General features: G+C 40.9%; 1 protein-coding gene across 1 annotated transcript; it reads right to left on the bottom strand.

The window, feature by feature from the left end:
- Positions 1–46,366: 46,366 nt before the first annotated feature.
- On the bottom strand, positions 46,367–71,586 carry ECT2 (epithelial cell transforming 2). Its single transcript, XM_062498898.1, has 25 exons — positions 71,512–71,586; positions 68,962–69,119; positions 67,885–67,964; positions 67,691–67,783; positions 66,599–66,781; positions 65,971–66,060; positions 64,989–65,096; positions 63,810–63,883; positions 63,553–63,683; positions 63,301–63,416; positions 63,050–63,112; positions 62,475–62,697; positions 60,873–61,009; positions 60,211–60,330; positions 59,127–59,195; positions 58,115–58,225; positions 57,086–57,182; positions 56,299–56,380; positions 55,297–55,375; positions 54,991–55,110; positions 53,529–53,667; positions 52,437–52,591; positions 50,420–50,527; positions 49,679–49,825; positions 46,367–46,456 (listed from the first exon to the last, which is right to left on the bottom strand). The coding sequence occupies exons 2-25, from the start codon at positions 69,089–69,091 to the stop codon at positions 46,367–46,369; spliced, it is 2,745 nt and encodes a 914-aa protein (XP_062354882.1). The 5' UTR covers positions 69,092–69,119; positions 71,512–71,586.
- Between the last annotated feature and the right edge of the window lie 503 nt (positions 71,587–72,089).

The raw sequence follows: 72,089 nt of genomic DNA, 5'->3' as shown, positions 1-72,089 counted from the left end.
AGTTAAGTTTAAACTTTGTCTTGCTGCTACCACTCGGAAAATATTTACTAGAATACATTTAATTTTTCCATTATTATTTATTGCAATGAACTCTATTTAATTCATCTATTTTTAATCTAACAGCCAATACACAAATCATCCAGTGCCTATCTCTAGTGGGTTATGAAAAGAAACCCATTCATTTGATGATATGTCAACTTGGAATGTATATTTTCAGGCACTGTCAGCTCCTTTAGACTTCAGCCTCATCTCACACCTTCAGGGGTGAAAAGCCAAGGCAAGGAACTTAAGAGGGAAAAGCTCATGGTAGCCAAACCCTCCTGTGTAGTCCCAGCTGGTGCCCAGGCCTGTCAGCAGTGCTGTGTGCTCACACTTGACCCATGCTCTGCTATGGAGCATGAGGTTCCCAAGCTGGCAACAGCAGGGATGTTTTGCAAACCTCCCAATGGAATGACTGATAGGAGCTGACAGGCAGCCTCCCTGGGCAGCCTGGCCATCATATCACTGAGAAAACTAACTTCTCATTAATTCTTGAAGCTATTTTAGCAGCTCTCGTGCTGTGCCACACTTCACTGCAGGAGAGTCCTTTTTTTAAACAAATCTGGGGGGAAATCTGTGGAAGGTCAATGGTTCTTGGGTGCACTGCCAGAAGTGAGTGTCTGGTGTGCCTCAGTCTGTATTGTCCCAGAGGTCTGTGAAGCTTGTTGCTGCTTTAAGAATTCATTTTAAATTTCCTCATGCCAGAAAAGAGATAACATTTCCCTTATAGCTCTTCATAAACACCAATAGGTAATCCCCCCTCTCCTGTATCTGCGGTCATATTGAAGGCCAACTCTTGCCTTGAAGCACTGAGTTTTTAATTTCCTGGTGGAAAATTTGGACATCATTATATTCCTTATCCTGGTCATTAGAACAAATAGATTTTGTCCCATAAGTAGGAAGATCAGTTTGTTCTTAAAACATCCCCCTCGTGTCCAGATGATCTCAGTGCAACTTCTGATCAGCTTGTGGATTTTCTATACCCCATTGCATCATGACTGAAGCAACTTGTTAAAATTAAAATTAACAACATTTTGTCAGGACAGAATGGGCCCTTTCCTACGTGTGCCACTTCAGGGATTCACATCTGTCTGCCTTTGGAATACACTCTTTGTAAGACATAACTCTCAGCTGCAGAAAATTAGCATTATTCTGCTCTCAGGTACAGTAGCAAAAATATGGAGTAATCAAAAACTGGATTGAGAAGGCAAATAACATAACATAACAGAGAGTTTCTATCACGTTGATGCTGATTTGGGAGCTTTTCGCTGCTGTTGTTACTGTTGATATTTCCATTTCAGAAACAATTCTACATGTACAAAGCCAAGGAATTTAACAGTTTTCTTGCATCCTTACTTCTTTAATAATATCTACTTCCACATATTTTCTCCCTACTTCTATTTTTCTGGTACTAAATCATTTATGATAGAATAAATACTGCTTGAATCATAACGCTAAGAGAAGGTATTAGTTTAAATGTCACAACTATTAAAGCAGATGGATTAATTGTCTCTGATTTCAGGAGAGATGGATTTATTTAACACTAGCTGAATGAAATAGGCAACACATCCCTTGCTGTAGTTTCTAGCTGTTGAAATCCCAATATTAAACAAATTACCAACCCAATTAGGGTTGGAAGTGTTAACAGGGGCCCATAAATCATGTCTCAAGGATACTCAACAGGAACAACCTGGTCAGCAAACTCTAGACCATTTAAAAAACCCACAGGGCAGCTCAAAAGTAATGTACGTATTTCAAAAGCAGAATTTTCCATTAATTCTGCATTTTAGTGGTTGCAAAGCAGAGCTTTAAGATTTACAAAGGAAAACTGAAAAACCAGCACAAAACCCCACCCATTTTGTGCTGTTCTCAGGCCCTCATTGTTCCCTTGAATTGCAAAGGTCCTTAAGAATTTGCACATCCATTATCCTCTTCCCTTTCTTTGTATTTCTTTGGGGAAGTGAAGCTGCAGGCAGGAATGTGTGCTGCTCCTGGGATCATTACTGGTGATGTGGCTCTGTCTGCACACCTGCTCTTGAAGAACTGCAGAGCGCACCATGCAAAAATAGACACAGTCACTTTTCAGAAACATCTCTATATACAGTTAACTCGGCTTCTACTAAATTAACAGCCATTCAGGCACATAAAGCAGTTTGCTATTGCAATGACTCAGGCATGATTTTGCACTGACCCTCTGAGCAGTGCTGTCCATTTGACAGGCTAACCACATCAGTCACCATCTCAGGCTGTCTGATTCATCTCTTCACATTTAAGTTCCCAAAAGACATTGAGCCCCGTGCTGGGAAGGACTGACATCTCCTTCAGTTAGTTTCGCTATTCTAGTTTCCTTTTCTTCTTTTCTCTTTCTCCTCAGGCTAAAAGCCCTGAAAACCCCTTACAGCAAATATCCCATCCTTCTCCCAGGAGTATTCCCTTGCCAGGCTCGCTCCCTGTCTCTCAAGCACTTGCCTGAACCTCCTGATGGATGCTGATCCAGATGTTGGCCAGGGGATTCTGACTACATCTCCCTAAATCGCTCAGTGGTGCTCAACCTTTGGCTCTGCCTGTCTGAGTTCAGATGTCTGAGCCCAGGCTGCCAAAGCTGTTCAGCTGAGCACAGTTTGTATATTTTTTTTTCCCAAAAAACAGCATGCAGTTTAAGCTGTGACCTGTTCCTGCCCTAGCAGGAGCCCTGCAGAGCTGTCCCAACACCTGCTGAGGATTTGGGATTGCAAAAGACTTCTCCCAGTGCTGGAAGAGAGCCCAGAGCAGCCACAAGGACTGCCTCACTGGGACTGAGGTATTCCTCACTACAAAAACATCTTTTAAAAGGGGAAACTGTTAACAAAACTGGTTAAAAACTCTGGATTTGGACACCAGCTTCATGCAGAAGATAATTGGCCAGTTCACAGACACCACAGGTAAGGAGTTTCCAGAGCAGCCTCCAGCCTTTCCATACGCTGTGCATTCCAGGATTTTTCTTTAATGACTAGTGATCTCTTTGAAAAGATACAAAACATGGATTTCCTTTCTTCCCAAACATAAAGAGATACTTATTAGAGTGTCAAGCAGGCCTTGCAGCCTCAGGTAACCCATCTGCAGCACCTCTGCCTTTGGGAAGACACGGATCTGTCACCACAAATCCCCTTTCAAAACATGCTGCATCCAAACTAACTCGCAGAGACTGAAATACCTTATTAACTTAAGATCCCAAATAAGCTGATATTTGATGTGACCTACATTAATGGGGAGGTATTACATGGCAGATAAGCAGAAAGTTCTCATCTATTGTGATATGATACATGATTTATTCATATCATAAACATATTGAGAAAGAGATGTGCTCTGGCATTCTGTCTGCTTACTTTTTCCCCACAGAAAAAAAGTATAAAATAATAATTATGTAAGAGGATCATGCTGGTGAGAAGATATTCGTATCACAACAGCCACAGACTTAGTGGCAGGACTGCCAGAGACTACTTTATGGTTGGAAAGATATAGAGAAAAGCACATAGGTTGCACTGCAGTGCACCCATAATTCTAACTACCAGCCTAGGAGTGGAAGTAGTTCATAGAAGAGGCTAATGGCTTTACCCTGTCTGATACCATTGCATTAATAAAAATCATCAATAAAAGCATCAGTTCCTGCTGTACTGTAAATGAGACAGGGGCTGAGTGTGCACTGCAGCTGCAAGATAAGGCACTAGAAAGAGATCTAAATTTTTGGCTAATTCTAGATGTCAAGATAATTGGATTTTCCAAATTAAACCTTTCTGTAGTTAAAGAGGATTAAGGTTAGGGACTGTGGCAGGGAAAGTTACTGTCACTGTTATGAAGACGTTTTCACTACAGTGCCATTTTTCTTTTTCTATGTCTCCTCTAATGCAAAATGGCAAAGGCTTCATAAAAATATTGAAGCAGTAACATCATTTGCCATCGGAAGCTGGCACAGGGAAGGTTCCTTTCTTGTGCATCTACCTATTCATTTTATGAGTCTTAACAGAATTTTAGTGAGTGTTGAATCACAGAATTATAGACTGGTTCGGGTTGGAAAGGACCTTAAATCCCATCTTGTTCCACCCCCACCCCAGGGACAACTTCCACTGTCCCAGGCTGCTCCAAGCCCTGTCCAGCCTGGCCTTGGACACTTCCAGGGATCCAGGGGCAGCCACAGCTGCTCTGGGTACCCTGTGCCAGGGCCTGCCCACCCTCACAGAGGAGAAAACCTTGGATATTGCTTAGCCAAAATGCTCAGAGAAGAGTAGGAGACAGTTCTGGGTCAAATATGGGTTTAAAACCTGGATCAAGACAAAGTTTGTTGTTTAAGAATGTCTTTTGGCTTTTTCTTTTTCACGATATCTACGTACATGCCTCAAACCTGTAACTGAGGCATCCCTCAAGCTCGTGCTTCGTGAAGGAATTAATTGGTATTTTAATAGAAGTGCTGACAATATAAATACCCCTTGAGACACTTTGTCTCCATATGGTTTCTCTGCAGAATTTCCCTGATTCCCCACACTTCCAAAACAGGGATATAAACCTCCTGACACAGCAGAGGATGAGTCAGTCCCATAACTACAAAAAGAAATCTTCCCTATCACCAGGTTACTCTGCAGACTCTTTTTAAGCAAGTTTTTGCATCTTTGCTGGAGAAATAGATTCTGTCCACTGCTGAAGTAAACCACATTCAGTGGCCTCATGTCAGTCATAGCCCTTACATTCATTACTGTACCTTGCTAGAGGAGCTCTTTCTTATATTTTAAGATCACCTCAGGGACCTCACATTTTCTAACTCTTCTGGAATCAAGGGCTGGAGTGTAGCTCATGATGAGACTCGCTGCAGAGCTCAGCTGCATGATACAAAAAAAAAAATCATCTTTCTTTATCATTTTGTCAGTTTAGTATCTGCTCCCACACTCACAAGAGCCTCACGCTCCTTCCACTCAAGGCCAGAACAGCAACACCCTCCTTCTTGCACCTGACAGGACATTTTAGAAAGGTCTGTTCTGATTCAAGGACATCAAAACACAGAAAAACCAGTAGCCCAACTCTCTCTGCAAAGAATTCTTGGAAGTCCATTGAGCCCTTCCAATCCTCTCCTTGGTGTGTCTATATCTTGAGTGATGTGCACAGCACAACAAATGTTCTGGAGGCATCTCTGCTTCCTGGACGTGCTGCCAGATATTCATCCACAGTGACAGACTTCAGTACATAAAGGTGTGAGCAGAAAAGTCCTCTGGGATTTCATCATATAAAGTTTTCTCCTCCAAAGATTTTATGGGCTGAAGTTTTATATCTTTAAAGACTTTACCCCATAAAAATCCAAGAATATAATAAAACAAATAGTGTCTATGTCCAGGGTCAGTAATTTGGGGGGAAAATGCTCTTGGGTAATAATAAGAATACCTTCAGTACCAGTATTGGCGAGAAATGATTAATCTGTTCTTTTCCTCATTGGCTGACATTTCACCATTATTGCCCTCAGTGCTACTCAGTATTTGCTGTGCAGAGTAACCACAGGTACAAGGCAATGCAGAAGTCCCACAGTGTGACTTTGAAGTGTTGTTGAGGATGACAAACCCAAAAGTGAACTTTGCAGACTGCAGAGCTTGCCTGGTCCAGCCACTCACATTTTCATCTTGCTCCCTCACTCCACCTATTTTAAACCTGAAGTGTGTGGATACACCCAAACCCACACTCACATGCTTACATCAATCTGGATTAGAAAAGGGCTGACAACCTATAGAAAATAAGCAAAATACCCAACATCTCACACAAAACTAGGCTGACCTAATTCAATGCCTATATTTACACGCAAAATTCAGAAAAAACTTAGAAAAGTTGGGGGTTTTTTAAGATGGATCCTAGAAAGTTAGATTGGTGGCATTGTTTGCTACATGATCCTCTAACAGCCCTGAACAACAAGATAATTAAAGCCCACAGAAATAAGAAAAACTAAAATCACTTCCCTATAAATCAGTGCAGACTGGTAAGTTTACCATAGGAAGGAATGGGCACAGGCCACCTCATGTGTCCCCCAAGTTCTTGGTAGGAGGTCACACATTATTTTCTGGTCTGATACCTCCAGACCTGTGGCATTAACCATGGATAACATGGTTCTGCCACGGAAAGCAGGAGCTTCTCCTCACCTGGATGGAATGTTATTATTGCCCCGGGTGGCCATTATACTATTACACACATTTGAGACTTGTTCATTCTCCAGGGCTAAACTGGCCACTCCAGCCTGCTTCCATCCCAATAAATGCAGGATAATGTGCTGGCTAAATATAGAAATCTAAAATATAAACAAATCCCCAGTGATACCCTCGAGATCCAGGCAGAGTAATCAGTGTAAGAGCACTCAGGGTGCACGTGTGGCAGCCTATCCTAAAATCTACTCCAAACAACTGTAACAGTACTTCTGCATGCCCCATATCAATCAACAGGATGGAAATAAACTGGCATAAAAACCTTATCAGAAGTCCTGTTGTCTAAAGCCATTAGAGAGAAGGACGTGGATACTTAACTAATTGGCACTCTCAGCCTCCCATCCTGGGCTGGTGGGAGCAGTCATCAGCTGAAGGAATGACTCACAGAGCCACACTGCGCCCTGGATAATTTTACCCGGGTGGGGGATAGACTGGAGAACAAAAATGAGGGTTTGTCAATAGCACGCAGAGCTGGTCCCACCGTGATGACTTCTGTGAATCACCTCAGTGCACCAGGGGACCTGGGAGAGTCATCCCCCCACTGAAATGCAGATATCCATTCCTCTCCTGCATTTCTGACCATCCCTGTTAACTTTGTGTTAGCGCTGGCACAATTAACCACGTTAATTCCCCTGCCAGGATGCACTAACCAAGCCTTGCAGCTCCCCCAGCTTCCAGCAAGCAATGCCCACCTCAAGAAGACAAAGTTGTCATTGGCAGGGGCTGCAGCCAAGGCAGAGCTGAACGGGGTCTGACCCAAACCCCAGCCCAGGAGGAGCTGCAGCTCAGCCTAAATTGCTCTGGGGGATAAAAATGCCAAGCAAGGCTGGCAGCTCCTCCTGGCAGCTCCAGCACCACTGGGGTCCACCGAGTGTGAAATCCACCTCTCTGCATCAGACCAGCACAGTGCATCATTTCGGTCATTTCTAAGGCATGGAAAGGTTCGTGAGCTTAGTGTTGCCCTCTGCACAGGAGTGAATTTTACTCTTAATGCAAACGGTGCTTAAATGCAATATTTTAAGACTAATATTCCGTATAGGCACAGTGTATGATTCGTGCCAACCCAAGGGGTAATGTGAATGCTTAGTGTTTTTTAACCAGCTCCCAAGGACTGAATAAAACCCTCAGATGAAAGCTGTGACCTTCAAAGAGCATGGACTCACTCTTTCTTTTCATCTAGGAGATAATTTAGCTAATACTTTTCTCTTCATTGAAGACAGAGGCTCACTGCACTGAAAATTGTTTACAAATGTTCTTTCCCCATTAAATTCATTTTCTGAGTATAGATAGCCAGTGTTTTCTGGAACTAATTTGAATTCTTCTCTAATTAATATTCATGACCAAAATATGTTATCTTTGCATGACTGTGCAATTATTAAAGGGAAAATATCATCAGAGAAAGTCAGGGGGTTTTCTTGGTGTTTTTTTAAACTAGCCATTACCCAACAAGAAATGTATCATTTCTTTGCCTTTTTTAGCCTGTAACTCAAGAAGCCTTCAAGAGAGAAGTTTCTTTTTCTGTTATGTACACACCATTTGTGCAAGGAGACAAGGCTGACAAAATAAAGGAGGCAAATAAAAACCTTGCTAAAGAGCACCTTGATTACATGCACACATATTCACAGGTAACAGCAGATGTCTTGAGCACTGTGTACTCCTTGTGTGTGATTGTGTCTTAAAAGGAGGCTGAGAGAGTCTGAAGCTGGAGCTCCAGACATTTCTACACTTCTGGGGAAAAACTCTCATCTGAGATGCTCTGTGATTGTCCATGATTTAGGTAATCAAACAAATTCTGAGGCAAAGTACAGACTTCACACTGCAAGTCCCCACAAATACAATTTTTTACCCATGAAGTGCCATATTTGTGTTATTGAATTGCATTAATGCAAGCAATCTTTTGTTCAAAGGTAGGTTTGCAGTGTGCTGTGGTGACAGGGAGACCCAAGCTCATTCCCAGCCCGGTGGATTTCCGTGACCACTGATGGTCATCCCTGCAGCAGGGCCCTCACGTTTCCCTTCTGGGAGCACTACTGGACTGACCATCACCTTTGAGAGCACCTCAGCTGCAGGCATGGGAACAGAGAGCCAGTTTTCCTTTAGCCTGTTGAAGACAAGCAGGATCCAGAGCGAGCAAGGGCTTTATCAGAACCTGTTGTCACCTCCTGGCACAGTGAATTCCAATAGCCTCTCCTAGGATAAAGAGATGCTCAGATTCTGGTGACTGTGGCCTTGTTTCAAGAGGAATGGGCATGACATTTTGGCAGGGGGGTAAAAGACACTTCTTCCTGTCATTAACCTGCTGACCTGGAACATAGATGTCCCTGATAACACTTGGCTCTGGGTTGGTGACTGGGAAATGTGAAGGGAAACGTCCTCGTGTTTCTCACGTCAGATTGTGGAAAGCCTCTACCTTTGCCAGTCAAACTGGGTATAGCTGACCACTCATTGCCACCTCCAACACAATCATGCAAAAGGCTGAGGGGCTGCCCACTTCCTGCAAAGCCCAGGTCAGATGGCCCTAACCCTGATGAGCTTCCAAAAGGAGACAGGCTGCATCTTTGGAGAAAAGAAGAAAATAAAATATCCTTCTAAAACACCAATAGGAATTAGGAAACCTAGTGTTCACCATAAAACCATGCAAATAGCATAAAAACTATGCAAGCAAACTTGTTTTGTTCATTCTTGTTTTGCTTTAGAAAACCAATACAAAACTAGATCATGTTTTGAAAGTTGCAGACCACCCATGTATTGGATTTCTGGCAGGAACTTTGGGCTTGTTCAAAGACAGAAAATGAGGACTCATCTATCATGAAAGTTGTAAAATCCCTGTCTTCCATTTACTTGCTGATGGGACTGTGGAGAATTTCCTGGGACAAAAGTACTGGCATTAAAAGGAGCATAAAATAAAACTCCCTCAATTTACAGGAAGGGTGAGACTTTCAGGAGCACATAAGGAGCAAAAGTGTGCAAGTCTTGCACTGAAACTCAGTTTGTGTTCATAAATAACTGAATGATTCTGGAAGTGTCACCAGTCACTTTCTCACTCTTCCTTTTCCAATAAAGAAGAGGAAGAAGGCAAAAAAGAAGAGGGGGGGAAAGGGGTAAAGAATCCCAGTCCTATAGAGCTTTAGTCAATTCTAAAACAGACTGAGTAGAGACAATTCTGCTTTCACATGTTTCTTTACAAAAATCCATCAGTTAAAATAAAATTGTTTCCGTTGTTTTGGTTTTTTTTTCTTCTGAGTATAGGTTCTGGGATCACTGAAATTTCTGGGACTTAAATGGTGCCAAAGGCAAAGAAAAAAATCGTACATATATCAGGGCTGTCCTGAGAACCCTCTCAGGCAGAGCAGATATGGCTCCTTTTCCTTCATTTGATGCTGAGATAACTCAAAACAGTATTAGGTAAAGTCAGCCAAGTCTGTAGTGTTTACTCCACTTATCTATTCAGATCTGACCTAAAATCATAGTGCCCACCAGAAAAAAAAAGATACCACAAGCCACAAGTTTAGCTCATTACCAGTGTGGTACCACTGAGCATTCAAACTGCAGGTCTCAATCTCTCACAGGTGAAATTAAAAATAGGAGTTAAATCCTATTTTATCAGTGGGTGTAAATACCAGGCATCTCACGAACATGTTATTTTAAATACCCTTTCTATTCTGCAACAAATATCTGTCCAATTTTAGTCCAAGTTCTGCTGGAGTGTAAGGTCTGAAATGGTTTCAAAGTTTTCCTATTGCCAAGGAAAAGGAGCAGATACACATCGAAAGCCAAGTGTACAATGCAGTTTGTCACTAAATTGGGAATCCATCAGCAGTAGAATATGCTGCAAGGGAAATATCAGGTCCACTTGCTTTGATTTATGTCAGGGTAAGTCTGGAGAGCGCTGAGTGGGGTTCTCCATTTGTCACTGTGACCACACAGCCTGACATCTTAAAAGCAGAGCTCCCTGCAAACAGAGCACTCCTTTGTGAGAAGTGACACTGACATTCAATCTAGGTTTATTTTCTGCAGGGGAAGGGAAGGGAGGATAGAGCTGGTCCAGCTCCCTACACAAAGGTGGTTTGTACAAGTGCTCAGAGCATCTGTCCTTGCCGAGGTCAGGCAGAGCCACCCAGTCACGCACGGGGGTTTGTCACACTGCTCTGGACACGCCACAGCACAGCTGTGCCAGCTGGGGACATCACACAGGACATGCAGGAAAACTGGGACTGTGGTGGTGGTGGTTATGGCAAAAGCACAAATCTGTAGGAAATCAAACCTCACAAATTCAGGGAGCAACAAAACAGCTCCTTTTGCAGTTAAGAGATTGGATGATGTGTTCTGGAGGGTTGAGTTCCTAATGCTTTGGATGATCAGCATTGAAAAGTGCATAGACGGGAAGAACACATTTTATCTTACACATCAGCAAAAACTTAAGCTGCTGATGAAAAAGGTTGCAAAGTCTGAATTTTCAAGTGTTAGAGCTGGGTGGATTGGTTTGGTCTCTTTTGTTCTGGCAAGATTTCTGGAATCCATTTCAGTCCCTTTTAGACTTCCTTTTCTTTTTTTTTTTTTTCCCTCCAAAATCAAGAACTAGCTTCTCTTGCAACTGAAATGACACAGTGGAAATTATCTTCCTTTTGCTATTCCAGATCATCATGGAATTTACACCTGGCCAGACATGGTTGAGTTTCTGCCTGCCCAGCAGTGCTTACTGACTGTGGGTTTCAGAAACAACAACACTGGTAAAAAACTTGGAAAGGTCTGTAACTAGAAAACTGCCAATTTTTTGAGGTCCACCCACTTGCTTAAAGGCTGGGATAGCTCAAGGATGATCTCCACAATCCTTGCTGGATGAGAAGGGTTGGGGAGTTTCTCAAGGCCCTTTTCTCTTTGGCCAGAGAAGTCTCCCCATCCTCCTCACTCCTCCAGTTTATCCTCAGCCTGACAGATCCTCTACAGAAAATTAATATGAAAAAAACACAGTCTATGGTATTTTTATTTCATTTCCTAGACCAGAAGGCACCTTTCAGTCCTAACACGGAAGAAGAAACAAAACAATTTGGGGAAAGAACTGGCTGAAAATATTGTCATGGATTTTTCAAGAAGCACCAGAATAAATGTGAGTAGAAAAACCTCTTTTTGGCATGTGAGGTGTGGTGGCAGAATCTTCTGTATGGGAATGATGTTGTGCTCTTTGGTAGGTACTTCATGCTGCACTTGCTCCTCCCACGTCCAGAAACACCCTGTGAGCTGCACCAGGAGCTGAGATCAAATGGGGTTTAGATACTTTTTAAAAGTAGTCCTAATTATTTAACAGTACCCTGTTTATTTTACGTCATTTAACACGCAAGTTTCTCAAATCTTTATGGCCTAATGTTTGTCCACATAACCACCAAAACCACCCACTATAATACCCACAGTATACTACACATTCCACCAGGATCTCCACCAAGAGTTAATAATTGCTCCTAGAAGCATTTCTGATGATTCAGATCCTGATCCCTATGTAGGGAAGTATGTGAAATAACCTTCAAATCTGCTACAACCAAATTAAAGGTATATTAGTTAATTCTACTCCATACTTTCTGCAATAACGTACACAGCTTTTTAGCAGCATGGCTGTTGATTAGCACAAAAGGTCAAAAATCAAATTTGCATGTAGACTAGACTGTTTTAATGCAATTCTTAAATTATTCTCCTGAAAATATGAGGAAGAAGCCTCTCCTCCTCCCCAGATTGTGAATGCTAATGTTAATGCTTTTTCCCTAGCAATAACCGGGTTGGAGTTTTCTGTGCACTCAGGGAATCAGAGCCATTTTCTCGTCAGGAGTGTCTTAGCAAATCACAGGATTTATATTCTTAGATAGGAGGTTGACAAAAACTGCTACTTAGCAACCCCTAGCAAGGAAGAAACATTAGCTGGATATTTGAGGAAGCTCTATCTCCTTTAGTTCCAGAGAACAGCTGCTGAAACCACGCTAAGTGCCTGAACTCACAGGGCTGGTGGGAGGTAAAGGTGCTCAGTGCTTTTCCAAAATGGGAGCACAAAAAGTGTCTGCATGGCTGGGAGGCAGGAGAAAGGTCAGACATCCCCAAGGAAACACAGCTGCTTCTCTCCAGTTCTCTCCTGAAGCCTTGTGCTGCTGGCTTTGGATGACCAAAAGCCTGGGTTATTGATGTGTGGGCTGATAGAAGTGGCATCTTTGGGAAAGTGAAATATCTGTTACTGCTGTGGGCACTGCACTTAGTGCACATCAGGAAGCTACAAGTGCAAACAGGCAGCGGGTTGGGTACTGGATACAGAATAAACCCCTGGCCTTTCTAAAAGTCCCAGTAAAACTGCAGTTTCTAAAGATTAATTGAGTCTACAATTCTCTCTTTGGGTGTGGCACAGAGCTTTTAGAGGTAAGATTCCTCTGTCACAGCTGTACAGTCTCTAAAGAGTATCAGGAAGAGAGGAAACTTTGAAATAAGGTATCTTTTGTATTTTCCAAAATGATCCTATTCTGTAAATGAATTTGGAGGAACAGAACCACATAGTTCAAGCAGAGCCAAAGAGCAAAAGATAATGGCAATTACACAGACACAGAGCCAGAGCTGCTCTGCTGCTGAGGATAGCATCTCTTCATGGTGCTGACAGGCTTGGCCAATTTGGCTTCTTTAAAAGTATTCCAAATTTTCTTTAAGCTAGAAATACAGTACCATCTTGCTTCTGTCACACACCAACTAAATTAAAAACTTCTGCAAGACAAACTTCAGCTACAGACTTGAGCTTTACAACCTACTTTAAGAAGATAAAAGAATATCTTTGGGTTTTTTTAATAGAACCAACATTCCTTTCTGTCTTTCTTTTCATTTGAAGATGCAAATGTGCAATCCAAATACGTGTCCTGATTTTTTTTTATATTTTTTTTTACAAAAACACCTCAGGGTTAAAGTAGACCTTACTAAGCCATGGCAGCACTTAATATTCAAGGCAATTCTTGCAGTTGTGCAACCACACAACCTACAGTTACTTATGTGCTTTATACACACACACACACACCAGTGTTAGTATGATGTGAAGTTAGAAGTTTTAAAAAGCAGAGAATTTTTTTCCTGTGCCCCCCCCCCCGCCCCCATTCCTCATAAAGAACAGCCAGTCCCGTTTAAATCAAGGGGACATTTGGGTATTGTAAAGCAATTTGAGAAAGAATGTCACAGTCTGCCCCTCATCCGCACTGCTGGGGAAATGCCATAAAGCTCATCTACCCAGAAATACCCTGGCACAAGGGTTATTTCATTTGCCTTAGAAGATGTCTGCTGGTCAGACCTGCAGCTACTCATACCCCAGCCAAGACAAGCAGCTATTCTGTTAAGTGATTTCTCTGGGATAATTTCTGCTGCTTTGTACACACCAAGTTTGCCTTTCTCTTGCTGCAGTCCCATGCTGATGGCACATGATGCTACTTAAGAGGAGAAAGAGTGGCCAGAGGGGTTTATTAGACTGCTCACGCTATAAAGGTGAGCAAAACCTACCACATGATTCACAGTATGATGCTTACATTTACAGATCTCACTCTTTTGTGGTCTATTTTTTAAGTGGAGGGCAAGTATTTACTACAGACGGATTCCAGCACACACACTTTCTGAAGGATATCAGGGGCATTAAAGAAATATTATGATGGATTTTTTTCCCTGCTTGTTATTGCAATGGGCTACAGAGCTGCTTGGAAGGCATAACTTCATTTAGATTTTTGAGCTGACAAACAGTGAAAGGGACTTCACAATAGACAAGAACTACTGGGGGGAATTCCAGACTTTTGCAAAGTGGTGCTCTTCAAGCTGATATTTAAACATGCCCTGAGTGTTGGATATGACACATCCCGCTTAAAATCCAGGCTGACCAAACACTTTTCTTTTCTTTTTTTTTTTTTTTTTAGCACTCAGCAATTTAACTTTACTTATAAATAGAAGTGGAAGAAGGGATGAGTCCTTTCTTGCATACAGAGAAAAGGAAAAGGTGGGGGTATCACGCCAAACTTCTCAATACATGAAAGGAGACGTGATTCACTCCTCTCACATGCTCTGCAGCTCCTTTTTGCAATGAAAGCTTTGTTCTGGATGTTAGTGCTGGGTGTTTAGCAAGAGCTAAGGTAAGCTCCATCCAGCAGAGGCTGATCTGCTCTGTGTGGGTGCTTTTTCATCCCAAGGTCACAGGAAGGAGGATGTCACAGGGCTGATCCTCAGGCAGCAGGACCTTACTTCTCTCCCAGCAGGAAGGTCTTCAAAGATGCCTCCAGGAATAAACACCCTTTTTGGTTTTAGTTTAAAGGGAATTTGTGCAGCAAATGTTTCTAGGGAATGGTCCCTCTTGCAAGACTGCCCATTATGAATTAAGTCCTTAAATCCATCAATTGCTTATTTTTACTTTCTCTTTTAAATTCTTCTTGAAATACCAGTTGATAGGGGTGAGATACATCCAGAAATTAACAGCAGCATCATTCACCTGTTTCTTATCTGAGTATGTTACTGAATTTCTAGCCAGAATTCAACTCCTACTCCATATACTGCATTTTTGGTTCCTTTGCTACCTGATTCCTCTTTTCCACTGAGTCTCCATTTAAGTTTGCTGCTTGCTTGACCTTCATTGTGGCTACCCGGGCTGGTTTCACTTTCATCTGATTGCCAGGTCACTTTATTATGTTTTTTTTACTGCAGCTTAGTAGCCCCTTGAATTCTGCTACAGTTCATGTAATTCTCATCATGCGGATCAGCTCCCAGTGGAAATTTTCTTCCTGCCAGCAGCAGTTATTTACTTTCTCCTTCTGCATTTCTCATTGTCACTGAAACACCACCACTGACAATGTTCAACCTCCTCTAATCCCTTAAAAAAAAAAATTTGTAAAAAAACCTTGTCAGTTATTTATTTATTTATTTCCAACCTACTCTATATTTAAATAGCATTGCTGTGTCCACAGAGTGAGTGCTGGCTCAGATGCCAAATTTGTTTCATGGAGCTACGTGGCCTGCCTTTATATTTTTCTGAAGAGTCAAGCAGAGAAAAAATTGTTTTCTTTTAGCCCTTACTTTCTTAATCGCTGGAGAAGCCCCCACCAGACACAGCATGAGGAGAGAGGATTGTTACCTGCTCTCTGAGCTGATGACTCAACATGCTCATTTCTTATTGCTTGCACAAAAAGGGTTTGGGCAGATTTCAAGAATAGCAGAGAAAACCCATTTGCTGCATCTCAAATGTAAGACTATTTGGTGTTGATAAGGGCTCTCTTTCTTTCTCATTAACTGATTGCTTCTTTTAATGCACACAGCTCTTCCTGGGGCTTTCAGAGACCAACGGTTGGGTGGTATCTGAGCTCCATTTCCTTCCTTGCTTCAGCACCATGTTAACTAGATAGGGTCAGACTTATAATTTCACACATCAGAGAGCACAGAAAACTTTTCCCTTGTTGGTATCTCCTAGTAATACTAGGTCAGGTCCTCAGAAAAATGATTCTTCAAGTGATAAATGTGCTTTTTAAGGATGTTGTCCCAGTCTCCCCTCTTAGAAATGGGTTAACAGCTAATGAACAGATGGGTTGGAAGGACTCTCCTGGATCCTCAAGTCAGCTCGTGTGCTGTTATAAACCTTTGCTTCACCAAATACCTCACCCATACATTCAGTAAAATCCCTCTTAGAACTAGTCAGGCTTTCTGTCTTTTCTGCTCTGAGTGAAGCACACTGCAGACCTTCCACCTGAATTATCAGAAGCTTAGCTCTCTTGTTTGTACCTATTTTTACACAATGGTCCTTCTGCTATCATTGTCTTTTATCTCTCCTTTGCTTTTCAGTTGTTTGCTCTCTCTGGAATTCTGCCCTGCATTATGTTTATTGAGAAGAATAATAAGCTCTTGGCATTTTCATTAATAGACTAATCAAAGCACACTTCTCTCAAAAGAGGTATCTCCTACCGTGCTGGCTTCTCTGCTCTCTGGTGCTTGGGTTTCAATTAACCTCTCCAAACACAGCTGATGGGAGCTAGCTGCAATCCTCCAGAGAACTGCTGACCAGAGCTCCTTTTCCCTGTGCACTGCCTGATTCTCTCCTTCAGCTAATGGAAATACCAATCCACTGCCTCAGCTCCTTCTTTCCCAGTTGCTCTCATATCTGGAGCTCCCAGATTACAGCTCCATTACTGTGCAGGTCTCCAGCACACAGTCTTTTATTTCATACTGTTTCACAATTATCTTAAGTATGAGATTAAAAGGAGTAATATTAACTATACCAGGATTATTTGTTGTTTCTTAAAGAAAACTGAGGGGTTTTTTTGCCATTACTGTTCCTGTAAGAGGTATAGAAAGCAAGATCAGAGTTGTTATTAAATTCTTAGCCTTGATAAAAGAACCACGTTCACACTTGATGGCAACACTTGATGGTTGCCCAGTGAAAATTTCTGCAAAAACAAGATCAAGACCAAACCAAATGATGAAGATTCTTTGTGAAGAGAGGTTCAATTTAAAAAGAGGACAGAGATTATTGAAAAAAATAAATGTCATTCCAAACTTTCCTTTCACTGTGTTCAATTCATGATTGTACCTAGAATCACCTACCTGAAGAGCATGGAAATGGCAGCATCAGGGTGCCACCATATGGAGCTGCCAGAACAAAGGTCTGCTAAAAATACTGGAAGTGGTTTTGAAAATTGATGCCAGTTCTTGGAATTTCAGGCACTTAAGTGCATTCAAAACCCTGATTAGATGAATGGAAATTTCACTCTGAAGGGCTGAGCATTCAGATATGCAATGGCTCCATCTCGTAGGGAATCTAGGCCAAATTGCTTTTGAAAATCTCAGTGGGGTGCTTATTTGCATTTTTGGCATCAGAATACTTCTGAAAATATGGTGGCAAGGCTGCCATCCATCAAACACTTCAGCAGGTGCTGAGATTTTATGCAAGCACTTGGCTGAGTTTCTGTATTCACACACTTAAAATTTACCATGTGCCTGGCTGCCTGGAGGATCAGAGACCACCTCTGCAGGTTTTAGGCCCTCAAGGTTATATATTTGAAAACTCTGGATTTGCCTAGTCTGCAAACAAACCATAAGCTGACACACTGCATGCTTTCCTCAACCTCTTCCCTGAAACTTTAAAAGCAATCCATATAAGTTGGGTAATATTTAATAGAGGGGATTATAGAAAAGCCATTTTCAAATGAGAAAATTGCATTCAAGTTTGTTATCTGCTGTCCTCCCTTCACATATGTTATGACTGCATATTTATTTTTCTAGTACTACTACTAGAGAGTGTGGCAGGAATTTTTTTTTCCCTCTTCAGAGATTGTCAGCAGCATTATCTTTAAGGTGCTGGATATCATATTGCTTATAGCATTACCAGCACAAATATAGGGGTTGATAAGCCTCCAGGTGCAGAACTTAAAGGACAAGGTTGTTTGTTTGTTTGTTTTTTTCCTGTGACTCTCCTCCAGCCTCCCTGCTTTTGCTGGGAAAACAGGGCAAGCACAGCTCGTGTCCAGTGTGATGGAGAGGTTCCATTACACCAACCTCCTTGGCCGCTGGCAGAGGGAGGAGGAACAGTCCCAAGTGATGAATCAAGTGATGGCTGAGCTGGGGACCATCTCCTGCCTGCAGAAAGTCACTTGGGAGGGTGCAGAACTGGTCAGGTTTTATTTCTGACTCCTATTTTGGCCTTTAGAAGAAGGAAAGGAAGGGCTGGGCCAGAGCTCTGCACTGCAATTTGCTCCATAACTCATTTTTCCAATGTGCAGCCCTGAAGTAGTTTTTAAATCGTCCTTCAGTGCTTTGTCAGAGGAGGTGCTGATCACCTGCAAGGATGACTTTTATAGAACCAGCATGACTCATCTGTGGGCATATTTTTAAAACCTCTTCTTTTCCCCCAAACCTCCCCAAATCAGTCTGGGAAAATGATTGCAATTATTCAGATTGTGCTACTTTAAGTTATCTAACCTCAGAAGCCACCTGCTGCAAAACAGGCCCAATCCAGCTACAGCTGAGCAGAGGAGGAAAGGAAAGGTTTCCTTTCCTGCTTCCATCCGTGACTTGCTCCCTGCCTCTGAATAATCCTGTGTGCCATGCCTTGTTTTCCCTCTGTGAGAGGAGGGCGGTGATGCCAGCAGGGCTGGGACTGGAGTCATTAAAGGTCTGATAGCACATCAATAAGCTGCAATCAGAAAGTACCATGTGATTATTCTTCCTCGAGGCTGTCAGGTTTTACAGAGGGGGCAGGAAGAGCTCGGGTACATGTAAATTTTAAGCATTTCATTCTAGGGTAAAAATAAAAAAATAAAAATAAAAAAAAAATCCGTCCACAGCCCTTGCATTTAAATGCAGTCCAATTTTGATGATCCAACTAAAAACTCTTGGTTTTCCCAAAGCCGGTCCCTTGCCATTTGTTTGCAGTCCTGCAAAGCTCCTAAGCTCTGCACAATTAAAGCTTCACAGCAGCTTGCTTTAGGGAAGAGAAGCAGCAGCCTGCAACTGCAGGAGGTGGTTGCCAGACTTTGAAGTCTGGGCTGGAGATAAGGGGAAACGACATTGCAAAGAAACTGTGTTATTAAAAGACATTCTCCTTTTGATTCAAGTTCTCTGGTATTAAACTTCAGCAGGCCCACATTTCAAGGCTGACTAAAGGCTCTTGAGTTATTGGTACATATTTCAGTGATAGGTTTTTCTCCAGGGCACAATATTTTCAGTACACTGCACGTTCGGCACAGGCTCTCACTCTCTTGTCTGTATCTTGTCATGTAGTAATCATAAACCTGACCTCCCTGGAAAGCTTTTGGAGAGGCTTTAGGCCACCCAAGACAGGTCTTCAGTCTCTTAAGGGTAGGAATGGGCAGAACAAAGGTCCATGCTGGGACATTTAAGTGACAGGTTTTAAATCTTTCAATGAAACACGTATTTTTTGTTTACTGAGCGCAAGGTAAAAATGCTTTTTTAAAAGAATAAAGACAGAAAATCTCTACCAGCTACACTGCATTAATTCAGAATTAAATTATTTTTCTTTGTTCTGCCACCCAGCTGTAAAATACATCTTTATTCTCTGTGTGCAAATGGAGGCTCGGTTGCTTTGTAACTGGAATATTTTAGTAAAGTTAGGGCACCACAGTGCGAAGGCACAAGTCTGCAGGGCAAGAACTTGCAGACTAACTTCACCAGTGAGTGATTAATAGGCTTTATCTTCCCTGGTGACACCAGCCCACATGGCACAGGCTTCTCCTATGCCAGTAGGGACCGGCTCCCCAGCACATCCCAGCTGCACAGAGCATCGCTGCCCATGGCTGGCTCTGCACTGCCCAGTCAGCCAGGGAAAGGGGCAGAGAGATCCTTGTTCCTCCTCCTGCCACCCTCCTCATCCCACTGGGGTCCACACAGGATGACCCACCTGCAGGACTGGGCTGTCCTGCTGTCATTCAGCATCTCTCAGTGACAGCTCCAGAGGCAGCCCCGTGTCCCTGGGGTCAGAGCCACAGCACCCACATTGACCCCATGTGATTCCCGACACTTCTAAGAGACATCTAATTTCTTTTCCTTGAAGAAAACTGAGCCGGCCAAGTTCTAATCGTGCTTGGACTAATAAAAATTTAAAATAATTCCTCTGAGGTCATTCTGACTTTGCACTGGTAAAACTGAGATAAGCCTTTATGACCAAGGAAGGCAGTTAAATTGTGTGAGTTAGAAAGGGCTAAAGATGCCAAATGTTTATTATCACATACTGAATAAGTTGTATAAAGTTTAAAAGGCACTGAATTTATAAAAGTACAAGTCACAAGGATCCCAAAGGCATTTCAGTTATAAACTCTTCTGTGTAAATGTCTTCCTGTAACTAAACAAATAAAGTCTTAAGATATGGCACAGGGAACCTCAACTGAGGCCTTTTTAAGTCAGTATTTTTTCACAGACCCTGGGAAAACAAAGATGCTGTGATTTCAGTTAGCCTGAACAGTCAAATGTGAGTGGAGAAAAAACCCTGAAGAAAATCTTTCCAAGGTTTGATTTCAATGTCACCATATTTGTACATCATAAATCGAGATGAAAGGCTGTTAAAAACAAAAAAAAAATATTTTAATTTAAAATCAAATTAGGACTTTTTTTTTTTTTTAAGCCACATTTCTCTTTGGGGGGGATTTTCCAAAAAATAACAGCTTTGGGAGAATTCTTAAAGTTTGCCAACTGCCCGCTTTTGTAGCTGCACATTTTATCTCTGGGTGATAAAAATTAAAACCACAGCACACACTGGGCACTTTTCACTGGCATGTACCAATATCAGAAACTAATTGGAAAGACTCCTTGTTTTAATTTGTTGCCCAAAGCAGTGAAACTTGCAGCCTGGTTGGGCTGTCAGAGCAGCCCCTTAGGGGTGACAGACTGATGTCCTGGTCCCTGTCCCAGTGGGTCCTGCCCAGCCAGATCTTCAGGAGAATTACTCCAAGGAAAGCACTGGAAACATCCTCCCCTTCCCCGAGCAGCTCCTCTGCTGCCTCATCCTGCCTGGTGCAGGATCTGAGCTTTGCCCATTCTGCCCTTAATACCCTTAATCTCTGGGCTGTGTCTGTTCTGGATTCATAGAAGGAGATTATATGTCATAAAAGTATGGGGATAGAAAACTTCTGACAGGTTAACTCTTGAAGTCAGAGGCAGAAAATTATAGGGTTGTTTTTTGTTTTTTTTCATCCATGCTGATGCACAAGTTAAAAAAAAAATCCAAAAGATTTCATAAAATGTTTGGACCAGCAATATTCAACTTAATGGCTGCACAAGCACCGAGACAACAGGCTGGGATTGAGCATTACAAATTTCTTTAGAGATTCAAAAGACAATTCCTGTATCCTTTATCTACTGCTGGGACACAGATAAATAATTTTAACTTCAAATACTTGAATGTGTAGGGTAACTTGGAGAAATGCAAATCTGCTTCTTGCATCTGTGGGCAGCATTTTTTTAATCTTGCACAGATGAGCCTAAATGCTGATGTTTTAAGTTTTACTACCCATGTTCTCATACTAGACTGCTGCCTGTCTAGGTACAGATGGAAGAGACAATTTCTTGAAGGAAAAGACAACTTCTCCATAAATTCTAATGCTTATATTGTCCAATTCCTTGTAATGAGTAATGGATTTGGGAAGATATGCCAAAACCTATTGTTTGCATTCTCTTTAAGCAAGTAAACATTTTGGAACAAATCTACTAGAGCACAGCAATGTGACAGGTATTAAATACCAGTTTCTCCCAAAATACTGATGCTGATGGCTGCTCACAGGAGTCTGCTCAAGGATCTGAGCCTTGTGTCTCCCTTACTGAGCTAAGAGCAGCTGAAACATTTCCAGGTGTTTGGGAAAGGTGCAGGGTGAGGCAATGCTGGGACTAACCTGGGAGGGTACTGGAGGAAGGCAGTGCTGAAGCTAACTGCAATTTCAGCCTAACTTCTAACACTAAAGACTGATTACCAAGTATTTTCCCTCAGCTTCTTTTTATAGTTTACACTAGAAATTGTCAGCCTTGGTTTTATGCTCTGTTATGCTGAATGATGGGGAGAAGGAAGGGTTTGCCAAAGGAAAAGGATAGTAAAAGCAGGGAAAATGAGCTAGATACTTCCAGCTACAGTAAAAGCATCTCAGCTTTATTGTTGTCCTCTTGTAAGGTTTTACATGCTGCTTTAAAGGATGATACATTAGCCTTGGGAGAAAATACTAAAAAGCATTCATGTATGACACAGAATATCTCAGACAGCTAAAGAATAAAATATGGAGCCTTTATTCCTTACAACCCGAGCCTTCCTTTACTAAATATAAACATTTACTGCATTAAAATGTATAGGCTTAAGTACAAATTTTCCAGAGGATTTTTTCCCATTGTGAAGTATTTTATATCACAATAATACAGTGTAATGGCTGAAGCAAAGATGAGGTGGCAGTGCTCATTGTGTGAAAGATGAGTAATAAAATCATCAGCGTACAAATGATTTTTTAATTAGGTTTTAATCTGTGTATTTAGAGAAGTTATTTCTGTGTGAATTCCACGCCGATAATTTTTATCTCGGTACCACAGCTGCAGTCACTAATGGCTGATGCCATGGACATCCTTGAAGGAAGAAGTGAAGAAGATCATGTGTGGGCTAAAATTGAGAAGGTAAGAAGCAACAGCAAAGGGCAGGAGAATGTATTGCTCCTTGGGGAGTAAAATTCCACCTGAGTCATATCTATTTGAAAGGTAAAAAAAGTTGTAAGTGCTATTTCAAACCTGACTGCACCCCTTGAACTCTGTTAGTGCTCAGGCACTGACCACAAATACATGTTTATTATTTGATTTAGCCCCTATGGTTGAACTTTGTCCATGCTAAGAGTCTCATGGGGTTGTCTAACACAGGAAAAAAAAAAACAAAACAAAAAAAAAAGACAAAAAAACCCAGCCTGAATAGCTTCTTTTTGGCTGATAATTAGAATTATCTTCTATCTTTGTCATGTGTGGTACAGTGCTAATTGGTTTTGGGGGAAGTTGTTAGGGAATGAAATTCAGCCCAACAAATTAGGTCTGTTAGTTGAGCTCAAATGAGGCTTTGGTGATGTGAGAGGTAAAAGACATGTAAATGCCTTTCTGGAGTCTCTGCACAGCAACTGGTCAATTTAATTCTGAAAGGATTTGTGAAACTGCAGGGAGCCTTGTGTTGGTTCTCAGTACAGATGAGTCTGACCTGGCAGAATGAATAATGGGTCAGGCTGGGGTGTAAGAGGAGTATCTTACATTTTTACAAAGTCTCTCAAACCAGAGCAAATCACAGCTCTGGGCATTCACCACGACAGACATTCAGCTCCTTGTGAGGAAAAGGACAGCTACACATCACCGGGGAGGGAAAAGGTTATTGATGGTTCTTGCAGCTCCCTCAGATCCCAAAGGGATGCACTCTCACTCTGGATTGTGGATGCAATGACAAGCTGGTGAATAGAAGATTTGGATTTCTGCACTGGCAGGACTTGAAATTGCCCTTCTTTGGGGTTTGGGGTTTGCAGACAGATCTCAGATAAGACACTGGAAACCCCAAACCCTGCCTGCACAGAGTCAGGGTACCCAGGACAAGCAAATGAGACAGAGATGCCTCATTTCAGATATTTCAGACATTTGAAAGACAACACAGGGGTGGAGGGTCAAGATGTTTCCAAAGTGATTATACTCATTACGTTCTTAAGTTATTTGAATTACAATTTCAAATCCACCTCTCCCTAGAGAAAGCCTGAGTAGGTGTGTATTGCCTCAGTTAGCTGTCAGATCAGTGGCTTTTAATAAAGTTTCCCAAGAACAGAATGTTTTCCGAAACTAATCAAACCTTAAATGCCCCAAATTATAGACAGACTGGGTTTCATCTTTCAAAAGCTTGTGAGGCAAAACAAAGGACAAATATTCCTACTTTTTTGACATTGCACCAGGATAGTCTCTAAATTTCTCACACCTGCCTACAGATCATGAGAAACTTTTGCAACAAGAATGCTGCACGACATAAATTATACATCTATTTTCACATTTATACATAAATTATTTATACATAAATTATTACATCTGTTTTCCCTGCCTTATATAATAAACATTGTTAGCTAGATGAGTGTAAATGACATAGCTACACATAACCTATTCCCTGTACTTCTCTAATACTTAACCCTCCCATATAAGACTTAAATATGAAAGACAGATTTCCAAAGTTTTTCCAAAAGTCAGCATTTTAACCCACTGTCATGTATTTGAATAATCAGCCTGATTTTCACAACTCTGAATGACCACAGGTCAGAGGCTGTCGAGAATGGATTGAACAGAGATAGATAAATATTTATTAAAGGTTCCTTAAAATTTTGCTTATTTCCACATTTTTTAACACAAAGTGACTAGTATGTCATTGCAAATTCATTAAAATGAATTTGGTTTTTGGTGTGTTTGTCTGTATGTATGTACATTCTTTATATTTCTCTGGATACTTTTGCTTACAGTATAATTTTAACAAAAATCAAGCCAACATCCAAAAATGGACTGGTAGCCCATATTATGCCACATGAATCTCTGTGTAACTCAATATTTGGGATTGAAATTTACTGAATGCGTTAAAACCTGCTCCCTGCCATTACAAAATTTGGTGCTTCAAAATTCGTTTGCATTCTGAGCATATGTTTGCATTTAATTTCTGACAACTCACATAACTATTTGATTTGAAGCATCTTGTTCCAGGCAGAACTCACTGTTTGTTTCATAATACTAAAATATTTTTCTGTATTATGTCAGAACAAAGAAACGAAAAGCATCATCAACTTTACTTTTTTTTCAAAAAACAAAATGCATTTCAGCATATTCAGCATGTTCTTAGGAAAAAATTCTGTTTAAGTAGAAGAGACAGGAGAACACTCAGGGAGCTTGGGGTAGAGGGGTTTGTTGGATTTTTTGGTGGTTTGTGGTGGTTGTTTTTTAAATCAGCTCTAATTAAGAATGTTACATTAGGTTAAATATCTCTAACACATTACCAAGGAGGAGGATTAAATCTGGTGATTAAAAACTGATGTGGTGTGGATTATCACATCACTTGAGCTAGAACCATTTCCAAAAATTCAGGATTTCTCAGCTCACTGGTCACACGACACTGACTGTAGGAGCCTACAAAGAACCTTCACACATATCTAATTTCAAGGTAGTTATTTGTATTTTTTTTTTTTTGCTATTGAATTAATTTACATACTTTGGAAAGCAAAAAAAACAGAACATAAAGGAGTTTATACAATCAGCTATAAATGCAAAGCTCTGGAAAGCTGACAGCTATGCTCCCACCAGTGAGGTTTGGCTTTTGCAACAGAAACAGCTGTTGCACCTAATGAAAGCACTCTGCAGTTTTCTCTAATGCAGCAGGGTTATAGCACTGCCTGTTTTCCAAATGGTTAAAGGGTCTGTCAGAATTGCCATTACAAACCACTGTTTTCAGGGGTTTATATTCTAGAGTCAGCTATAAAAAAAAAAAAATATTCAGGCTGAAATCTGACATGAAAGGGCACAAAGCCTGACACCCAAACATTTTTCCTCTTGTCAGAGTGGAGGGTTTATGAAATTAGTTTGGAATTAATCTGAACAATTTGGAATTTACAGGGTTGACAAAGTACTAATAGATATGTAGCTTCAAGTGTTTTGGGTGCTGCACTGCTCATCCAATTCACTGACAGATTTACATGTTTAAGCCAACTAATTTATCAAACGGGCTAATTATTTTGAGTTTAAACACAAAGAAATGACAAATTACTTCATCATTAGCTGGGAAAAAAAGAGAACATCAGTGCATGGAAGATGCTTCTCTCAGCATTACCAGGTTGTGACTGCAGCCACAAGGAGAGCTGACCCAAGAAAGTCCAGATTACCCTGGAAAATTAAGAAACTCCCACAGAGCCTTTACCCAAGTACTGGGTATCCCTGAGGAATGCCTCGAGGCAGGGAAAACGGGTCTGGTCAGCCTCCCAACATTCCTACTATTCAGAACTTTGCTGACACTTTTGTTCACAGTCCCCTGGATAAAATTTAACCAGCCACTGGGAGAAACACCCTCAAACCTTTCGAGCAATTAATGGGGGACTGAGTCACAATCTGTCTCAGGAATATGGACATTCTTAAGAAAAATTTACCAACTTCATTCTTTTTATAGTTGTCAGAAATTCCCAAACTCAACTTGCTTGTGGTCAGAGCACTGGGCTTACAGAGGATTTCAGGCAACATACTAAGGTTCTGCCCAAAACCTCCTATAAACTGAGCCTTGAAGGTATTTAAATATCACAACTTCAGCACTGCATGAGAATGAACCTCTCTGAAGCCCTCCCTATGCATGGGAATCCCACCTAAAGTTGTCAATAGGAAACATTAAGGAAAAGAGAATCAAACCCTCTTTCTAAAAGGGACTTAAGTCCTCACCAGTCAAGGTAAGTAGAAACGTATTTTTGCTTACTGGATTTTAAAGTGTAAATTTTCTTCTTAAGGCAGATGATATTTGAATTTATTATTTTAGCCAGACTTATTTAGCCCAGTAGTTTAAGCAATGATCTCTGATGCACAAGGCTCAGCAGCAATGAACAGGAAACTCCAAGAGATATTGAGGGAAATTAGGATGATAACTCAGCTCTGTCCCACAAAATTCAGTCCAGGCACTGAGAATTAATCAGAGGGAGACACTCCCAAAGTAGCCAGGTCTGGCTGTTATAGATGAGATTCTTTGGTGACAGATTTACACAAAATGGGACATCTGATGTGTACATCAGTGCTGGGACTGGCAGTAATGCTTGGCCCTGAAAAACTCAAGGAATCAGGACTCTGCATGGTCAGTGAAGGACTTTAGAGCAGCCACAGGCAGAGGGGGTTAGAGTACCTGAGATACATAAAACAGCCCCCCTTTTGTCTACAGAGCCTTTGCCCCTCTGCAGTATTGCAAGAGGAAAAAAAAAAAAGAAAAAATCACAAAGAGATATTACTTTCCTATCTCATAACCATAAATTCATTAATAAAGCCTCACAATATTGTTACAGTGAGAGGCATTTCATTAAACAAATAGATACTTTAGAGCCTGTCAACCAGAAACTTTTGACATCCAAAGAGAGAAGAGCTGTGTAAGTGCAAGTGCCAGGATGGCTCTGCTTTCTCCACCAAGATAATAATGCAGCTTTACTTCTCTCCTCCATTTAGCCCCTAGGCTTTTGTAGCAGTTTCACAGGATCCTCTTAACATCATTTGAACAGCCAAAGGAGAGACAGGAGTTGGCAAATAAACACTTTCCTCCACTTCCACATGTGAGACACTTCATAAAACCTTCACAACTGAGTCTACCTCAAGGGCATCACATACTTTGCAATTTAGATAAGTTATTATGCCCATCATTTGCTGAGCTCAGTGGAATGCCTGTTTCATAAATCTGAAAGCAGAGCAAACATGGATGAGTGAATAAAAGAACAGATGTAACTTACATAAGGATAAGAATATAACAAAAGCTGCACTAATATATGTGAATAAGAAATGAAGTAAAATTAGCCTAACATATTATATAATATTTTAGCCAGGCATGTAGATTTTCAGCAGTTGACCTCTGCTCACCACATTTCTGCCTTCTGCAACAGCAGGGGGACACTGTCTGATGAACTGTGCTCTTCCACTGACATTATCTCTTAATTGAAAATCAAGCCATGGAAAAGGGCCACAGACTCTGGCTCTCAGTCAGCCAAAGGAGCAAGGAGGGAGATTCATGGGATATTGATGGGAAGTGGACATGCTGCTGAATAGGATTTGCTGGCTACTCCAGCAGCTTTTGATGGCTATAACACCTGATAAAGTCATCCAAGCCCACACTGCAGCCACTGGGAGCTGCACACAGGCTTCAAAAGTCCCTGAGTTCTGGTGCATTTTCTTGGCTCAAACTTGGCGATTCTTTAATTAGTAGTAGGAAACCAGTTCCTGGTTTATTCCCTTCTTGGGCCTGTGCAGCTGAGTGTTTCATGAATGTGTGGACCCACTGTGAAAAGGGAAGGCAAAGGATGGGAAAGGATAGGAAAAGGACACTTTCTGAAACAGAAGTCTAATCTGCAATGAAGTCAGAAAAGTGCAAATGCAAAAGAAAAACAGTGACACCAAGTCAGGTACACTGAGAGTGAACGAAGAGCAGAGCAACCAGGTAAAAATGCAAGAATTTTCCTTGGAGTTGACTGAAGAGTGGCTTCATATCAACATTACAGAAAACATTGAGGCATTCTGGAAAGGATTAACTCTGAATCAGCAACAGCCTCAATAGAGACAACAAGTGATTGTAGCGAAGGTTCTAACCTCATGCTGAGTGAAGTTTTTAGATCAAGCAGGGAGTAGGGAGAGTACATGAGCAGAAAATGAGATTTGCCCCACAGAACCTCAGGTGATGTAAAAGAATTGTAGGCAACCAAAGAGTCCCATTAATAAATTCATTCCCTGCACAGGGACAATTAAACTACAACAGCATTCACAGAACTCTTGAGTAAGAGAGAGGAGACAGTGGGAGTTCAGCTATTATCAATACTTCTGTTCCCCAAAATCAATTTCTGCCCCAGTGAGTCTCTGGTTCTTTATGCCTTGCATACAACAGAAGAAAAGAGGCCCCAGCAAGATGTCTACATGTCCCTTGGCTGCTCTGGAAGAAGCAATTGCATCCTGCCCATTTCCCACCCTGCAGACACCAGTGTCCCACGTGAAGCTGAGCTCTGTAGTGGTCATACCAAACAGCTCTGCCTCGTGATAGACCAGCACTGCAATGTAAAAACAGAGCTGTGGCTACTAACAGGGAGCTTAGGAGCACACAAGGTTTTATCAGATCTGAAGGAGACATGGGAAGTTTAAAGTTTTCTGCTCCACACCAAAATGAAATGAAATTTCTATACCTAAAAGCATAGGTTTTTTCCAGCTAAATCAATCACTCTAATAACATATAATCTATATCCAAAATTCTCAGGCCATGACTGCTCCAAAACCCACTGCTAATGCTATCAGGAAGGAGTTTTGTGTTGGGAAGGCCTTTGGTCCATTCCACCAAGCTATAAGGTGTGAAAAAGTCACAGGAATAATTTTAAATAGCAGCAAATCTGGCAACTAAGCAGTAAGTGTCCTAAAACTGGAATAATGTAGGTGCTTGTAGCTGCCTGGCAGTTAAATCACAGGTGATTCTAGGCATTGCTAGTGCCCACATAAGGATTTAGGCAAACATTTCCCCAGCCCTTGCTAATGGTGCTGTCAGTTATAAGCAGGCAGTGTGTTCACCTGCTGCCCTCCACCACAGAAGGTCTCCAGCCCTATAAACACTGGTTACCAGGAGCTGCTGCTGCTGTGAAAAACAGTGTGAGTCAACCAGGCTGCTGATAGCAAACACTGTGTTGGACAGGGGTTTCAGAAAAGCTTGTGAAGTGCAAAGGATTATCTGAGTTCTAAGGTAGTTATTGAGTGTAATTCATTAGCAGCATCAATGTTATTTTTTTCCCCTTTCCTCATCAACAAAGACTCTTCCCACCATCTGCTTTTAGCACTGGGGCTTTGCTGCTGTGCTAAGGACCTGCAGGCAAACACTGCTTTTCCATGTTTCACTGAGCTCATCCCTGCACGGTGGGAAGGCAGAGCTGTCTGTCAGAATTCCCTCTTCAGAGAAAGGCTGTGCATGCAAACGAGGCATGGGGAGCTACAGGCATGGAGCACAAGGGACAGCAGATTTATCTTTGCTATCTGCCTCTGAGCTATGAACACTTCCAGCAGCAGGTCCAAGGTGAGAGTTGGGTGCCCAAGCAAATGCAGGGAAGAGGCTTTACCCTGCCCAGGGCAGCTCAGATGCTGGGCAAACCTCCTCCCTTGCAAAAGCAACCATAACAGAACAAATGTGCTTCATTTAACACACAAACAGGAAAGTCAGGAGTTCATTTGCCCCTCCCCCCCAGCCACATTTAGCAACCTCTGTTCTAATTAACTTTCATTGAAGGTATAGATCGGGATTTAATCTTTATTAAAATATCAGTAGCTTTTCTCAATCTGTTCCTCCACACCCTGTATAGCCATCCCTACTTACTCATAGACCCTCTAAGTACTGCTCCTTTGGTTAGAGTCACTCCACCGAGTGCTTTAGCAAGCACCTATGAGAGACAAAGGAAAACATTGAGGGGTGTTTCGTGCTTGAAGGCAGCTCATTTGCCTTCTATTACTTAGAGCTCCCAAGTAATAAAAATAGTCTGTATGCCAGAAGATCCTTTTTGCCATTACCTGTTATTTACAGCTCCTACAGACATCTTCAAAAACACCTGTCTCTTCCTTCAGCATGACTCCCCAGAATTGTATTGGGATTTGGGAAGTTTGGATGTTTGGGCACCACACTATGCATGCACCCATGCGAGACATACTTTAATGATACAACAATTTTACAGAGTCTGCTTGCTGCTTATCCAACTAAATTTTTCTCTAAACAAAGTTATTTCCCCAGAGGAGTTTTTCCTTGTTGGATTCTGCCTCTTTCTCATTTTATTGTAAACTCTTTAGCAGACTCTATAAGTGATATTTTGCATTTGCACTCAAATAAATTCACATTGGTCTGTTAAAAGTTGTATGTGCTTGCAAGTCAGCTTGTGACGAGAACAGCTCCCCCCATTTTTTGGATGAAAGCTTCCTTTGGGCAGTCAGTAAGTCACTGAACACAGACATCTGTTCCTTGGAACGGCCCCTCACAGCAAAGGTTGACAAGTTCTGTGACATCTGCGGCCCATCAGGACTTGGACAAAAGCAGTGGAATGATGGATGGTCTCACACAGTTCCCCTGTCTCTGGGTTAGGAACCATCTGTGGGATGTCTCATCCCGAGTAGTGCCCAGGAAGAGTGAAGGATTTGCTGGCATTGGGGTGTTTCAGGGCACAACCATGTGCACCCTGGAAATTTCAGAAGGGACTGATAGGGCCTTCACCAGAAATGCACTAATGTTTCCAGAAGTGGAGAATAAAGTCCCCACAAAGCCCTGCTTTGAAGAGGAGGCTGGTCCAGGTGACCTCCAGAGTCCCTTACAGTGAAATCTTGCCATGATTGTAATTCAGCTGCAGCCAGCAAGTGCTGCTTCCACCTCCCTGCATGGCACAAGCAAATCAATCAGGATGGCATCCAGAGAGCAGGGCTCAGCACTCACAGCAGCCAGGCACTCCCCTTTATCCATCACTGGCCAGCAGGTACAAAAGGGCAGGATCAGAAATATTTTTGTATGCTCCAAACAAGGTCTGTGTGATCCTTATCTGTGTGTGGATCTATAGGATGTCATTTTCAAGAACTCCTGTAGGTTCGAATCAAACCCTAAGCCAAAGGAACACCACATTTTGTCTCACCTGATAAGACCCTCTGCAGTTCATCCCTCCAGCTAATCTTGTTGCAGTGCCCGTTACCCAAAGAGCCCCATGTTTTCATTGCAGACAGAAACTGCATTAGACGTCTTCCAAAAGCAGAAACATTTGCAGAAACACTTACAGATTCTGCCCGGCCTGAGAGACCAATGTAAAACCATTTCAGTCAAGAAAGAGCTGACCAGCTCGATATTCACACAGATCATTTTCTTCTCCCAGCAAACTCAGAACTGAGATTCAGAGCAGGCTAATTGACCTACAGTCCATCCAGCTACTTCTGGTGCACTAATTATGCTTTTCACCTTCTCACTCCACGTCGGAATAGAAACGCCTTGATGTGTGGCACTGAGGAAAGGCAGACACAACCTTGCTCACTGGGCTGATTTTCCCCAAGAATAAAGGAGCAGAAACCTTTGAGACATGACTTGTCAGTGCTGCAGGTCTGTGCTGATGCCTCAGCAGCGTGGCAAAGGCTGTGCCATCGCCGCAGCAGCTTCTGGGTCCAAGGGCACACACACAGCCCTTGTCCTTCCCATGCTTTCCTCCAGCATAAATAGTGTCATTTCCTTCAGGTGGGCCAGACAAGTTTGCTTTTCTTGTCGTGTTTCACATTTTCATTCAGCCACCAGCCTGGAGATCTGTCTCTCTCCTAACTTCCCTAAGCCTTTGGCCCCCAGATAATGCATGGGTATAAACTGAAGGCAGAGAGTTAAAACACCTGCACCTCTGCAAGAGCACAGATATTCAGTGTTGGTGTTTCTAATTCCCCTGCTTGTTGTTCTGCCTCTTCCCAAATCAAGCTATTTCCGACGTTGATACCTTCCATGACATATGATTGGTACAAGAATTTGAAACACAAATAATTTGGGGGCAGTGTAAAATAAATACGACATTAACATAACAAGCACCAAATAAACCCTGAGGACCTAGTTAATTTTCAGATTTCTGTCCCCAAAACCCTACGTTTCTCTACTTGGCTTGATCCCAAAGCACCTACAGGCACCGCAAGGATGTGCTGTGGACCAAGCATGTAGTTAGCTTAAAAGGCATCTTTCATTTTTATTTCTTCCCTCTTTATATTTGCTCTTCATTCTGTAAATTTCCTTTTCCTGCTCCCTCCTTCTGATCACAGAGGCCAGACAAAAAAAAAAAAAAAACAGAAAAAAATCCAGTGAGAGAAAGAGGGTGAGGAGCAGCCTGAAATCAGGAGCTAATGAGGAAGAAATGTGAGGAACTTGAGTAGATGGAGCAGCTGTGCATTGAGGAGCCTCCAGCTGGACCAAAGCTGCAGACATTGATCCAGAGTGGGAATGGTGTGAGTAACTGGGGTGGAGGGAATACTCAGAATATCTTGGAAGAAAGATGTAATAGCAGCAGATTACAAATGGGTGAAGCCCAGTTTGTTTTCATAAGTTCTCAGGTCACTAGGCACCTGTGGAAAAGACCATAAAGCCACAGGATAGCAGATGGGAAAAGTCAGGTTTTGTACATTCAGGATTGAAGGGACTTCACTCTAAGGGTGTCAGGCAGCAATTCAGCTGTGGGGCCTCTGCCCACCTGCCAAGCACTGAGGGTGGCACACGTGGGTACTCAGTGGGGATCAAGTCCCCACAGGTGAGGACCATAATCCAAACGCAAATCGTGCAAAGTACTGAGCTGGTGTTATTGATCTCTGCGTGGGCTGAAATCATGCCCCAAACGAGCCTCATGTGAATCACTGATGACACCAGCAGTGAATGTTCTGCTGTGAGCCAAGCCCAGCACAGCTCTTCACCTGGGGTTCAGTGCTGCTTTGGCCCACGAGCAGCTGCAGGACTCAGCCACACATCCCTGGGATTCTGTCTCAGCATCAGTCTGTAGCCAGTTATTGTTCTGCTTGGGAATAAATGTTTTCCAAAATCCATTTTCCTTCAGCTGTTGTTCTAACACTCATTATGTTTGGGCTGGCTACAAACAGTGTCCTACCTACTCCCACCCACATGCATTCTTATTTAAACTTCTACCGGGAGGGGGGACGGGGAAAAAAAAAAAGAAAGAAAAGAAAATAATAAAGTGAACCTATTGATTCAAAAAATTTGCATTTCCCAGGGAGAGTTGCAAAGGTGCCTCACCACAGCCAGGCAGCAGAGGAGCAGGCACAGGCAGGTTTTAAATCAAGGCAAAAAGGCAGAAAATAATGCTTCCAATTTACTTTCTTAAAAGGAAATGTGCACGGTAAAAAGCCATGAATTAGCACTAATGAACGCTGCAGCCACCAAAAAGAGATTTTTAAGACATTCTCCACTGCTTCCCCCCCCTCCTCCTTTATCTTGTCAAGAGACTGTATTTTCATTGTGTTCTCCTGGTAATTTAAATCCTGCTCGGGCTCAGTGCGCACCATGTAATTGTGAGTCGGCAAGGGTTTGAATGTCATCACTGCTGTGCAAATAACATCATCAGCTCATCAGCTGTGTCAGTAACATTGCAATTATGTAAGCCACTATTATTTCCACCCCTGATATGCCATATTAGAACTTATTTGGGGGGCTGGAGCTGACAGGTATTCTATCAGTATGAAAAGCACACAACAGCAGCCGAGCTATGGCTCCAGGTAAGAACAACATTCCCCTGGGACTTCCTGGTGACATCACCAGCAGTGCCAGAGCTCATGGATGGTCCTGAAGGAGCTGCTGTAAAGCCTGTTGCTATTCTGGTGTCACCATTGCCCTCACCCCACACTCTACCCATCACTAAGGACCTGTTTTATTTCCTCTCACTCTCTGTGCTCACCCAAACACAGACACTACCCCCAAAATAGAAACAGTGAGTTTTAACTGCCAAAGAAAGCTAGGTAGATATTTTCATCTGGTCTGTTGGAGAAGTCTTGGGGGCTTAGTGGTTGTTTATATGGCTAAGCCCCTGGAGTGCAGCTCAGCACTAAGTGATTAGTATTTCTGAGGCTTCCCGTGTGCTTTTGGCCAGATCAATGATTTCCTAAGCTTTTATTTTCACCTTCTTAAAAATGAGGCTGGCATAATGATTCCTGCCTCTAATCCCCCACACGATTATATGGTGAGCACATCCCAGCAGAGGCAGCCCTTGAGGCTCCTCAGAGAGCCCCAACCTCTCTGTGCTCCTGTTCCAATGGGTCTGTTGGCAACAAGGGAGCAGAAGCCCAGGCACAAGTGCCCAGCAAGGTTCACCAGCACAACAGAAGCACTTTTCCTGTTCTTTTCCTCTGTTCTAAGCACAGCTGGTCCCCTGGAAATACTCCATGGAGCAGACAGAGCTCCTCTCAGGTAGCTCCTCTCCCAGAGCCATCCCCTGTGTCCCCAGCAGCCCAGGGGGGCAGGTGGAATAGTCCATAAACATTCCTGCTTGCCTTGACTTCTCTCACACACTCACAGCACAAACCACAGCCAGAGCACCAGCACAGCTCCAAGCTCAGGCTGAGGAGCACTTGGGTAACAGCTCAACACAAGAACTACAATGGGAAGCCACACTCACATTAATTCCCAGTCAGCTGCTCTGTGTTGTGCCTAAAGAAACAATGCTCCACTGAACATGTGTCAGGATGACAGATTTGGACTTTTTTTTTTTTTTCCAAGATTATTCCAGCTTAAAATGCAATTGGAAGATTGATTCTTTATATCCTCACATTATATAGGGTCTGGGTCTAGAGCATAACTCAGAGTGAAAGGAGATGATTCTCATCTTCACCTTCCAGAGATGCTGCGTATCGCCAAAGCTGACAAAGGGAATGAATAAAGGCAAGGGATGGGGAGAGAGAGACAGAAAATTATGAATGCCTGGTATTTACAGAATACCTGTACACAGTACTATCATTCCATCTTTTTTTTTTTAATCACCCCTGCAAGGAAGATGAATACCGAAATATTCTCTTTATTAGGTTAATTACTGTTTTATTGGGGGGGGGTTAGGAGGAGGGCTACTGAGGTCATTATTCTTTTACTGTGTTCTCTAGTGTACTATATTCACAGGAAAACATATTTATTCAGAACTTCATTTTGATTTAATAGAAAAATGGTTCTTGCCACAGCAGTGTGGAATACTCATTTTTCTCCATGTGTTGATTTCTGGCATATAAATGCCAGAAGCCTCTGTTCTCTTTCCTTATCAAGAAAAACTTGCTTGAGATTAATTTCCTCATCATCCTTTCCTTTTAAAGTGGCTGTTTTTCAATGCCATTTAAAGGCAGAGTTGTGATAAATTCCTGGTTTCAATGAACGGATTTCAATGAAAGAGTCTATTCCACAGCAGTAAAGTCATTGAATCCAAATAGGAATCAAAAAAAAAATTATGAAGTTGGGTACTGCTACTGCAGCCAATTCTATGAGAGGTGCCCTCGTGTGTTTTGTTTTCTAATGACAATTAGTTTTGAAATAAACTAATTGCAAAAGTTTTTAAGATTTTTCTTGAGGGAAAGGGACATTCTTCTGACACAACTTCTTTATAATTGCATTTGGACTTATTGAAAACTACTTAAACACAGCATAAAATAATTTCTTAAGGAACAAAAGGATGAGAACAGCTTAGATGGAAAACATGAATTTGACTCTAAACCTGTACATTTCTGACCCTAACATTTAGCTATAGAGCCAAAGAGAAGATTCATAGAATTTATAGCTATTGGGTAGATGGGCCAACAAGAGTAATCTTTCTACTTAATGATACTTCCCCCTTCTATAGATTATCTTTAGCAAGAGTTTATCCTGTACTTCATTAGTCTGACATGTCTGTGAAAGGCTTCTTTAAAATTAAGTTGTACTAATTAAAATTTAAATTGCATTAATTTTTATTAAATTTTAATTGAATTCAATTGTATTGCATTTTAAACTGTAAGTAACACCCAGCCAAAAATTTCCTGCTGTCAGAATATTCTGCATCCAAACTATAAACCCCTGCTGGCTTCTCACCCAAGCAGCATGTAAAAGAGGGATCCTCAGCCAGCAGCACACCAGAGGTCTCCTGAGCAGGTGATGCTTGCCCAGCTGAAGTTCACAGGCTCTGCTAAGGCTGGCAGTGCCTTTTGGTGCACTGTGTTTACTTTGTAAGAAAATAACCTCACCCTTATAAAACCAGCATTCAGTTCACAGCTTTTTCTTACTCAAGGGTGATTTTAAAAGAAAAGGATAGAAAGAAAGGAAAAATCCAGCCCCTAGCCCTAAGATTTAATTAAAAATCCAGGTCCTCAAAAGGTATTTAGTCACTTAATTCCCATTATCTGTCCATCACAGACAACAGTCTAAGGTCTACAGGTTTTTAGCTGCTAGAAACTGCCTTCCTAGGCTCTCAAAAAAGATTTCCAAAAAATAAGAAAAACTGGCAAGAGTTTTGATGGTCCTTTGTTCATTGTTAACAGAATAAAGAAATCTTTTTGAGAAAAATCGGAGCTCCTTAAATATGTAGGACAGAGAAACGAAGAGTTATTGCCCTTTGGAGACAGCATCATTTTGCCATGGAGTTGGTTTTGTCAGATGAAATTTTATGACACATAGTGGCAATCATCCATCTTTGATGAGCAGACACACACTAAATCAGAGAGACTGCTCTCTACGGATCACCAAGCCACAGCAGGCACTTTGGTAAATCATGAGGCTCTTAAATAAATACTCTTAATGGGTTTCAAGCTGGCTTTGAATTCTGCAATATTTAATGAAAATCAGGTATTTTTACCTGGAATGTTGAAAAACAAAGTGCACTGAAAGGAGGTGATCCTTGGGAACAAAAAAAAGCAGCATTGCCAAGAAAAAAAACCAGCTGTGTGTGCAACATGAGCAAGTGGAGACCCAAGCACAGTGAGAGAAGTGTTCCAGTCTCCTCGCAGAGCTTTGCAAGAGACCCAGATCCGAGGCGAGATGTGACATTTCACTTTTCAGATATCAAGTAGGGCGGAAAACCTGTCTTACACTGGAGATCAATACATCACTTAGAGAGGGAGAGAGAGGCCATAGCCCAAATCAATCTGCAAGGTGTCAGAAACATTGAGGCCGACACCTGGTTACTGTGCCCTTTAGCCCCCAGAGAGCCTCAGACGAAAGCAGTTGTCAGGAGATGAAGTCAGCCAGGAAACAACACAAAGAAAACATGAAAGAAGCCTCTTGTCATGGAGAAGGGCATTGCTGCTTTCCAAAAATACCCATCTGTAATGCACAGATCCCCAGGCCCCAGTGTGCATTGGATTTTACTCAGGACTATTTAAGTTGTGAAAAAAAGGCAATTACTTACTCCATGGATATACTACATTTTGGCTGGACAATGTGGAAATTGAAGGCTGGGGAAGTAAATAAACTTGCTTTTTAAATAAACTGCAGGCTGGATTACAACAATCTTCTGGCCACTTAGGTGGCAATTTCTACAGGGTGAAGATATAAACCACCGTTTCTCTCATTCAGGAATTATTATTACAAGCTGGACTTCATTCCTCATCCTCATTTTTTGGCTAAGGGCACATTAAGAAGCCTGGCCCATGGTTTCTGTGACTATTTTAGTCCCATGCACAAGGACACATCTGAGACCATTCCCATAAGTTCCACTTTCAGGTCACTTCTCTTTCAAAGACCTGTTCCCAAATGAATGATGGGGGCTTGTTTCCCTCCATCACAGTATTTTTTTTGTCACAGGAATGATTTATCTGTTGACAGCCAGGTTCACTGCCCACAGGCAACTGATGACAGTTGAAACCACTCAATGAAAAGCAAAGAACACTATTACCAGTTTTAAGAAAGGGAAGGAAAAGAAAAGGTATAAGTAGTCCTTTCCTCTAAGACTGCCTTGTAACTCTTCCCTTCCAAGCCAAGTCAACTCCTCCAGGTGCTAGGTGTGGTATACTCTTGGGTTACAACATTAATTACAGCTTGGAGAAGGTAGACCAGGCAGTGGTTGTTCATGAAAAAAAGATATTCCACTATTTGGAAAGTCTCTCCTGTCAAAGAGTTATGGTAAACACATTTGAAAAATACAAGGTTACAGTTCAAAGTGGGTCTACACCTAAAATATTCCATGAAACACATCACCAGAGGAGCAAGATGAGGTGAGCTCATAACATCCATGTGTAGGGACTAAACAAGGACATGCACTAATGAGATCCACTGGCAGTGTTCTGCTTGTGGCTGAGCTCTGTGGGGTCAGCGAGAGGGACTGCACTCAAAATAATTTGAAGCATCTCAGGCATAGTGCAAGTATCTCCTGTTTCACATCCAAGATGAAGGAAAATATAATGGTTATACCAGATTTTCCTTCAAATTTGACTCTACAGATTGCAAATTCTTGAGAATAAGGACTGTTTTATAGTCCACACCTGAGGGCCCCTTGGGAGTTAGCATGTTAATACTTCAAAACAATATACCGTGTAACAGAAAAAGTGTCTGTTATTAAGATACCTATAAGATAGTTGTGAGATTATAGATATAGGAGGGATATTAGGCACCACACAGTACTTCTAAAATAAAGTCCATGACTGAAATGAGAAGAACCAGGTATTCAATTTAAAACCCAGGTGAGAGGCCATACAAATGTAACCTGCAGATCACTCAGTGGCTAGATGTGATCACACCCCCTCAATCTCAAAAACCAGAATAGCAGCAGGCCACAGTTTTACATTTCTCAATTCAAACTACAATTATTGTCACTAGAGCAAATTTCACATTGGGCCATTTCTTGTTCTTGTTGTAATTCATCATGAGGAGACGTGAGATCAGAGATACCTAGGCAATGCACAGTCCATGAATAATACAGCACATTGCTTTGACCTTTTCAGTTTGCTTTGTGGTGTGATTGGCCAACTGTTCCTGTCCTCCCCTGTTAACCACCCCATTAACCTGGGACGAGAAGGTGGAACGGACAGACAATTAGCCAGCAGAATGCTAAAAAGGTTAATGCAGGAGCTCACAGCCTTGGCTTTCCTGAGCTTCCATGGGTATTAAGATTCTGCAATCACTATCCTCTTTCAAAGCCTGCAAGGAAAAAACAAGAACTCGCACAGGATGAACTTTGTTCTCATTTCAGATCATACTCATGTAGCTCCTCTCAGATGTCACACTTGGATGATTCCAGAGTATGCGTGAATAAACTGAGAAGAATGTTTATTTTTACTCCCCTCAGTATGGAGAATATTCAATTAAAGTGGTGAACTTTTCTCTGAAGCTGGCCAGTCTTGAGTAACAGAAAATTGGAGAGAGTAGTGGCAGAGCAGCTCCATACGACAGCCTTCTTCCAAAGGTCACTCCTGCTACGCTAACTACTCAAGCTGAGTCATCCCAGTGATGTCCTACTCAAAGAGAGCAAATGCTGAGATTTTCACATCCCGTGGGCTGTCAGCTTCAGAAAACTTCATCTCAGTACTCACCAAGACTGTGAGGACAGGCAGAGCTCACATGTTCAGGCACATGGAGAACGTGAGGCACAGCAGGTCTCAGTCACTAAGTGCCTGTTGAAAGCTACTATCCCATTTCTCTGGATGTCTACACATTTTTTAAAATCTCCCAATATAATTTTTTTTTGAAAGATAAAACCATTATGAATAATACAAAGTTACAGGTATGCATCAGATACTGTTTCCTGAAGCCTTGTAGTCAAAAGTCCTAATTTCACATGGTAAAGATTATCTAACCAACACTCCCGTATTTCGTTTATGACGACCTGGGACAGTTTGTTTTTCAGACACTGCCACATTCTTGTCTTTGTAGAAATGTGTTGCTCTGAGCTACTATTACTAGCAATGCTACAAAATACTTTAGATGGAAGCAAAGAGAAAAGGACCTTTTTGACACCCTTTGGAACACCAAATTTTACATTTATTATGGGTATTGACCGCAATAACACAGAGTCCTTTTTATTACCTTCAACTAATAATATATTCTCTATTTTGCTTAAGGTGAACAATGATATTTAGGCAGGAAGAATTACTAACAAGGAAAAGATAAAGCTTTAAATTATAAAAATGACTTGATAGTTTCTCTCTGTAATACATTTTAAGTCCAGAAGGGACCATTAAGATCACCTATATGCCAAGGATTTTTACACTGTGCTTTTTTGATATATGGGATCTCAAGTATCATACCATTTCTTTTGACCCTTGCTTTTGAGCACTATCTCTGATGGATTTTTACAAACTGCATATTGAAATATTCACATGCTTAGGGGCCTGCTCACAAACTGAGATTAGAGAAGCATAATTTCTTTTCAGAAGAGCAGTCTTTTTTATTATTATTTTTAGGATAAAAGTTTTGCTCTGTTTCTGTAACAGGTGAAACCAACATAAAGAAAAATTTATCAGGCTGCCATGTCTTTGATTTGAACAGATTGGTGGCAATTTTATGAGTTCAAATTCTGTATCTGGGATAAAACTGAATATTTCTGGGTATTCAGCAAGAGTTACAGGAGTTATGCCATTTACAGGTTCTCCATTACTCTACCCAGTGCCATTCAGCAGCAGACAGACACCATCATGAGAACTGCCAACCTCAACAGCTGATCTCTACAGATCACTATCACAAATTAAGACATACGGCAAATTAGGAGAGTACTGATCTTGTCAAGAATCAGATTAAATTCTGGGTATGTTGAACAGGAAAGACAAATAAAGAGAAAGAAAATCAGTCTATTCCTGGATTTGTTGAATGGTCTGGGGAGTCCCTGTGGCAGTGAATGAATTGTCTGTCCCCTCCTGCAGAAAAAGCATTAAAAGTCTCTTGGTTCTGTGTGCTCATTTAAGGAGGGCTGAGGTGATCCATAGGAATGAGAGTGGCAGGAACCAAGGAGTCCTTGTGCTGCTGTCATGGTTTAACTCAGCCCCACACAGCCGCTCGCTCGCTCTCTTGGGTGGGAGGGAGAGAGAATCAGAAGAGCAAAAGTGAGAAAACTTGTGGGCTGAGATGAAGACAGTTTAATAAGGAAGGAAAAGCCATGCACACAAGCAAAGCCAAACAAGGAATTCATTCCCCACTTCCCATGGGCGGGCAGGTGTTCAGCCATCCCCGGGAAAGCTGAAACAGTGACTCTCTATCACATGCAACAGTGACTTGGGAAGACAAAAGCCATCGCTCTGAACATTCCCACTTCCTTCTTCTTCTTCCTCAGCTTTAAGGTGAGCACATCATAGAATCTGGAATATTCCTTGGGTCATTAGTGTCAGCTGTCCTGGCTCTGTCCCCTCCCAAATCCTTGTGCATTTCCTGCCCCTTTGCTGAGGCTGAGGTGAGGAGCAGAAGAGGTCTCGGCTCTGTGTAAGCCCTGCTCAGCCATAACTAAAACATCCCCGAGTTATCCACACTGCTCCCAGCACAAATCCAAAGTACAGCCACACATCAGCTACTGTGAAAAGAATTAACCCTACTCCAACCAAAACCAGCACAGCTGCCTTGAAAAGCTTTCCCCTCAAAGCCTCATTTATAGCAGCGTAGCAGTAACTTTACTTTTGAAATATATTTATCAACTGCTATTGTTAAATGTGCCCAAAGAGCTTTTCTTTTCCAAAGGGATGATAACATCAGCTTTTACACATCAACAAACAAGCAGAGAAAAAGCTTTTTTTGTTAAGATGTGGAATGCCACTTTTTGTGGGGGCGATAGCTGGAGGTGCATAAAACCAAATTCTGCCATTTAATTAGTAATCAGCAGTGATCTGTTAGTTACTGTAATTCATGAACTGTTAAGTCAAAGCAAAAATGGCAAGTAATTAGACTGTATCCATTAGACCTTCCCTAGCACACACTCAAACAGCCAGGGTTTCAATTGGAGGCAGAAGTGGAAGTGTGAAACTCCTTAATATAATCCACTTTTTAATTAGCAATCAGCGCTGATTTGTCAGCCATACCAACTCTAATGCATGAGCCACTGAAACACAGAAAAAAGGCACACTTTCAAAACCATTTATGCTCATATTCACATTCCCCCCAGGTTGAAACATTGGAGAAAGCACTGAAATGCCACCAGAGAGCAGCAGAAAGTGTGTAGGAGCTCACAGTCCAACACAACCACTGCATCACTGATCGTTTGGGTGAAGACACAAGTATTTACAAGAGGCAGTTGGCATGTCCAGACACTGACAAATCAACATTAATAAGCACTACCTTTGTTAACTGTACACAACTCAAAATCTCCAAGAGCTCAGGCAGTACTCTTTATATTCCACTCAACTCCATTTAAAAGAATATATTAATAAACCAATGGTGCACTTACCAGGTTGTTGCATTTTGGATTGAGAAGGAAGTCAGAGAAGAGCAAAAGTCCTCCTTTGCCTGATTTTCAGAGTTGCCAGAGTAACCTGACAGGAGCAGCACAACACAACCTGCTTCTAGACTTTGGTAGGTGCAAGATTTTACTTCCTCCAAGCCAGAATGGTCTCTACAGCTCTCCTGAAGCTAAGCAGCAAAACTGGGCTCTCCAGCATTGGGCCAAGAGCCCCCTCCTTCTTCTTCTGCCCTTAAAGGAATTGAGGAGCTGGAGGAAGAGGGGGAATAAGGTGTGAAAGTTCTCTTCTTTTTAGCCATGTCAGTATAAATACCAGAACTTTAATTCTTTAATTTCACTCATATAATTAATGTTAATATTAATAATTAATATAATTAATTTCACTCACGCAGTAGGCCTCCCTACAGGGCATAAAAATAAAAGGCTGCTTCATGCATCTTTGCAAGAATCTTTTGTTTATCAAAATACACAAACACATATATTTTAATATATAATGACTTACTTCAAAAACAGAGGGTAGCTCCTACAATAGTCAGGCTCTGTACTTGAAGTCAGTGTCAGTGCATGGATCAGCTGATAAAGGCACCAACACAGCTTAAACTAATTACAGTTTGCAGGTAGGGTGGTAATTGCACTTCTAACTGCCTAAATTAAGTATACAAAGGCCTGGTTGCATTTGCATAGAGGCTGACAGGATACTCTGTGCCAGCTGAAAATTCTGCCCTCAGTAGTGGTAATGTTCTTTACAAAAAATTGCTGTTGTTTGCCTAACATCTGACAGAGTGACATCTATTTCACCACATGTTTAATTAGTTTGTTTTCATGGTGTTCCCGTTTCCATTGCAGCTTTCCTTAGTGGTGGGAGCGTGCTGGTTTCTGGCTCTGTGCTTGAAACCGGTCCCAAGGCAAAGAACGTGGCACTAGTTTCCCTTCCTCCTTCCAATGTCAGCTGCGAGGAGCACTCAGCCAGCATTTCCAGCTTTCAACAGCTTTTGTGTTTTTAAAGTACAGCCTAGCTGCCCCTCTTTGTCTCTGATGGCTGGCTTTCAGGGGCTGTAAACATCCATCTCGCAGAGGAGTTTGCAGCTCCTGCGTTTGAAACAGCAACTATTTCTCTGCAAAGCACAGGTCAAGCTGTCCTGTTGAATCTACCACAAATTTGCAAACAGGTGCTCGCCAGCAGCTGTGAGATCTCCACTTTTTCCCTTTGAACAAGAACCTATAAAAGATTAATCATGTTAGGCCATTAATGCTTTAATAGTTTGTGAGTGTACATTTATGAGTTCTAGGCATGTGAATGGCTCCAACCTCTATTCCAGACTTCCTTCAGTCTCTTCTCGAATCTCAGTGGGGCTCTTCCAATTTCTTTCAGCAAGCAAACAAGCTTTTGCTTCTTTGAACATCACCCCACCAAACACTCACCCAAAAAGAAGACATTTTCCTTTGACAGCTGTCCTTCAACTACCAATTTAGAGCAATGGTTAAGAGGATTCTTGTAGCATTGCAAACAGCTCATTGAACTTTTTGTACAGCCCATAGGAAAAGGTTGTGTTTTAAATAAAGACCATCTTTCGACCTCCTCTTCAGAATTCGTTTTTCTGAATGAAAAAAATTCTGTATGCTGAACGTGTGTTGCCTGACTCTGAAGCACAGAGATGTTAGAATGTCCTTGTAAGCCAGTTTTTTTCCTTAAAAGAGCTGCAGAACAGATCTTACAGTTTTATAATTCAGGAATCTCAATGTAAAGATTTAGGAAATTATACTGAATTCTACAAAACTGTACAAATTGAAGTTTAAAAATATATTCAGGTGTGAATTGTCTGTACCATGACTGAAGCTAGGTATTTTACAAAACCAGATGCTTACTGGTACTCAGTAAGTCACATCCCATGAGGTGAGGTGGTAAAAGTAATAAAGTAGTATTGTTTAAAATTCAGGTTTGGGGAAGCAGTCTCACCTCAGATTTCAAAGAACACCAGCCAAAATACCCTCCAAAATTTTGTACTTATTCCAATGCTACAAGTACATGGAATGCTGGAAATGGAAAAGGTGGGGCAAACTTCTCATTTGTAAAAATTCCTTATCTTGGCTCGTTTCTGTTACTCCGGATCACCTTTTTAACTCAGAAAGCTCATTTCCACCTCCCAGCCTTTTCTGTCATCTTACTCCAGCTTTTGCTGCTGTGTGACAGCTGTAAAACACTCTCCCATTCCCTTCCCACTCTGTCAAGAGAAATACTGAGCAGACCCTTTTAAATCCTAATATTTGCTAACACTACACCTATGTTTTTCCATGAAAGTAGAAGCTGCTCTTGCTGAAATTTGACATAACAGGTTAAGACAATGCATCTACAATGCAGGAGTGGCTAAAATAACACCAGAAGCTGGCATATCCTTCCCTCCTCCTCCAAGAGTTAGCAAGACCGGGCAGAACTGGTTCCTCCATTACAATGTGCAACAACTTAAGAGCAGGACTCAGCACTGTAACTGAGGCTGATAATGCTGTAAGTTGGCACAGAAGTTATCAGGTTGAAGCTATCCATCCAATAATAACAAAAAAAAAACCACAAAACCAATTGTTGGATTTTTAGCATAGGATTTATTGAACAGTTTATATTCTAGAGCCACTTCATGATAGAAGTGTCAGTGCATATTCAGCTCAAATGCTTATTCTGAATGGACAAGAACAAAAAAATGGACTAGACATGTAGATCCAGGGGAGATTCATGAATATATTAAGAAAAAACAAAAAAAATTCAGGCCTATCAAATGGTATATTTTTATTAGAAATAACTACATATAGTCAAAGTACATTTGTAGGCTGGAGGTCAACAATGCTATTCCCCCCCCCCCACATAAAAAAGTAAACTTTCATAAAAGCTTGTTTAGCAAAGGCAGAAGCAGTGTTATTTTAAACAGTTTATTTACATTGCTCAGATTGGCAAAAGAGATATTAAAAACAGTGCAGTCTGACACATTCAAAAGCATCACTAGTTATGTATAGATACAAGACAAAACACAGGTGGCTAAAAAGAAACCAGAAGTTGTGAACTCCTGCTAATACCAACAGTTGAACTGCTAATGAAATGCAGAAATTCACATATTTAGATAGTTTGGATAGTTTGTGAGAGTATATTGTAGGGTACAAACTGTTCAGAGATGACAGAAGTGAACACGGAATTTCAGAGGAAGACATAAATACACAAGAAAGCCTAAAAGCCTTAGGAGTAGTACACTGAAATTTTACATGCCACAGTTGGACCCTGAAGTTACAGTGCCCTGTATATGTTGGTGTATTATCACACCAATAATCTCATGCTTTAAATAATGATTTGTTAACCAAGTATGGGGAATGTATGGAGGTTTGGTTTTTTTAACAACCCTGCTAAACAGGAGTGTAATTCTTTTCCTCAGACTTCCACAAAGCAAGACAAAGAATTCAATTCATCATTTTTGGTGATCAAAGCTCCTCATACCATTGTGTTACAGTGAGGCTGCAGCTCATAATCACAAAACTCAATTCTATATAATTATAAACAACTACATTTATGAAATATCTGGAATAAGCAGCTGTACAACAGGTTGACTGTCATACTTGAAAGGTCAGGTACTTCATAATATATGTCCATTTAAGAAATGCACAATTCAAACATCAGAGTGCTCTGTCAGTAGATGAAGTTAGGCAAGCATAAGAGTCATCCAAACTAGCAGTAAATTATGTGATCATCATCTTCATTTCAAGATCTGACAAACCAATTTAGTGCCTGGAGGGGACAATTTCCATAGAAGAAAATGTTTCAGTTATGCTGGTAAGGAAATAAATCTGTGCAGGGGAACACTTGTTTCAATGAAGGCCAAGTTACTTATTCCACTGATTGGCTGGTGTGCTTCAACACAACGAAAACCCCCTTGTGATTAACTAGTGTTATCTAGCATTTTGCTAATCATTGCTAAGTGCTAATGACTAAGGTACCATTAATGTCACTAACGGGTCCCTGCCCAGCCACCGGCTTTGTCAGTCACTCCCACAGAGCAGTCTTTCCCACCTGCCTCATATCAAGTGGGTTGTTGATCGGCTCAATGTGTGACTCCTCCTTTCAAAGATCGAGGGAAGGCTGACCAAGGAAGGAGAAGGAACACCCTGGTAGAAAAAAAAAGAAAAAGTTACTGATCATTTATGAGCCAATCTTGATAGTGCAGCAGTCATTTCCTCAACCTTGACATATCCTACAAGGAATGTGTGAGCATGGAAGATCGGCAGCTTTTGAAATTAATGATTCAGTATTTCTAGAGTTTGAACAGGAACAACACTTTTAAAATGGCAGAAGATTTTTTTTTTCCCCTTGTTACCAGCCTTCAGAGATTTGGAATGCAAGAACATATCTTTGAAGAGTAGCTTTTAGCAAGTATTAGTATACATCTTGCATCACTTTTTTTGCAGTAATAATCTCCCTTCAAAATGAAGGCAAGATCCACTGTGATAATCTCTTAGAGAAACACAGCTCCCCCTCCAATCCTACAACTTTCTGTATTATCATCAGCTCTGAGCCCCAAATGAGATGCTGAACACATGTCTCCTTGGCTGCAGGAGGCAACAGACATCCCAGTGATTTGTCAGAGCTTGCTTTAGCTGTGCCTGGATGGGCACACACTAGGCAAGAAGCTGACTTTTCTGATATTTGGAGAATAAGCTGCTTCTGAGACTTAATTACAGTGAAACCAACACATCAATATGTAGCACTAAAAGTAAACCTCTTTGGATTAGCTGAGATTTTATATTCTTTTCACATTAGACCTCAAGATACTTTCACAAGTAATCCTCTGTTGCTCTTAACAGCCAGCCAAGCTTCTCAGCACATCAACAGGTCACGGTGGTTAGGCAGCTTGTACACCTGCATACTTCAAGAATCTCTTAAATAGGGATATTTTGGGCAGGTAAGGATGTAGACTCTTCACTATGAACAAGCCCTATCTACGCCTGTTCATGGCATGTCCTCCATTTGCAGTCATTGGCAATATCTGAAAATGTAACCCAAAATTCCTCTTTATAGAGCAGCTCTTAGACTCAAGTGTTTTATACCAGATAGAGAACAAAAAACTAAAACCACAGGTAAAATGAGCTGCTCAAGACTTCCTTCTTCCTTGCAACCAAGTTATTAAAGTACTCAGAACTCAGGCCAGTGAGCTACATGGCCATTTGGACAATTGAACTGAAAACAGTAAGGACTTTAACTGTGTATCAATTAAGAAAAAACCTCCCAGAAAATTACACTTAAAAGTTTGTGAAAAAAAATCAGTTTGCACCCAGAAGTAGAACCACATGTGAGTGCTGACTCCAACCCGTGCATCAGAGGATGTTAAAGAAGAACCCAACACCATTTGAAGCCCTTTGTACATTAGAGCTGTACCATGCTCTCTTAGCCTAGAGAACTCAGGATTTCTTGCTCACTTCAGTCAGGATCTGATGCACAGAATTTCCCAGCACCACATTGGTTATCGCCAGCATCAGCACAAGTGGCAGCAATAACAGGGAAAGCACATGGTCTGTCCAAGGCATGGCCATTTAAGCTTTCCAAGCTGGAAGAGGCTTTTGCTTCTACAGCATTTGAAAGATGAGTACTTGGAGAGCCAGGACACTGCACAGGTCCAGGCTTGGAATTCTGAGAGCTCCAATCAACAGAACTGGAGTGATGGACATTAACAGCACATTTGGCAGATCCACTTAGGCTGCACACGGAAGAGGAACGAGTAATCTACAATTAGGAAGGATTTAAGAGTTAGCTCAAACAAGAAAAAATCCCCAAGCATCCAAGCTTTATTGTTATTTTTACTCTGTTTTTTTTCTGCACCAAAAATTCCTACATAAGCACAGGCCAGGATTTAATTTAAATAAAACAATATGTCTGAATAACAGCTTTGAATCTTAATGGACTCAGACAGGTTCCCTGCAGTTTTAGTTTCCTATCAACAACTGCACTAACATTCCAACTTGAGGGGCTGGAATCCAAACCTCTTTTCCCCTCAATGTTATCATTGAGCCAAAAGGCTTTATGCAAGTTTAGTGGTGTGTGGCATTGGTTTAAAAAAAAACACAACACATGATCTGCTGCCAAGCTGCAGCTTATTACCACAGAGGTGTAAGAGCTCCGGGAGGAATCTGAAACAGGAACCTGGTTTTGCAAGTTTCTAAGACTTTGTAGAAAACAAGTATTTTTGTCTGGAGTAGATATGCACAAAAAGAAGCGTACATGACTTGCAAATTCCTGTGAAATGAGATGCAGTGCTGCATGAAAACAAAGACAATTAGAATGCAAAAACGGTTGTTGCCATAATAATAAGAGAAGGAAGAAAATCCCTACAGAAAACTAGGCTATAGCCCCATTGGCAGATGATTTTTTTTTTTTTATTTCCTCTAAAACAAGGGAGTTTGCTGTGATAGTTCCTCCCTCACCGTTTCATATTTTCTCATGTGGGAGAGCAGGGCTATACCTTTGAAGAAAGTATAGGTATATGTACAACCTTCGTGTTGTACAATTTAATGGCCACTCAAACATACTGAATCACCTCAATATTAAAGTATTGACACATCAGTCAGTAATAGAAAGATGAACAGGATTCCCTTTTCTTGGCCTTCTAGTCCCACATACTACAGACTAGAAAGCAGGTATTTACTCAAATGCTATAATAAAAAGCAAAGATGATGGAAAGATTACTCCAAACCTAGTCTGCTTTACTAGACTGTATTATGAAATTGAGTTTGGCCTAATGTAGCAGAAGAAAGATGCAACAGGCAGCCAGGCATAGCAGAAGAGTTGCAATATGTAGAACAATATTTTATCAAGTTTTCTTAAGCATTTATGAGGAGATAATTCCCTTGTTGTTTTAAAAACTTGCAGGCTGCAGCATCTATATTTTCTACCCTTCTTTGCCAGTTTGTTTCACAGGATGTCTGCAATCTCTCTATTTTGAAACACTCATCATACTATTTGTGGTTGTACACCACATTTCCATTTAGTGTTCAAAAAAAATCAAAAGCATGAACCAATACAAGGCTTCTGTTGAAACTTCCTCACTCTCTCAAAAGAGGAAACATATTCCATCCCAAGCAAGAGACTGTTGGGGTTTTTCAACTTAAATGTATAAGGCAACTCCCAGTTTCTAGTGCATCAAGTTTTTTCTGCATTTCCAGCAAGAAAGGCTTCTCATCAAACAGCTCTTGAAAACAATATCCCTATGAATGCAGTTAAAAATATTTTTTCCCCACTGTGGATGCTGGAATTGTTGAAATGAGAGCAGCAGCAGACACAAAAGGAGTGTGGTGGGGAGAAGGTGCCTTCCCTGGCCCGCGCTGTAGATCACTCACCGCTAGGGACGAGGTGCTGGTCAGGCGGCTGCCGATGTAACTCTCGTTAGCAGAGCTGGGACTCCGCCCTTCTGTGGCACTGTGAGACATCAGAGCCCTGCGGAGAGCTCGCTTAGGTGTTTTGGAGAAAGAAAAGGCTCTTGTGACCTGAGGAGTTTGACAAGTGGTTAAACACCGACAAAAGCCAGGCTGTAACAGCTACTATTTTTCATCTGAACATCTCTAGGATGTGTATCAAGTGTTGGTGGTTGGATCACATACACCCACACCTAAAGTGATCTGACTTTTAAAGGCTCCCCATCATCCTTGCTCTTATAATTCTGCCCAAACAAGAGGACAACACAACCCGGGAGGGAGAGAGGAGGACAGCGATTCAGGCAGAAGTCAAAGCAGTCTGGTCACCAAGGCCTTCTCACATCCCTCAGTCCTGCACAGTCAGGCCCTGCTTCTTTAAGTTGCTCTCAATCTTGCATTATATTTAAAAAGACTCAAAGTATTAAACAGCATAAAATCCATAACAGACTCAGAAATGACTACATAATAGTTATGGCTGTAATACTTAAGACTATATCTACAGATATTCCAAAATCCTAAACATCCCTCACCTTCTTTCTTTAAGGAGATTACATTTAAGAGTTTTAGTTCAGATTAAATTTCTCCTGTCACTACTGTAAATACTGCAAACCACCTGAAAGAGGAATCCCAGCACAATGCTCTGAATAAAAAAAAGGACTATCTTACCTTTTTTGATGTTTTCTTTATTGCCCTGGATGCTCTGCTTAAAGTGCTGTCCATATCTTTAGTATTTACTTCAACTGAATCAGGATCAGCAACATAAATGAGATTTTCCTGTAACAAAAATAGTCTTAATAACAGTCAAATATCAGCACTTGCCAAAATACAGTTTTCTAGTCCATTAGATCAGATTTAGAGGGTTTAGTTATATTCTTCCATATTTAACTCTTTATACAGTCCAGCAGCTATTTGTTTTCAAACCATTTAATTAGATCTACAGCTGGCGCAGTCAGTTTGTGAAACCATTTCATCAGTTATTTGACATTCAGTTTGTCTGATTCAGTTTCAAGTCCAGGGGTGACCAAAGTAAAGGCAGTTGTTCTGAGGCATCCCTAGGGAGTTTCCAAGATAAACATTGCTTTACCCCACTGACATATCTAGCACATTCCTGAAGTGAAATCTTGAGAGCTCCAGCTGTCAAACATTAAGACTAAAGACTTTCAGCATAAGTGCAATACATGTTGCAGAATAGCCACGAGTTCTGGGGTCTTTTCATGCCTCATTCTTGAACTCCAGCATGTGCAAAGGGTCTTTGACTACCTACTTACAAAACCTGTGAGGCAGAGGGAGCACACGTGGGAGCTGGATTTATTTTTGTTGTTTGTTGTCTGCATTTTTGAGACAAAGACATTTTACACTAAAAAAAAAAAAAAAAAAAAAAAAAAAAAAAAGACTCTGAAGGACCCGAGTCAGGATCTTTATGGCCATTCCCAGGGCCTAAGGAAGAGTAGCCAAAGCCTTTGCTGCCACCAGGTGGCAAAGTCAATGTTACCTCATTTACATGGATGCTCTAGAAGTCTAAAACCAGGCAAGTGCTTAAACTGAAGCTCAATTTGACATTTAAATCAGCAAGAAAGAAAGTATTATGTAGTCGGTACAAACAACAGGTACAGAAATTACAACTAATGGGATTCAGCAAAGAAGGTTACAGTTTGTCAGAGTATGATTCTGAATGTCTTGGGGCAAGAGGGAATGATACATTTATTACACAAAGGCTTAAAGTTGTATGTGACACAAAATACTAAAGATAGGAAACACACAGACTACAGTAAATTAACCTTTCCACATCAGCACTTTTCCTACTCAGTACCCCAAAGGGAAACCACAAAGCCCAAGTCTCTTATTCCTAAGTCCTTAGATCACAAGATACACAAAATAAAACTAAGATGCTGTTTTCATTAATCACTTCTGTAATAAGCATGCCTTTAAAAAATCACAACCAATTATTGTACTGTAAGAATATACTGCAGAACATAAAGCATTTCTAGTTTACACCAAGTAGCTTCAGCTATCTATACTGCATGTATTTTCAGCAAATTGAGATGACTGATATGCAGTCTTTTACATAATTAAACCATTAGCTGAAAGCCTCTTGCCATAACTGGGGAGGATCTACTCCTCAAATTAGTGGTTTTCTGACTGTGGAAAGCCCACATGCTGAATTTCTAGAAATGTGACAAGGCCAGTGCCTCCTTTATTTCACTGTTTTTCTTATTTCCTTGTTTTAAGGCTGTAGATTTCTGCCTGTGGGAAGAAGATGCTTCATATCTCTTGAATTATGGTGCAGATAAGGTGTAGACCAAAGAACTCAACCTAACAGAGTTAATCCAACACAAATGATCAACAACACTGGGATTGTAAATTCAAAGATAGCTGTGAAAGAAGCAAGCTGAAAACAATTCTTGTTAGAACTACAGTGCAGAGTTGAAACATACCCTTTCATCATCACAAATTAATTACAAATAACTTTTGATTTTTAAGCACTACTTAGCTTCTGCACAAACTAACTTCCAGCCTGTTTCCTTTTCTACCTTTTAACCACTCACTTGCAAACATGTTAGCACAAATGTTTTCTGCTCTACTTTACCTAAGGAACGTCCACTATTAACTTCTTTAGTTTCAGGTGCTTAAAGCCAAAAAGAGGGAAATGTTTCAATCAGCAGCATGGTTCCAGAGTACTTACTGCATCTGCTTTACAAATAGTGTTGGCCACGTGCCGACACAACATCTTCAGCCAGTCCTCCTTGCGAGGGTCTTCAGTTGTCATCTGGAAACTGAGCAGCTTGTTGTTGAGTTCTGTAGGTGGCCTCACAACTAAGGCAAAAGCTTTCTGGCAATCTACAGTTTATTTAAAAAAAAAAAAAAAAAAAAAAAAAGGAATTAATAAAAAGAATAATGATTTTTTCATATAATTCAGGGGGAAAACTTCAGAAGGGTTTGACAGACAGAGCTACAGCACCAAACATGATTTGGGGCAATGATTTTGTCTTTATTGACACAATAGCTGTTGTATCACTTGCAAGAGTAGAGTTCTGTACGCAGCCATCACCAAGAGGCTGCAATCAGATGTTCAGGCAATAGCTGATTATTCACCAAATAATCTGCAGAGCAGTCAGCCTCACCTACCCTCTTTGCCATTTCTCTTCTTAACTGGGCTTCTATGTTCAGATGCTTCAGAGAAGATAAAGCAAAACGCATGATGTGCATATCATCACTTAGAGTGAAACACCACATCTTGCCAGGATAAAAATCTAGAAACTGGTGTGACTAGATTCTTTATAAGTCACTATCAAGGCTGGAGCAGTATGGCAAAGCAGACAGAGAAATTAAGTCATCTTTTAAGATGCCAAGCACAGCTCCTCCCTGAGCATTATCATCACCAGCTAGAAGAAAACTTGTTTCACACCAACAGCACTTCCCTGGCCAGTCTAATGCTCCGGACTGAAGTCTGAGGTTTGTTTTTTATTTAGTACATCCAGAGCTGTCAAGTGTTTAACTCTGTTTATTTCACATTGCCAATCGGTTGTCTTATGCTAATGCCATCTAGTAGTTCTGCCAAATTCAGCATCCTGCAGCATTCTTGAAAAGCCAAAAGGCATCAGTACAAGGAATTTTCAAGATCATACTGAGATTCAAACAGAAGCTTTTACTAAGATCACATACCTAATATACCATACAATAAATACACCTTAGCATTTCAACCCACAACAGCAGAGCCCTTCACACTCTGAAACACAGTTTAATTATCTACCACAGCACTTTGAAACACACAGACCTTCTGTCTCCCTGATGTCCAAGACTTTCTTGATCTGGGAGAGAGGCATGAGAACAACATGCTTGAGAGATGCAGGAGGCCTTGTGTGGCCATGGGGACTCTTGAAAGCTCCAATAACTTTATGCCGTTTCCTTGCAATCTGCAGTTAAATAGAACAGAAAGGGTCAGCCAGAAGATTTCTTGCCTTTGTTTCCTTTCCTTTCTCAACTTTTTACTATCTACTATCCAGGAAGGCACACAAAATCTTGCCACTCTACCACATAAATCTTCAAGGAGTTCACTTCTCACTATTCACTGCCTACAGCCCAAGTGGCCCAGCAATATTTGTTACTTGGCATCAAAACACTCAGCTGAAAAATACAATAAATTTTTTAAAAATACCTAGAGAGGAAGTAATTTTGCATTACAGACCTCAATTCTACCCTGCACAACAAACAAGGGTCCTTTGAAATCTACCACAAAGTAGTCTAGATTTAAACAGAAAAGACAACATCTATATGCTTGTACCAACTTAGGGTGTGGCGTGTTATGTCCTAGAAATATCACTTGCTGTTCATTATGCATGCAGCCATGGAGCAGGCTTTGCATAAAAACATGTAAGGTACTTGTGTGCTAAAGTAATGGATCTTGTTGTTTGTCTCTTGTCCAAGAGACAAGTCAAGAAGCTTTATTAAAAGTGGTTTTTATCTTCCTTTCCTTCCTTTACAAGGAGCGATGAAACTGAGTCCACTCCTGGGGAGAAGTTCATAACTAGTCACAGGAACACACTTTTGTCTCGTAAGTGCTGCTTAGGACAGCACTAGTTTTGAATTATTCTAGAGCTGGTCTCCTCTGAAGACAAATGTTCTTCACTGCTGCAGACAGCAACAAGTACTTTTTATCAAAGTGTCCTTTATAAATTCAGTTTTTCACCAAAAAAACCATTTTTGGTCACCAAAATGCAGTTAGATTATTCTTCCCTCTAGTTCTTCCTAACATATTTTTAGTTTAAGGCATTTATTATGCTTTTGGTTTTTTGGTAGCCAAAGAACAGACAGATCTACCAAGGCCCACTGTTGACTCCCATTATATACAACTAAACTTAAAAGGACAAACAACCTGATGAGCCAAGGACTCCAGCACTTTTTCATCCATTCATGCTACTCTAAGTGCTATTCAGATAAACATTTTTTAATATATTAAGCTGCTTTTATGTTTTTACTCAGGCTGCAAGACATTAGAGGCCACATTAACACCTCCCACCTATGCAGACATGACTTACTAATAACTACATTGGCTTGTACAGCAGTTAATGGAAAGGAAACATCAGCATGTGTTGACCTATCACATCACATCACATCACAGCAATCTGTGACTTAGAATGCTGCCTCAAAAGTTCTCAAATGTTGCTTATTTATATTCATGTGTAGTATCAAGTCTCTTACAATTCAGTTCATGAGATGTACTGGTGTAGTCATCTTACCTCTAGGCAATCATTGAACAGAAAGAGTGTGACCTGCTCTCCCCTGTCACAGAGGTCATCCCCAAGTGCTACAGTTTCCAGACGCTGAACCAAGCTGCGGTGGGAGGACAGGAGATTGGCCTAAATGACACAAGCAGAAAGCTCATTAAGCATTTAGTTCAAGGGCTGGATTACTGCTCACTTACAGCTTAACACTGGCAATCTCTTTAAACCAGCACCATTGCATTGTAGCCTCACACACTTTTGCACAGGGAACAAAGTACTACAGTCATTCAACAGATCTGCAGCTTTGGAGGAATTACTTACTGGACATCCATCCACTTCATAGACGACATCAAAGAACTGCCTTTGGGCCTCTGTTTTTCTTTTGTCTTCATTAATGTGTCTAAGGAAAGCATATTATATTCATCTTCAATACCAAGCAACTGTAAATGGATGCACTGCATTTAAGACATACAGAAATAATAAAGCTAAACATTCAGGGACAGAATTTATACAGCAGCACCTGCCACATTTGCCTGAAAAAACAGCCAACCACATGAAATCACATAGGAAACTTCAGCTCCAGAACACTATTTTTGTCATGTTACCAGCACTTGACACACCAGTCAGTTAAAACAGAATTCCCCTCCCCTGCCTGGCAAGATTTCGAACCAGAGACTGACACAACTCAGTTCTTTACAGCCTGCATTTAGTCTTCCCCAAATCAAGACTGCAGCTCACTAAGCAGCAGATGCAAGAATAATTACAATTTAAAAGTTGTTGTTAAAACTGGACAAACATTTATCCAATTAATGCAGGAGTTCTTGTTACTGGAGACATACGCTACACTTCAAAAGAGGTGAGACTTAACAGTCTAAACAACTTCAGCTTTCAGCTAATTAACTCATGGAACAGTGCCAAGAGCAGCTAATACCGGACCAGAAGAAAAACCAATCTCCCACCAAAAGTCTGTCCTTTCAGCAGATATATGCATAGAAGTAAGATTTAAAGACAAAACCCGTCTCTTCCATTCCAGAGAGAAGAGACAGAAATAAGAGGTGGAACAGAGGACTGGGGACAGTCCCTGCTGAGGCAGGGAGGCTGCAGAGGTTCAGGTACAAGTACTGGGGAACTTCACAGACTCCTTCAGAGCTCTGGCTCAGAACACCAAAGTGACAACAGCAGCCAAAAGGAGGCTGAAGAACACCTACAGTTATGTTTACTTACTGTTCCTTGTGGCAACATAACACTGACAATTTAGGAGGAACAGAGGGATCTAAATGCAGTATGTTTAACAGTATGTTCCATAGAATCAACATGACTTACGTCATCACCTCCTTTAATGACTCAATAGCTCTCTCTAGAGTTATTTTGTCTGGGTTCTCTTCTGCTGTATGTTTCTTAATATCTACAATTTAAAAAAATTAAAGAAATAAAAAATCCACACATATTACAAGGGACTGAAAATAAATATGAAAAAGTCAAATTTAAACTGAGTTAAGCTAAGCTGACTGAAGAAATCAGATCTACCCTGGAGTCCAAGTAGCATTGATTAAGTGGGGAACTAGGTTGAACAGAAGCTGTCCAGACATCTAATTAAGATAAAAAATACCCACATGCAATACAGAAACCAAACCCTTACTATTAAAAAATTAAACTGAAGTGCAGAGGACAAGCACAGAAGTCTTTTCATATCTGAAACAAAGGGTAATGCAGATTATTTTTTTTTTAACAAAATCATTATTACAGCAAGTGATTGATACCAGGTGGAACATGTGAAACTGTGAGCCTTGTCAATATGAATTGCTCTCTAGTTTATGTTAGTTTCATTTGAATCTCAATTATATTCTTGTTTGAAGAGCCAGAATTGTCAGTGCAAACTGTTCCTCTATCTGTATCCTGCATACAAATGTATGAACAAGTGGAATTTAGTCAGAATCCATGCTTTCTTCAGTAGTGGGTCTCACTGACTGCCAGCAATTAAGGTTAACTCACATAATCAGGCTTGTTTTAGATGAGAAAAGCTGTTGCTAATGATGACAAAAAGTAGACATCATCTTGTGGTTTTAACACCTTCACAGAAAAACTAGTAAGAGGGACATCACTGGGTTACCATTTAGTAGTAGGGCAACACTGGGCAGCCTTTGAACAGGACGGATAAGGAGCTCAGCAAGGCTTTGGCGACCACATTCAGGTTTAGCTTGATTTATCTGGGGAAAAGGAAATAATGTTTACTTGCTTTTTTTTTGCACACATACACAAGAAAAGCACAAGATCAGAGAAAGACTGCCCTCCTTGAAATTAGCATTGCTATACAAGTGTGAGAATTGTTTACCACAGTCATTAACAGAGCATGTTAAAAACTGCATTATATTCAAAACTATAATGATTTATTTTCTCAGAATGTCAAGTTTTAAAGGGTCCATATCAACCCTTGAGCTCCTGTTCCAGCTGCTAATGTGGAATGGGACTGGAGATGGCCTGTTCTCTTGTTTGTTCCCCATCTTTTAGATGTCAATAGTTGGATGCAACTCCCCATCCCTCAGAAAACACAAGCTGAAACTGTCAGTGTGATAATTTGACTATTTAGATACAGGAGTTAAAGCTACACTGCACTATTAACAGTACACACATCTGAAGAGAGTCTTAAGCCTCATCTTCAGATAACTTTCTTTGAAGATCATCTTCCTGTTAGATCTCCACTGTTAGGCTCCTATTCATTAGTCACAAGAAGGCTCAGAAATTCTGCCTCCCTGGAGCTTCACAGCTGCCCAAGGAAAGTCAAAAGCTGTTTCAGAAATACAAGTCTCAAAAACACAGGGAGGGGACCAGACAAAGCAGCAGCTCCAGTTATCTCTACAGAAAGGAGAAGACATGCATTTGGGAGGAACTTTTGCCAGCAACAAATGCATATAATCAAACCACCTTGAAAGCTGTTTAACAGAGGAGGAACTCAGACTTTTCCTAAAAGTCTTATGAGGAGCTTGAAGGATTGAAGTTCAAATCCTTCAAATTTCTGTCTCACCAAGACATGTTCACATTCCTTCAAACTTTCAAAATTTCAGTCTTCCATGTACTGCATTCAGTAGAACATGGTAACAGTCCCCATATTCTACTGAGACTTACTGCTGCAGACACTTACCTTTAGGAAGGCATGAAACCTTGGTTTCTGCTTTTCACATCTTGTAATCGTCTCCTTGCTCATTTCAAAGAAATTCACAAACGGAGGGTATGTTTTCAACAAGTCTTTTGACTGAAAAAAACAACTGTTAGGGCTCTGCTTTACATATTATGTATCACTCTACATATGTTCATATGCCCTGAGCATACAAAGCTGCTCAAAGGCACATTGCAATAAAGAACAATAAAAAAAAAAAAAAAGTGTTGTAAACCCATACGTGTTCTCAGAACAAGTTAAAACATTTTTGCATGCCAGATGCCCCAGATTGATGCTGCTGATTAAACGCAGGCTGCTCTCACCAGCATCAAGCAAATATGTGACAATCTTAGGAGCTGCTGAGCAACTCAATTGGGAGGCAGGGTCTCACCTAGCAAGAGGCTTTTGACAAGAATTTTGGAAATTTCAGACAGGTATTTTTACTAGTTACTGCAATCACCTTTTAAACCACCAGAAGCAATACCTTAGACTGGAAACTTTTGAATGACAAGCACTATTTGTCTCAAAATCATTAGACCAGCAAAAATCACAAGATACCTAGCAGCCTACTTATGTTAAAATACTGTCCCAGACTTTGCTTTCCTGTTCTACACATTTCAGGTCTTGAAACATAAGTTGTCGTGAAAAGTTCTTTTCCTAGTTCTTTACTATTGACCAGAGGCAGCAGATGGCAAAGAGCCCAGGAAATGGCTTTTAATGTCTGAGTAAAAAGCATGTCTGTAGTGTTGCAAATGACAGTTCTCAAACTGTAGCTATTTGTAATTTTAATCCTTCATACCTGTGAACGGACATATACACTAAAACTTGACATGGATTGTATCATCTAACTCAACTGAAAATTCTAAATAAAAAGACTGTGATACAAGTTGGAGCTCTTTCTCAGCAGTGCTTTGCTTGTGTTTGCTAGCTCCTAGAAGTGGATTGCTTGTAAGGCAAGATAATAGTTGTAAGCATAAAGAAAGAAACAGGAACTTACATATTTGAGAATGATATCACCAATACTTTTGCTTTCAGTCCAGTTTATCATAAGATCTTCCAGGTCTTCCTAGAATACATGCAGGGATGGGAGGAGAAAACAAGCTGAGCATAACGTGCATAAGGCCATTAAATGGGATCAGTATTTTGCCAAACACACATCATTAGGTGAATTTTCATGCTGACAAAACAGGCAATCCTAAAAGCTGTACCTTTTCACATTCAGCCCCTCCAGTCCACTGAGGGCTGAAAATAAGAGCTCTCTGGTTCACTGAATATGTAGATATAGCTGTAAATCAATGCAAGTAGAGCCTGGCAGCATGTCAGGACTAGCCAACTCTGCACTAAGATGACACTGCTGCATCCAACACAATACACAACACATCTCAAAGGAATACTGAAAAAGGATGCACAGAACAGTTGAACCAATTGTAATTGGAACTGCACAACTTATCTAGGACTTAAGTCTATAAGATAGGATTGAAATAGAGCTAGGATAGAGTCCACTTACTTGCTACACCAGGCTGTCAAGGAAAGTGAGACCAAGCCCTTTAAGCCTATATGAGCTTGATAAGGATCAAGCTCAAGCACCATCAGATAATAAGAGACAGGAGGGCACAGCTGAAGGTTCAGGATTCACCTTAGGTGAAAAGGATTTATCACTAATATTGGTTTGTTGCTGCCACAGCTCATATCTTTACAACACCAAAGATGAAAGAAAACACAACAACTACATCAAAGCAACTCTGACTGCACTGAGTGCTGCAGGTGACTCCAATTTGACACACAGCTCTACTTTCATCTCTGTCTCAGTGGGCACACCACACCTCATGTGATTAACCAGACCAGATCACACTGGCTGGAAAACAACGAACTGTACAAACAAATCACCAAGTTGCAGGTAGTCTGCAAGCCTCTCTATTTTAAAAGCCTACAAGTGAAATGCTGCCTGGAATAGGCAGATGCCACAATTTGGAGTATGTATCAGCACCAGGAAGAGTGTAGACTTATCCAGCCCAGCAGATGCAGAAAAGATTCAAAGTGTCTGTGAAAGCTTCCCCTGAAGGGGAGAAGGTGCAGCTTGCCTTGATTTTAGTGTGCACGTCAAGAATATCTGGAATGCTGCCAAATATGGTCTTGATCTCTTCCTGTGCAAGGATTGGTCCCCCAAGTTGTCCTTCCTTCTCCAATGGAACTTGAAATAACTGATGAATTAAGAGGAAAAAATGTTAATGCCCTCCCAACTGCCAACATTGTGTTAGAAATGGTTACGAAAGCAACAGTGTTTTCCTCCTAGATCATAATTTCCTGCAGCCACAATCTTGAGATATCTCCATTCAGCAAGAGTGGGTTTTGGAGAGTGGTTTGAAGACACAAATACTTAGTTTGATACATCTCTACAGCATAATCCCCTCTAATCTCTTTCTACTCACACACATCTTGGCTCATTCTTTAAGTAGATAATCAGCTGCACTAGAAATAAACTTACAAGAAATTAAGCTCTTCCTGTAAATTGTTTGCTACTCTACTCTTCTTGGAATAATTTCAAAAGAAATCCTTCTGCCATCCCTCTCTATTCACTAATATCTAAAATATTAGTGATGGAGATCCTGTTTCCCTGACACTTCCAATTTAATTCCCATGCATATTGCAATACTATTGCAGATCCCAGACTGAAAATACTAATTGATGGAAACATCAGATATCTTATTACAATTGACCTGGACTGGCTCTAAAACCATCTTACCTGAATAATTGTTGTGAGAATATCAACATAGTTACTTTCTGTCTGATACAATTCCTTTGCAACCTGCCATCTTGCAGACTGCTTGAGAGGAAGAGGAGTTGAGTTTTTGGAGGGCCTTGCACAGGATTTTGGTGTTTCTGATAAAAAGATATTCCCAAAAGAAAACAGAGCTTTATTACAATAGAGTCCCTAAAAAAATCTCACCCTCAAAACACACACACAAAAACAAAACAAAACAAAAAAAAAAAAAAAAAAAAGCTTCAGAATTTTTAAGTGAAGTTTGGGTTGTTTTTTTTTTTAAAGCCTGTATTATAGTTAGTTACAGGGCTCTTTCAAGGAAATAGCTCTTTATTACAGCCTACTTACAGAACAACAGTATATTATAGTAGTAGTAGTATAGTATACTAAGTAGTATATTATTCCTCAAAATTAGACTGCAACTAATAAGCCATTTATGGGCAGGTCAATGACTTGACCTTATTATTAGCACCTTACATAGCAGAAAACAAGGAATAGGTGCTGAACATTATTTATTTATACACTTGTACAGAAGTACTTTTCTACTTTCACTTTGCCATGTAAACAATTATCTCTCAGCTGCCTACCATCCTTGCAGTAAGTGTGCAGTTCAAAACCAATGACTAAAATCAACCCTCGCACACAACATTTACATATCATCCTATATAGGAAGAGGAAAGGCTCAAGAAAGCAATTTCTCTTAAAGCTAAAGTCAAGGTCGTCCTGGAACAGTTTATGAGTTTTAAATACTTGCTCATGTATTGGATCTCAGACCTATACTGACTTTTTTGGTATCAAAACTCACTAATGCCATAGTTCACAATTAAGTACCTTCTCTGTTGTTTCCAAAATAGCACATTCTGAGACTGACTGCTGCTGTTGGATTAGAAGAAAATTCCTTACCAGAGACAGCAACAACCTCATTGGGAGCTCTTATGTGATTTGAGTTTGCCTTTTTAGAGCAGTAGCAGCTCCAGATACCTCCTCTATATGATTGAAACAGACCTTTTAAAAACCCTTGCGGTATCAGCTTTTGACCAACCCAAAATTTTGCAGTTCCTCACTCAAAACCAACTGATGATTTATGCTCTTGGGAAGTTTTAGACATGACAGTCTGCTGGCACAAACTGTGTTGCCTCAACAGAACATTTCACAGACCTAGGAGTGGGCCCTGCAGGAATTTTCCCTTTACCGCCTCTAGAAAAGAATCTTTGTCCTCTTTCCTCCAAGTCTCCCATGGGGAGTATTTTAGACGATTTACTGTTGACTACGCTGCTAATTTGCTACAGACTTCCAACACAGTATTTGAAGCACTTTGGAGTAACATTCAACTGTACTTCCTATTTATCACCTCTGTATCTATTCCTTCAGACATGAAAACGCTTACTGTGACGACAAGAGGTAGCTTGGCCTGTGTCTGAACACTTCACTCCATTTTCCTCCACAATTTAAAAAGTCAAAAGCCCGGAAATACTTTGGCAATCTGTAGCAGAACCGGTAACATTTCCCTACCACCACGGTGTCCACTTGCATGCGAGAGCTGTTAGACAGTAAGTGTGGCTGAATGGAAGGCTTTAGCTCTACCTCCATTGGCAGTGCCTGACTCTGGAGTGTTGGAAATATCCAGCAAGGAGCCAATGGAGAGGGAATGCTCAGCTGAGGGGCGTTTCCGAGGAGGGAACGGGGACATGTCTGTCTCCCTGGTCAGCTGGGCCAGAGTCTCTTTCAAGCGGCGCCGTTTGCGGTTGCTGTTGGGAGTGCTCAGGGAAAGCAGTGACACCGACTTCTTGAAGTCAGGACTCTCTGACTGCAGGGAAAGAAAACTTCATTCAGTGGGTTTGTCCTCTGTTCAACTCAGTGCAGAGATCAACACATAACATGGAAGGAAACTTCTTAGGGAAGCCAAGGCAAAATGGAAGCATTTTTTCCCCCTTTTTTAAATAAAAACCACAGTAGCATTTTGTTTGACTAAAAGTAAAACCTTTGAGAAACAGAAAAAATTTCTATTCCAAATGAGTATTCTATGTATAACATTTATAATGGATTATCTGGACCTTAAATGCTGCTTTAAACTAGCTGATCTCTGACCCCCACACTCTATATTGCATGCTAATTTTACCACCGAAGTATGCTGTGCATTGTATGAATGTTCAACATACCTTCTCAAATAAATACATAGACTCTCCAGCTCTGGCATCCATTTGAATACTTCCCCAAAACCACTAAAGGAAAAAAGAAAACACACATTACAAACATTACAGAGCTTCACCCAAAGTTAAAAACATCCAAAATAATCTATAATTGTAACACAGGTGGGATGGAAGATATTTTTTCAGAATAAGCCACATGCTTGCATGTGGCACACACAGTTCTACATAGCAGCATTCTCTAAAGAATTTTCAGCACTAACCTCTTGTTTTACAACATAAAGTTTTTTTAAAGGTTCAAATGGAAGATCTTTTACTGTACTTTCTTCAACCACCAAGTGCGTACACCTTTCATCACCGACTGGTAAATAATGTCCTCCTAGATAAAAAAAAAGGCAAATTAGCAAGAGGAAAGAATATTCTTGTTAGAAATAAGTATCTCACTTAGCAGTTCTGTGGCATCTATCATTATAAACTCCAACCCATTCTTCCCACAGGTTTTCATAAACAACCACCTTGCATTTCTGTCATTTCTTCCATGTTAGCTTTCTCATCATCAGAGAATCCCAGGAAACTTAACAGGCAATCCTGAAAGGGAGGAACCTTGAACTGGTTTCTGAAGTCATCATCAGCTGCACAGAAATCACTGAAAGAAAGAAGATGCACAAGAAGGTCACTTACTAGGTGACTTATGTCAGTATTTAAGCAAAAGCTCACAACATTTCAGGTGAACAGGATGCAAGGTAAAGGCTGAAGGAAAATAAAAACTTACATTTCATTCCTTTTCTCCCATGCCTTATAAATCCACTCAGCTTTCACGATAGGAATACCAAGACTTACAGCAATCTACAAAACAGGAAAACCATAACTTGTACCAAATATTTCCATTTAAATATTTCCCACATCCAGAAAAATTTGTAACCTTCCTTTTACTTTTCAAGACAGATACTGCAAAAAAGGAATATATTCTTTCAAGAGCCATATCCAACTGCAGCTCCCCAGAGTTAGAATGTATAAGTTCAGTGACTAGGAGATCAGATCAATAGTTATTTTGACATTTCCTCAAAGGTGCACCATTTTGTTAGTCTGATATCCTTCATCACTCACAAAAACACAAGATCAAATCTTTGTTCCAGTAAAATATGGGATCTTTCCTGCTTTTGATACTTTATATGAAGAAAAACACCCCATCCTATTTTTATCAAAGAGAAAGTGAATATTTGAAAGGTAACTGCCATGGCAGCTTGAGAGATTGTACAGTTTTCCTACATTTTCTCCTCTGAGTTGGCACAAAGGAGTGTTTTAACAGAAAGTAGGACTTTTCTTCCAACTGCAAGATTATAAAGACAAACATGGGAGAAAAAAGAGCAACATCCTACCAATAATTCAAACAAGGGAGAGTCAAAAGGCACAGACATCGCTACGTCATATTAAATAGTACAAAGACCTATAATCTGTTATTTACTTCTAAACTAAACATAAATGTCCCAAATTATTCCCTTTTAGAATCAGAAAAGAAAAAGCACATTCATGTCTATTTATGCATAAAGGAATATTTGAATCCTCACCCATAACAAGTTCAAAATAATTTCTAAAATATATGCACCAAATAAGGACTAAAGTTTTTTACAAGTTACCTCAAAGTTTATTGTTTGGACAGACAAAAGCAGGCATTTGTTCATCACTTTCTTAACTACTGGTAGAATCAATATTTAACCATTTTGAATCTTGTTATTTACTATACATGTCTATTTCAAATTTATGTTATTTAGATTTCTTACAGAGACCAAAACATGCCAAAGCTGAACCAGACAAATGAATTCACCATCACTAGTTATTGCTGTTAGTACAGGAAAAATCAACAGCATCTTAGCTGAAGTATAACGAACAAACAATCTACAAGAGCCAAATTCCAAAGGTTTCTATGAAACACCAACTCAAGCCGACATACTCTGAATTTGTCTCCATGAGTTGAGTTTGCCACCAGATGAGTAACTTTTGAGCTGAAGTCCCTTCGAGTAATTCCACCCATATGATGAACCAAGGTCACGAGCTTAACCTGAAAAAGGAAAAGTTTTCATTATCTTTTGAAGAGCGAGTTCAGTAAAAAAGTGATTTACAAAGCAAATTACAGAAGATTACTTTAAATGTCTAGAAATAGAAATGCTCTGATCTGTTCTTAAAACAATTTGTTCACATTGACAGAAGACATAACTTATACGTCAAAAGAACTATTAAGATTTATTTTTATTTCAATGTTTAATACAGCCTTGTTGTGTAGCCTGAAGACTATCCAAGCCACCAGTACTCTCACGATCATTGTACATAATGCCTTCACCTTTTCATACATGTTAGATGTCATGTTCTCCTTGCTGATTTAATCAATTCAAGATCAAACCCAACTAACCCCAACACGAGGCAAAGGCTTTTGGTTTGGTTTCTTTCAGATGAAAGTGTGGAGCCATATTGTTTATTTCCAGATGTCCAATAGGGAAATTGGATGGCAACTGCGTATTGAAATGGAAAAGCAAAGTGCCTGATAGCACAGTATCATGACAAGATAACATGCCTGCAAATGCTCTAGACAGAGCTACAAAGATTTACTTGGCCATTCTATCACCTGTACAAAAAGAGGACACTACTTGGTAAACATCTTATTTGAAGTCTTAACTCACAAATCTTTAAGCCCTATTGTATTAGAGGGGCTTAATGTCACTCAACAAAAAACAAGTGACCAAAAATGACACAGATAAAATGACTTGAACAAAGTTCTGTTCCCATCCTCAAATATCACTGCCTATACAAAAGAACAAACAATTCATTCTGTGCATGCAAGCTTGAGCCGTGGTTAAACCCTATGGGTGATGGAGTAGATGAGTACCTTGAAAATATACTTAACATGGTTTTACCAACCCAAAGAATAAATCACTTACTAATTCATCTTTCTTTCTGAATCCTGTAAAGCACAGTACCATGTTCAACATACTTGCAGAGTACAAAGGACGGCAGGAGAAAGGTAAAGGCTGAAAATAAGAAAGCTCATGAGTCAACAGCACACTGCTCCCACGAAAGTTTTCACATTACCTTTAATACATTACTGTTAGTTCTAGTATTAAAAATGCAACAGACACTAGTCCAGGTCTGTGTATTCAGTTATACTTTATCAGCAGGTCTGGAGCTAAGGTAACAAGAGCTTTTTCACATTCTACAGGTAGCACTCCATCCTTTTATTTCCTCCCCCGTCCACCTGCTCTACATTACAATTTTGGAAATATAAAATGATTACTGGAGAATCATTTGTATGCTGCCTTTCCTAATGGCACAGTCCCAACTGGTGATCAACAATTCCCACAACTACAGCAGCACCTGTAGCCTTATCACTGTCACCCTGTGTTCTCTCCCTATGTGCAATATGCTAGCACAGCATTAAAAACTTGCTTTTCTTAAAATTGTCTTGGTAGGAATGTTTTTAACTGGAAGAGCAAGAGATATTTTACTGTGAACTCGTAGAACTCACTGCAGCAGGGAACTATTCATCTGATTTCAGCAGGAAGTACACACCTCTCCTTTCTGTGCACAGTGCAGCACGACCGGAGGCCCGATGATTCGGCAATCTGCCTTGCAGAGGTTGCTAAAGATGGGAGCTTGGAAATCTGACACAACGAAGATAGTCTCAAATTCTGGGGAATCAGAATCTCCAAGCTCTTCTATCGTGTCTGTCTTTATGTAGGGCATTTTAATTTCCTTGATGCACAGGGGTGAAAGGGAAGGCATTACTCAGGCAACATACTTGCACAAGTGTAAAATTCAACTGATGTTTATTTTGGACCATTAGAAAAACACGTGATTTGTATTTCAGAGACAGAGTTAGGATTTGTGAAAGCTGAATTCAACATGCTGTTCCCTAGCATAAGAAGAGCTATGAACTGCTGCATGCTTTAAGACTGAATGTTAAAGTAATTCCTACATTTGAAGAATCAGAATTCTGGTTGCTTTAGCAGTTTTTGTATCAGTTCACACTGATAATGCAGCACTGGAAGTAGCTCAATAGAAAAAACACCCTAAGCTCAAAGGATAAATGAAATCTCAGACTGTCAGCTTTGGGTACTTTGGCATGCTGCTGAAAAGTAGCATCCAGTTTGCAACAACAGCTCCATACTGCAGCACATCTACAAAATGAAAATAGATTTTATTCACTGCTTGATATTTTTAAGGGGTTAAAAAAATTTGGTCGATTCCAATTTCAAACATATAATTCCAAACTTTATCTCTTATGTCTTTCACATCAGTTAGTGGAAAAGCATTTCTTGCACTTCAATTTCAATGCAGCTTTCAATTTAAAGAGAAGCCCATTGACAATTACAAAGTCAGTTCATAGCACAAACTTATGTGTGACTGAATACAAGCATGCAGTTGGATGTCCCCATGGGTATTTTGCTGCCCCTGTTAGAAAACACCACTAAGTAAGAGCTGCAAGTATTACTCCATATTTTTAAACAGTGCTAATTTTGATGAGCTGTGACACCACCAGAACCATTAGACTATATTATGGCCATTATACCCAATTAATTCAAATTAAAGTGTGCGCAATTTCAGTCCCAGTGAAGTGTAACATGCTGCATGCAATTACATGTGCTGAATTGCATGACATACCATATGAATAATACTTTTTATTAGTTTTTCTTCTGAATTATCAGGACTAGTTTCCTTTATCTTTATAACAGGTACTTCCATTATCTTAATGGTCTGTGGAAGAGGAAAACTTTAGTACAGAAGCAAATTGGTTACCAGAGGTCTGAAGGTATAACATGTCCTGCCAGTGACTGCTTTAACTCAGGCCCACGTACCTCCAAGGCTTTCAGAAGCTCCTCATGTTTCCCTGCTTCCTGAACCAAAACCACTCTTGTTTCTATTTGAGGCATTTCTTCTGCTTAGAAAGAAGCAAGGATAATATTTGTATTTTAGCAGAAAAAAATCCATGTCATGTCTAAATCAAGCAATAATATATAGAAGAATACAGGCAGACAGTAGCCTTTCAAGATGCCTTATCAGGAACAATCCTGAAAATAATGTTACCTCAAGAAGAGTGTCCTTTAATTAGGGCATACCCAATTGACTTAGAGCCCAAACTTTCTAGTATGAGGTGAAACATGAGTCTGCAATTCATGACCAGTCAAAGCAAGAACGTAAATCAAGGGCGGGGGGAAACAACAAGCAAATGAAAATCCAAAAAAAATATAGGCTTAATGCTTCTAGCAGAATTAGATACCAAGATTTGCTAGAAAATAGACAGTTGGTATCTTTTCTAGTTTCTGTGTCCCTGATTGACAAGGTTCATTACATTCTTGGTAACTGAGCAGTTACCAAGAATATCAGAACTGAAATTAGATGCCTTGTTCTTTTTTTTCCATGTATTAATAAGCCTTCAAAATATTAGGAGGAAGAACAAGTGTTGTCTCCACTTCATTTGCATCAACAGACCACCAGCAGATTTTGGCCACTACCTTGGAAGAAAATATTGGTGGTTGTTCTTTAATTTCAAGATTTGTTCTTGAATTAATTTTGGGTTCTATTAATCTCTCCACCTCTCTACCTTATACCTATTAATCTGTCCACCTGTATACAACAGAGCACCTACAGTTTCCAAACACTGATGTCAAACCATCACCTGGAGTGATTTATCCCACAGAAGAGGCATCAAATGGAACTGACAGCTTTCTGGACAAGAGCCAGAAAATTAATTCAATTTGGGCTGTAACTCCAAGTTTTCTTAATGAAAGGATTCCAGATCAAGACCCTTTTCCCTACTCTACATAGAACTTCAGAGTTCAAAGTACTTTAGATTTTTCAAAACTACTACATACCAACAAAGTAATCAGTCACTACAAAAACCAAGTAGTCTTAAAATAAGCTTCCCTCCTTACCTTCAACATCCAGAACAGTAGCACGGAATACATTCTCTTTGGAGGTTTCTATAATTTTTGAATCAAGAACAGAAGAATCAGCCAAGAGGCTCCTCCCAGTTTCAGACACAAGAGTACTGTTGTCAGCCATGATTATGCCTTGTTTCTTTCTTCAGCAGCTGGAAGGTAGAGGCCAAACCCAGTTACAAGTGCAAAAAAGCTCATTCATAAGAGTCCTATGACCAAGGCTATCAGAAGTGACTTCAGAAAACAAAACATTTAGGCTCTTACTGAACTCTCACTCACTGACAGAGCAGCTCTGAAAGAGCATCAAGAGTAACACAACTGATAGAAAGGACTGACAACAAAGCTGTTACAGAAATGGTTCTCTAATTCACAGAAAGCTGCAGAGAGGGAACTTCAGCTCTGAGCACAGGCAAGTACAAACTCAAGTGCTCATTTTAAAAACCTTAACCACAAAGTACCAAACTAAAAGCACTTGTTTATTTCAATGACAAACTATAATAAGCTACAGTTGAGACTAAAATTAGAATTGTTGATTTGAAACATTAGCAGAAGAATTAGGGTAAGCATAACATCTTGCAAAAATCTGATTTTCCAGATGAACTGGTTAGAGACACTGCGGTTAGAAATGAGCACCCAGAGAGCAGAGCCAGGACTATTTACTCTTAGAAAAATTAGACAAGCTTGAGAGTATCTGTAAAGTTGATATGCATATATATGTCTAGCTGTATTGTCTGGTCTACTGTCCTGCATTAAACTATAATAGAGTAGAAGTACCCTTTCACCATCAGACAAAGAGGTCTTCTCTCTTCTCCAACAGAATGGATCTGGGCTCTCCCTGCCCATCAGACTTGTCACCTACTGGAAAGGCAGCATCCTTAACCCTCTCATTTTCTGGGAGCTACTGACCCAAATCTTGCACCACAAAGATTGTTCTAAGACACCTGCCCAACACACAGCACATTTTCTGTCACACACCAGGCAAGCAGGGTGCAGGTCCTGTGATTCATCACACACCCAGATTTCAGTGTTTGCACAGTGATAGCAGAAGTTACCTAGAGCAGCAGCTGCAGCTGAATGAACTGCTGCTGGATAATAACCCTTTGTAGCACTTTAACTTAAATTGTTCTTGTGACTGTAAATGCTCTTTTCAAACAGCAGCTACTCAAATAGTGCACTAGAGCATTGTCTAAAAGAGGCCTCTTGAGAGAGAGAAAAGCCCTAGAGAACAGCACGTATTATTTTTCAAGTTGTCCAATGACCATCCTACTACAGCAAAGTAAGTCAGAAGACAAAGAGCAATGGGTGCTTTGGCATACCAGCAATACAGAAAAGGCTTTACCTTCCAGAGATCACATCTGGGACCTGTGGAAAGCATTCAAGTCTTCATAACAGTGATGAGCAATAATCAACACTATAAATCTATCATTATTCTAGACATATTCAGTTATCAGACTCACCACCGTAGTTTCAATTTCCACATCACACACAGCTGTGCATGTTCACAGAATCCAGTTTCCTAGACCTAACTCCCAGTCACCCACTTCATTTTACTCAGAGCAGCTTAAGACAGAGCAAGAGGAGAAAGTAACCTCAATCTCCTAAGAGTCTTTGGGGAATCACCTGACCAGAATATTACAAAGTCACCACCAGGAACTGTTATACAGTTACCACATTTTTTGGCAGTGAGGGTAAAGGGAAGCATCATCTTGGCAGATTCAAACCACACTGTTAGTAATGATTACCACAAGGACAATTAAATGTAAGTCCAGAAGAAAACAAGTGCTCCAGTTAAAGGCACAACTAAACTTAAATCCTAATGATATTTTCTTAGAAGTCTGAGACATCAGTATGGTTATTATTGTTAATAACAATAACATGTGTAATAAATAACACGTATATTAATTTTGAAAGAACTTCATTGCATATTTGAAGAAGCCCAGACTTTGGTCTGGGTATTGATTTCCTTTATGGATTTTCCAGTTTATTTATTTTTGAGGTTCCATCCTCGATGCATTTTTAAAAATTCCTTATTTTAATAATCACATAATAACAACGTTTTCTCTAAACTTACGGACTGAGAGTGCCAGGATACAGAGGACAACAAACAGCACACACAGACACGAACACAGCAGTTTTCCCTCACATAAAGAGCAAAAGTCAGAACGCCGTCACTACAGACTTCAGGCAGAGATAATAGCACCACACTCGGAATGACCTCCCGATGATTTGTGAAAAGCCTGAAGGACACAAACCGAAAGATGTTTGCTAAAGCAAGGAAAGGACAGTAAACACCTCCCGCATTTCCCATGGAAACACCCAGGAAGGTTCCCGAGCCCTCAGCAGGGAGGTGGCCGGGGGTAGGACAGGACAGGACAGGACGAGGGACTGCCGCCGCCCTTCGCTTCACGAGCAGCAGGTGCCGGCGGGCCCGGGACTCCACTCTGCCCAAGGAGCACGGCCAGCGGCCTGACGGGCCCCGGAACCCCACAGGTGCCCGACACAGCAGCCGCACTCCAAGCCACCCGGACCCCGGTGCCCCCTCACCGCCGGTGCCGCCCGCCGCCATCCGCCATCAGCGGCCGCCGCCAATTCAAAAAGCGAGCCGCCGCACTCACACCGCCGCCCATTGGCTGCCGGCCCCACCGCCCCTCTGTAAACCTCCCCCTCATTCGCCAAGGCCGCGAGATGCCCCGCCCCCTTGCTCTTCCTTTTCGGCCCGTCCTGCGCCTTTATCCTTCTCGGATTGATCGCTGCACCTGCCACTCACATTGAGCGAGCTCCCATTGGCTGTGAGGAGCTTTCTGAGCCGACTCACAGCGCTTGTTTCGGTACGGAGCGCAGGTCTCTGAGCGAGCGGGGGGACGGGCTCTGTGCTGATTGGCTGCCGCGGGGTTTGAACGCTCCCAACGGCCGCGCCGAGAGACCCGGATGGAGCGGGGAGTGGCACCGCCCTCAGCGCTCTCAGCACCCGCACCGGGCACTGCGAGAAAGTCGCTGCGGTCACCGCAAAAACAGTACAACTGCTAATAAGTTAAAAAAAAAAAAAAAAAAAAAAAAAAAAAAAAAGCATGTCGGTGTGCGTCTCCTATATTGAGTTTCAGAATAATCAGTTCGTAGGAAAC

This window comes from Cinclus cinclus, chromosome 10, assembly GCF_963662255.1.
Source record: "Cinclus cinclus chromosome 10, bCinCin1.1, whole genome shotgun sequence".
Lineage (NCBI taxonomy): Eukaryota > Metazoa > Chordata > Aves > Passeriformes > Cinclidae > Cinclus > Cinclus cinclus.
Note: the sequence above shows the minus strand (reverse complement) of the source record. Positions and strands in the feature narration are given on the sequence as shown.

What these genes read in the sequence shown, in the direction of transcription:
- ECT2 (XM_062498898.1), bottom strand. Translation starts at nt 69,091, where the DNA reads ATGGCTGACAACAGTACTCTTGTGTCTGAAACTGGGAGGAGCCTCTTG. An exon ending in TACTGTTCTGGATGTTGAAG is followed by an intron (nt 67,965 to 68,961) that starts GTAAGGAGGGAA and finishes CTTTCTAAGCAG; the next exon opens with AAGAAATGCCTCAAATAGAA. An exon ending in GGTTTCATGCCTTCCTAAAG is followed by an intron (nt 57,183 to 58,114) that starts GTAAGTGTCTGC and finishes CCTTTTCCCCAG; the next exon opens with ATAAATCAAGCTAAACCTGA.